Source organism: Cavia porcellus, unplaced genomic scaffold (genome assembly GCF_034190915.1).
Source record: "Cavia porcellus strain 051 isolate PalLab524CR breed Dunkin Hartley unplaced genomic scaffold, mCavPor4.1 scaffold_21, whole genome shotgun sequence".
NCBI classification, from domain to species: Eukaryota; Metazoa; Chordata; class Mammalia; order Rodentia; family Caviidae; genus Cavia; species Cavia porcellus.
In genome coordinates this window covers 50,571,070-50,643,158 of record NW_026947504.1, presented here as the reverse complement: position 1 = coordinate 50,643,158, position 72,089 = coordinate 50,571,070, and the positions used below count along the sequence as shown (strand labels likewise).

Genomic DNA, 72,089 nt, shown 5'->3' with positions numbered 1-72,089 from the left:
GTAGTTTGTCTTCATGATGTAAAGGAAAAACATCACACAAGAACCAAGGACCCGACACCACCATTAGGTAGTTTTGAGCTTGGGCAAGGCACTTAGGTCTCGGTCTCCTTATCACCAAAATGAGATGATTGAATTGGATGATTCTCTAATTCCCTTCTAGTTGCTGCCATAATTTGTCATTGAGCCTATACAACTGGGCTTATGGCTTGTAAGTCTATATCCAGATGCCATTTATCGCCATGTAGCATATTAGGTTTTGGGGATCCAGGCAACTCCCAATGTGGAATTTCTGAGCTATCTCCTGGCTACACTTTCCTACTGTGAATCTCATTAGATTTAGAGCCTCCTTTCACTAGCAGCCCCATTGACAAACTTCCAAAAAGACGTGCCCTAAAGTATTGGCAACTAATTTAAGTGCATTATTCTTCCCACGGGATTTTAATGGATTTAAATGGGAAAGTCTTTCCCTTGCACAGAGTACTAAATGATGAAATTTTAAACTTGTTTTCCTACTAAAGAACCTAGTATTTCTATAAATAGTTGAAGCCCTACTCCTGAGCATATATGGTATAGTCCCTGTCTTTTCATTTTAGCAGCTAATGACAAGAAAGATTAATTCTCTTGTCCAAAGTCACGCTTGTAAAAACTAGAACTAATACTTCCTTGATCTCCATACTGTAAAGAGGTTTGTCTTTTGTATTGTTATCCTTACAAAGACTACTGCAATTTGAGATAAGTGCCACCCTATCAGCATGACGATGAACTTTGTCTCAGAAAAGGTGAAGGGCAGGCCAGACCTTAGAAGAAGGATAGGCATTGCTTTAGAGTTTCTTCTGTAAAAGAAAAGAGAAAGTATCTCTCACAAGAAAGCCTTACAGTAGTTATGCAAGATAACGTTAGTGAGTTCTTAAAACAAAATCAACAATTAAGCAACCCAAAGCAGAAAAACAATATGCTGAAAGTGCATGGATTACTACAAAGGAGGAAAGACCAGGAGATGCAACAAAAGGCAATTTGTGAAATCTCGAGAAATCTGACCTGCCACTCACAAGGATCAATTACTTTATACTTCCTCCTGTACCAGTCTGGATAATCTCTAGTTTTCCTTTCCAACTCTGGAAGTTGTTTTCAAAACTTGTGATCAATCTAATTTATGAAAAAACAAATAAATATAAGGTCTGATAGGTGGGTCCATATAAATTCTACAAGAACAGAATGTGGCAAAGACATAGTCTAGCAGCTATGTGATTTAAAAGCTAATCAAATCTCTGACTTTAGAAGTCTTGAGTTCAAGCAGTATTGATACATATTCATTTTAAAAGAAATTAAGGAAAGTTACAGTCTTGTTCTGCTTGGTTACAGCACACCTAGCAAGCATTACATTCAGTTTTGATGCCACAGTTAAGAGGCAAGTGAACTATGGAAATGTATTCAGAAGGAAGTAGACAGAACATTGAAGGCATTCTTAATCTTGTCATGTGAGGAATGATAGGATATGAAATGGTTAGTCTAAAGACAATAAAAAAGGGCTCAAATGATCTGATAACTACCTAAAGAACTGTCATTTTCAGTGGCAGTTGACACTAGCCTGTGCAGTCCCAGAGAGCAACCCAGAGCTAGCATGAGGGAAATGCATAGGAGAACTTCTGAGCAGCTAGGGACATCCAAAAGCAGAATACATGACCTCAGGAGGTCACTGGCCAAAGCAGTTCAAGCCCTTCTGTTTGTTCTTCTTTGGAAAGGATTTAAACACCAGATGAGTAATGAACAAGGTGACCTGAACGGCTTCATCCCAACCCAAGTCTATGCAATGGAAAGAAAAGCTAGAAAAAAGAGAAGGTAGAAATGAGCAAATACCAGGTGTTTATTACTGCTTTAAATGAAACCACTCCTGTCTCAGAAGTAGCAATAAATCATTCATTTTCACAGGGTGGTATTTTTAGTAGAGGTTGCTAACATGCATAGAAGGCATTTCTGCAGAATTACAACTATTAAGGTATTCTCCATATGACTGATACGAAAAGGCTATCACCTATTACTAAGTTTTAGTTTTGCTAATCATATGCAAATATCTTGAACTTATAAATACAAAATTTATTTTTTTCTATACCTAATATGTATTCATTCCATGTTCCTAATTTAAGGATATCATATTTCATTAGCAAATTTCATTTTTACCTGAATGGTTGGAAACACATCACATCAATGGCAACTCTTAATAGTAAATTTCATGAAGCCCAATCCCTTTGTATTTGTATTTATTCTTAGTTATTTTGTTGCAGAAGTGCAACTATAATTTATTAAAATGTGATTGTCTTCAGTGGTGTGACAATTCACATTATAAATCCAAAACCAAAACAAAACTTACTCCTTTTATCTTATTTCCACAGTGTCCCCACCAAAATCCAATGATCATTTTATTCTGACTTGTCTAAGGGGCATGAACTCATTCCTGATTTTGAGATACCTCCTTTTGAATGCAATTTAAATTCACATTTTCTCTACAGACACAAGGCTAATCACTAAAACTCTGACAATAAACATCACAATCAAGTATTAACTAGCAAAGGTACTTGGGATCATCAGAGAAAAATGTCCCTCTGTAGTTTGCATCTCTGTAGTCTGCTTTGAAATTGTGCCATATTACCTACAGTAAATTACCTCCCTTAGAAACAGAGGGAAGAAAGATATGTGTCAGTCCATAAAGTAGGGAACATTTTTCATAATTAGACCAATAAATTGCTACTCCTTTTTCTACTATTTGAGGAAAAGCAAAAAGGAAGCAGTGATTTGGGCAAAATTTAGGTGCAAAATGAGGCCTTTATAACACATGGAAGCAAGTAGAAATGGCTACACAGAAGTCAGAGAAGGTACATAAGGGATGTGAAGACACAAAAGACTATTTCTGGATTCAAGCAAAGATGGCAGATAGATAACAGCAGGCTGCAGAGGCTCCCTGAGATAGTCAACTTAGAAATCAACATAATACAGTGTGGGTAGTCCCGAACAGAGAGAGATGAATTCTCTCATCCCCAGAAGAAACTAAGGTGAGAAGAACCAATCAAACATACAGTACTGGTGCTACTATTGGAACAGTTGAAGGTTCAGTGCTCCCACTACAGTGCCTGAACTCACGCAGCAGCGACTTACCTAGCCATCTGAAATCCCATGGCTTTGACTGGAAATGCATTCACACTGAGCTTGGGGGTTGGCGAGCTGAACAGAGAGCTGAGCTAGCAGAGAACCTGCATCAACCTGTGGTGAATGACGGGAATTAAACCATTCCACAGAGAAAGGGGCTCCAACAGATGACATTCTGGGACTGGGCAGGACTATCAGGAACAAGGGACAGCAGTGATTCAGTCAGTTGTTCTCTTCCCAAACTAGAATTGGTTAAGTGAGCTTGGCCTGGGTCACGTGACCTGGCTGAGACCCAATAGGTTATCCGAAACAGCAGTGGCACACACTAACACAGTGAAGGCCTCAGCAGGTTGACTGATCCAGGGGGAGGGGCCAGCATACACGGCCCCTGTTTGCAACTCACTAGCACACTGCAGTGGCAAGAGTCACCTAGCCAGCATGCTTAAGAAGAATTGTAACCAACAAAGAAAGAAACTGGGGCTTCCTGGAAGAAACAAAAAAGATGGGAAGAGGAAGCAACAACAAAAAGTCCCCAGGTCCCAACCCTGAGAACATTGACCCAGTACAGGTAAATACAAAGGAGAGAATGAGGACAGCAAATGTGCAATATCAGACACGGCACCAGTGGAAATAAAGAGATATCTTTTGGAACTCATAGACGAGCTCAAAAGTGAAATATTTAGCCAAGTAAAGCCAAGATATAAGAAGATTAATAAAAGAGATGCTAAGCACCCTCAAGAAGACACAGATGGAAGAATGGAAGAACTCAAACAAAGGAGAGAACCACTTGATGAAGAATATAAAAAAAATACAGAATACATGAAGCAGACTCAAAGAGATTACCAGGAAATTAAAAACTCTATGGAAAGATGGCAAAACTGCTTGAAAGAAACTAAGGATAGATTATCCAAACTGGAGGACAAATTTGAAATGTGGGATTATGAAAGGAAAAATTTTTTAAAAGTAACAAGGAAACAAGCAGTAACAATACAAAGGCTAGAAGATGACAAGAGGATCCATAACTTGAGATTAAAGAATGTGAATGAAGAAGCAGGGGTACAAACAAAAGAAATACAAATTCTATTCACAGAAATAATTAAGGAAAAATTCCCAAACATAGGAAAAGAAAATGATATTCAGATATATGAGGCATATAGAACTCCAGCCACCTACAACCAAAACAGAGCCACACCCAGGCATATAATAATCAAGATCCCAGAAATTTAATATAAGAACAGAATACTAAAACCTGTTAGAGACAAAAAACAGGTAACCTACAAAGGAAAGCCCATCAGAATCATGGCAGACTTTGTGACACAAACCATCAAGTCAAAAAGAGCCTGGAGCAAAATATTCCACGTACTGAAAGAAAACAACCTCCAGCCCAGATTGATATACCCTGCTAAACTGTCTCTCAAAATTAATGGAGAAATAAGATGCTTCCAAAACAAAGAGGAACTTGGGAAATTCGCAACCACCAATCCAACTCTACAGAGAATACTGAAGCACATTCTAGAGAGAGAGAAAAGTACTAGGATTCCAGGAACAGTGGCAGAGAGCCTCAATGAATGGAGCAGAAAACAGAATGAAGAAGACAAGCAGACAACTGATGGCAAAAAAAAGAGCATAACAGAAATGAAGCAGAGAAGGTTGGTTATAATCTCTAATATAGATGACCTTGATACACTGAATTTAAAAAAAAGAACCACACATGGAGTAGATCAGGAGGTAGGGTCCACCGAGATGCTATTTATAGGAAATATAATTAACATGAAAAAGAGTAACATGGACTGAAAATCAAATATGAGAAAACAATGTTCTATGTGACAGAGAACCAGAGAGTAATAGGGGCAACTAGACCAGTATTTATGCATAGGTTGGAAAGACAGGCTTTAATAAGTAAAGGAATACAATTAGAGATCAAGTCCAGGAGAGAGAAGGTTCAAAACCACTTAGGTAAATAACAGGTTGCCCCCTCCAATTTAAAACCAAGGGTCGTTGTGAGACCCAAAAATGCACAACATACCCTGGAGAAGTGAAAGGGGAGGAAGTGTCTTTTAAAAAATGGCAGAAGATATTGTTAATAGTGTATCAGGATTTAAAACCCACATTACTCACACCACTCTGCTTAGATAGATTTTATTCAGTCCCAGTTTGTCTACTTGCATTAGATTTGAGGGCACAGACAGCTATCCAAAAAAACATGAGGATATAGCACAGTAATCATCTTTAATTTCCTATTAACTTAATCTGGAGCCCTGTATTACTTATACTGCTTTATCATGACTGATCTTACTTAAATCTGGTTTGTTTGATTGCTGATTGGTATCGACAGATTTTATTCAAAACATATGATTGATAGTATGAAGTCTGAGAGTATAGGCAACTACATTGAAGATTCTGGTTTGATTACTGCCTGTTTTTGAAATTTTATACCATATACAAAGTTGTGTTTTTATTAATACTGTTATGTACCAATATATTCAATTATTTACTATGTCTGATGATATAGCCAGTTCTACTGAAGATGACAAGAGACAACACAGGAACTGTGGTAGAACTCCTTGTACGATGATCTTATATGTCTTTTTCATTTCATATGTTTATAGGAATATGTTTTGTTTTGTCTTGCTTTGTTTTGTTTCTCCTTCTAATATAGAAAGAATAGAAATACATGTTAAACTCATGCATGTGTAGACGCTATAAACAGTTTATGAGAACTGATCTTATGACACATGATGAAATGAACAAATACTTTGAAGAAAAAGAGACACTAAAGTACCCAGTGCTGATCTTGGAGGGTCATAATGTGAAACCCAGCAGTAGTATTATTCTTTGTTCAGAGTGATATTATCCTGCTTGGGTTTGTTCAATCTCAGCATAATTAAAGATATGGATAACTGCATGTATGTTTAAGTGTATAGGATTGGTAACCATATTTCTAAGTTTTTGTTGGATAGTTGAACAGAACTGGTTGCAGTCTCACTGTTTGAATCTCCACTTATATGCTTCACTTTAGTATCTTGAATAACTAATTGTAAGAGGACAATCTGTAATCAACTAGTGATTTCTTACTGCTTATTTTTTATTTGAAAGTATGTGTTATTTCTACCTGTTTTCTGTTTTGTTTAGTCTTTCTTTAAATAAAATTTTTTTAAAAGACACTACAGTGCTGATCCCAGAATGTCATGATGTGAAATCCAGAAATACTATTATTTTTTGTTCAGAATGATTTTAGCCTGCTTTAGTTTGTTTAATCTCAACATAAATGAAGGTAAAGATAACTGGATGTATGTTTAAGCATATAGGATTGATAACCATATTACTAAGTTTTTGTTGGATAGTTGAACAGAACTGTTTGCAGTCTCACTGTTTGAATTCCTACTTTATATGTCCCACTTTTGTATCTTGAACAACTATTTGTAAGAGGACAGTATGTAAACATCAACTAGTGATTTCTTACTGTTTATTTTTTCTTTGAACGTATGTATTATTTCTACCCATTTTTTGTTTTGTTTAGTCTTTCTTTAAATAAAATTTTTAAAAATTTTTTAAAAGGCCATTACTACTTTGTTTTTAATTTTACCTGGGTTACAATTAATTCAACTGCCAATTAAAATGGTTATGCTGGTTTATACTTGAAGAAAAGGTAGATACTGTCCATTCTAGACCAATAAGAATCTATCTTGTTCTAATGACTTCTCAAGAGTCCACACTCCTCTTCAGCATCTGTTTCCAGGACTGCCCAAGAAATGTGCATTGACTGAATGCCCCAGGGGAGTTCAGTCCATTAACTGACTTGGAATTTCAAACTCATGTCTGCTTCTTGATCACTGTGCTTTCCATCAGGTAGCTGGCATATTTTAGAAGACTGGGGGAGGAGCAAGAGACCCCCCACAATAAAAGAATAACACAATAAAATTATTATCCAAAATTTCAGAGAAACCACACCCCTTCAAAGAGATGAGGAACTAGGATCAAAGAATCAAGTACCCAGCCCAGGTGGGTATCACCTAGACCACAAAGCATATGTCTGTCCACACCCCTCTGCAGTTATTATGAAAGAGTTTATGAAAATATCTACCACTGCTCTATGCATTCATGGAAAGGGAAGGGGTGTATTTTTATGCTATTTATGTTCTGTGATTTCTAAAATACACCTATGAGTCTGTGAATTAGCAAGAGTGATTATCACCAATTAGTAAGTGAAGAACTCAGGCAAAAAAAAATTGAGAGTTCCCCCACTTGTCAGTGTCACTCAACTCTGGTCATCAGGAAATTAACAAAATGGGATGAGAACCCTTTAGAGGTGCGCAGATCTCTATTTTAATGCTGTTTGGCCACACCATTCACTCTTTTCCCATGACCATTCAATTCTCATAAAAAATGAATTCTATATTAATTCCATGTTAGGATGAATCAATCAAATCTGAAAGAAATTTAAATGTAAGTAAATAAATGACAGACAAATAATTTCATGATTTATACTGTGAATTTAATGGAAGCTCATACATGCTACAGTAGGAACACAGTACAAAGAACTTAATTTGGTACAATGATATCAAAGTAATAATTTTAGGATACATTTTTAATATAAAAATTAAAAAGCCAAACAAAATAAAATCAAATAAAGTCAATCAAAACAAAACAGTGAAAGTGACACAGGACTCCTATTCCTTCAGGAATAGGAAACCATCAACAATTGCTACCATAATGCCTCTTATTATCTTCAAAATTGCTGCCCTTACCATCAGACATAATAAAATCAAACAGAACAGAATAAATTCAATCAAAAAATTGAATAAAACAAAACAATAAAATGGAGCAAAACCAAACAGTGAGAGCAATATTGGATTGCAAAAACAAGACAGATGAAAGTCCCCCATAATTTCCATATTGCATATTGTTATCCCCTAAATAGATGCTCTGACTACTGGCTTTAGGCCTGCAAAGTCAATCAAACAATAAAAGCATTGTTGTTTTTATACCTCAGTTGCTATCAACTTGGTCTGTGTTCCTCTGAATCAGACAACTGCTTAGGGTTGTGAAGGTTCAGCTCTTCTTGTGTCCCAGCCTGTGCCACTGTCTGGCTCATGGGAAGGATGAACTGGCTTCCTGTTTCTCCTGCTGGTCCATGGCTGCTGCTGACTCACAGAAAGGGTGCTTCTTGTTTCTTCTCGTGGCCCAAAGTTACTACTGGTTGAGCTACTTCTTAGAATAAGATGAGTTCTAAAATCAGAGAAGAGTCAAGGAATATCTTTGAAAAAAGAATGGGATAAATAAAGGCATGAAACTGTGCAGGCAAGTGGCATTCTAAAAGCGTAGCCAGTACACTAGAGGCATTCATTTGGGCTTAGGTTGTAAAAGGACCTATGTTCTAAGTGAATGGATTGGGATTTTTCCCATAGACCAGTGGGGGCTATAGAAGGTGAGTAAGACTGTTACTGATAAGCTATTAACAAGAGAGCACTAGGGAACTGACACCATTGTACTAGTGGCTGACTAGATATGAGAACAGTAGGCTCTTTTTTTTTTTTCTTTTTTATTCTAACCCACCTTTGCTTAAGCTGATGACACCAACCACATGCCTTCTACCCTATCCAAGAGACAACCATTATAATTGAACATCGATAGCAAGTTCTATGCTGGCAGTGAATGGTGTCATTCATTCTGGCCACAGGATCTTCATTACAATTGCATGAAGCTTTCACTGTAGGCCATATTATAAGAGTATGCTCAGTTCTGGCAGAAGAACTGCCTCATACAGCCAGCTGCAAATGTCATGTCCAGCTTTTACACACAAAGGAAATGAGCACTTAAAAAAAATCCAGTGCCCATTACCATTGTGATTCGTCTTTCCATCAGCACCAGGAAGTCCCAGATTACATTGTCTGGCTCTGGGGAGAGAGAACTAGGACAAGGTTGATGTGCAGAGGTTGCCACTGTGAAGTCAGGGGCTCTCCTTTGAGGCTCCAGCTGCAGACAGCCACACTGCATGCTGTCAGTTGAGCCAAGGTCTTCCTGAACAACAGTTGAAAAGCCTTTATAGAACAGAATATGAACCCTGGAGCCTATTGCTCCTGGCAGGAGCCAAAGAAGGGAACAGTAGGAATCAGCTGTAATTTTCTTTGTCTGTGGAGCAGAGCAAGGGAAAGAGTGTCACAAACATGAGAGAGAGGAAATGAGAGATCTTTATGCCGAATCACTAGATTCACCAGAGGCTGAAAACCACAAAGAGTAAGTTCACATAAAACACCACTTGGCTTTCACCTGGTATGTTTAAGAGTCCAAGTGCAAGGATTTTTTTTATAATTATGGCTGTTTGGTCTGTAGACAGAAATTGCTGGTCTTATAAACGTAGCAGCTTCATTCCACAGAATTAAGTATTTAGGAGTGTAGTTATGGTACCAATTAGAGCCTGAATGTGTTGCCATTGGAGTGTAATAATATCTAGAAGACTAAAAGGTATGCATTTGATATTTTTTTCTTCTACCTCATTTATTTCTTCATGGAATATTCCTGATTGTTATCCAAAGATAAAACCTTGGCTCAGAAAGATTAAGTAATGTGCACAAGCTATACAATCAGAAAAGCAGTGGTGCTGGGATTTGACATCAGGACTATCATATAATACATATTATATAAAAATGTGTACTACTAGGGGCTGGGGATTTAGTTCAGCGGCATAAGTGCCTGCCTTGCAAGCAGGCAGTCGTGAGTTCGATCCCTGGTACCGATAAAAATTAAAAAGACAAAAAAAAAAAAATGTGTACTACTTGTTAAAGTAAATGTTCACAAACTTCTTCAGGACATTTCTTACTCGTCCTGTAATGCTCATATTAAATGCTATGCCTTCTGGGAAGAGTTTTCTAACCATCCTAAATAAAGTAGTTCTTCCTCTGACCTCCATATTTTGATCACAATTCTACTATTGTACTTCTTTTTGTACTATGTTATCTGTGCGTCTATTTCCTTTCTTATATGCAGGCACCATAATCTTATCAGTGCAATATGCCTGGTATCCAGCCCAGGGCCCAGAACACAATAGAAATGGAAATTTTCAGTAACTTGAGCTCCTCAAGGAAACAGAACACGATGAAAACTATACCAAAGATTAAAAAGGCACGGTAAGAGTCGTTTGGCTACCACCTGGTTTTAGGTACACTGATTTTCATGAACTTTTCAGTAACTAAATTTTATTCTTATTGATCTAATATATCTCAGTCCTGGAAAGGGTCCACAAAGTGACAGAAACACCACAATTTATTTTTTTCAGTGGCCTGTTCTTGTAGCTTAAATCCATGCCCACTTACATCCTAGACCTTGACTCCTCAAATATGGTATGCAGACCACCATCCTTTAGGAATCTGTTAAAAACGCAGAATCTCTGAGTCTTCTTCAGACTCATTGTCCCAGAATCCACATTTTGACAAGTTTTCCAGTTAAGTCATATGCTGTGTGGTTGAAAATTATGGAGTATGTTTAAATTTTAAAAATTTATGACAGTGTAAAACCCATTGCCTCAGAATACTCCCCCTCAGTTTGAACACACCTATCCCATAATTCCTGTATTTTTTTGTAAGTGTCTTTAATTGCACAGTGCTGGTTGCCTTGATATCCGGAATCGATTCAAAACACTCAACTTTCATGATCATTTTGACTTGGGGAAGAGCCAGAAGTCACACAGTGCTGAGTCTGCTGAGTAAGATGAGTAAGGAGACACCATGACGTTTTTACAAACCAGTCTTTCCACTGCATGGCACTCAGCAGCAGTGTTCACTGTGCAAATTAATGTGTTGAAACAAAAAATATGATGTTAGATGTTTTTGTCATATCTCATAAAGCCACTCACACAAAAAAATAACTTCTAAACTGCTTTTAAAAACTGGCAAGAAAAAAATAAAAATTGACAAGAACAACAGAATTTGGGATCAAACTGGGGGAATATTTTGAGGGAGATTAATGGCAATGTGTTTTTTACTATAATAAATTTTTAAGCATTCACTGGCTTTTTTATAACATGTCATGTGTCTAATAATTGTTAAGATGCACAGGTCTGTATAATTGGAAATAGTTGTCAGTCAGAGGGATTAACCAAGGCTGGAGTCCTAAATCTGCTACATTTGTATTCTTGAGATCTTTGGAAACTTTTTTTTTTTATTTCCGACCATCAATTTTTTCAATTACATATGGGAACTGTAAAGATGTTCTCAAGTTACCTGCATTAGATTCTTAAGTGCTACCCTACAATTACTTAATTTGAATTTATCAGAGATTCACAATTTTAACAAACTTCCCAGGTGATCCTAGGAATGCTTTTCTGTGAAAATCACTACAGTTAATAGATGAAAAAAAAATCTGTTCTATCCTGACTTCAATGCTTATGATATTCTAATTAATATAAGAAATAGGACTAGTGATTTGAATAATAGCTTAGTAATTGACATTTGTAATATATTTTGTCTTTGTTCTTTATTCTACATCATCAGTAAGACTAATGATAACCTTTTCTTAAACCAAATCATAGCAGAAAATTATTTTATGGAAAAACTGTTAAGACTGGCAATCACTACACTAATGATGGCAGACCTTTTAGAGACTGATTGCCCAAACTGCAACCCAAACCCCATTTATTTATCACAGTGTACTAACACTGCAATTAAACTCAAACACTAAAGTTTTAGGTTAGAAAAACCAACTGTTATTCAATGCTCAGCTGCTGAGGCAACATGGCTCGCATGCCAACAGACAGGATCCGAGTACCCACTGCAGCATGCATGCCATAAGTTCACCATTATTACGCCAAGACAAAAGTGTATGGTGCCTTATGCTTTACTGTTGTTATCACTGGCTATTCATTGCTCTTATAATTCGTTTAAGAATACCAAAAAAGGTTTCTAAGAAGATGTGGCTTCCCATTTTCTAATTCACAAGATGTTGCTACACCTGGCAGATAAAGAAAATGCTAAAAAACAAATGCTTTCTACTTATTGCTGTGCAAACTTTCTAGATCAAAGAAATTCTTCCACCAATCATAAAATTAAATTTAGCAGAAAAATGATGGAAATCAACATTTGGTGAGTCTCTCCGTTATGGTAGGCACTCTTCTGATTCTTCTACAGATACAGATTCATAAAATATTCACTGAAAATTTAGGAGGCAAAGTCTTACTGTTGCATATTATAGATAATGATGAGAATGAGTGTTACATACATCACTTACTGTTTTGTGCATAGGTTTTATTCTGGGGTTCAGTTAACTTCTTGGAGTGTCAAACTATATATGCACATGTACTACACACACACACACACACACAAAGAACTAATGTGCTTAGCTTACATTTCTCATCTATTTCCAATTCATCCACTTTTATGATGTCTTATAATTTAACTCATGAAATATTGCTTAGTTCTTGCCCTGTTCTGTGGGTCCCTGATTACACAGGGTGAGGGGAGTTTTGTAACAACTAAATGATAGTTTCACATTTTTTATAGTGAAGTTGTTGGGGTGGGAAATATGTTGATCCCAGCAGAGCTAGAATAAGAAATCTAATGCTTGGGAAGCGATCTGAAAGTTTCCAGAGAAGGAAGCACTGTGACTTGGCTAAAAGAGACAGACAATGTGTGGAAGTATCTCAAATGGAAGGTTAAGCACTGCAAAAAAACAAGAGAGGAGATGGAAAAATCCACGGGCCATTCAAACAAATAAGAGAAACTCCGTTCCATCAGTTGCAGCTGAGAGGATATGCAGTTCCTTGGTACAGAGGATGACATCGTAAAAAACCTTGAAAGTCAAGCCAACGACCATACTCAGAAGCTTTTAGGACAAGAAAGCATTTGAAGCTGTGCTTCAAAAATCACTTTGCCATGGAAGGTTCTTGTAAGCTAAAGGAGAGACTGGACAGGTAGGAGTGCTGCCATGTAAGCAAAACCACTGACCAGGGGAGAGCGGAAAGGAACATCGATGTGGGAGCTTCCCTGGAGCGCTGTGCACTTGCCAGGAGATAAAGCATGAGTAGGAAAGGGGACGGAGCACATATTGATAAGCTGAGGCAGGACAGAGGAGAAGACATCGCAAGTGCTGAGGTCAACCAGGACCTGTTCTTTCCCCAGCTCAGTTCAGCTACCTAACTTCTTCAAATATGTAATTTTATTTGTAATACAGAAAGAATGATGTTGCAGAGCCATTTTGAGAAGTGACTGAGCAAATTTTTAAGATGCCTGATGCAGGGTGCTCCTTAAATGTTGGCTTCCTCTCCTCCCTGAGTCTTTCTTTGTTGCTCAAAGTGTGGTTGATGCATCAAATGGAAACATGTTAGAAATGTGAGCTCTCAAGCTCTACCCCAGGCCAAATGAATTAGAATCTACATTTTTACCTGATCTATGAAGACTTCTACATGCATCATTTGAGAAGCATCCCCTTCGTGGTCCGCCTGGATTACTCCTATCCACATCCTTCTAGCCTCTCTCTGACTTCTAAACTTTGACTCCACACTTATTATCCTCCAAGAAGAGAAGAGAAAACAGAGAGAGAAAATATACAGCACAGAGTAGAAGAATGTCCTAGCATAACATGGCAAAAACGTATTTCTTCCTTTGGTTTAAAAAAAAAGTCACTAGAAAGCATTTGAAAAATAGTTCTAAAAAGTTAGCTTCAAAAATGTTTGAAGAAAAATGGTTTTCAAAGACAAACTGAGCTGGCAGTTTTTCTGCTGTTGGGGGGGTTGAGGCACCTCATTATTTTATAGGCATACATATAGTCAGGCTTTTAAAATGATGTATAAAAGGGAAAGGCAATGTTCTGGTGACAGTAGTAATTCCATTTTATAAGGCAACAATCAGGACCTGTGGCTGAAAGAACCTTTGATTTTGTGGATTAAGGATCAAACTCAATCCTAAATGCCTTTGCATTTGGCCACCATTTAAATCAAAGCTTTTAGATGCTTGACATCATGAAGCAGCAGCAAAGGAAGGGATCAAAGTATGAAGAATTCTCTGCAAGTAGAGGTTAGTTTGGGTTCTGCCAACACAGATATTGTCTTCATAGCATCAGCAGGAAGGGAGAGAGGCTACAAAGCTGGTGAGCAGGCAATACAGGGCAGCAGAAGCAGGTATTCTGATTCCAGACACAGAGAAGGCAGCAGGGTGAGCTCTGTGGCCCACGCCTGTGAAGTGGCATTCATGATGAGAAAATGAGAACTACAAAACAAACAGCCCTGGAGCAACACCTCAAAGATTTATCCAGCAGGGACTCGGTCCACTCACAGCACTCCTCCGATTATTTCTCAAACTGCCTGCGAATACCTTACTGAATCCCCTAACTCTGAAAAGAGCCAGCATCCAACCAAACATTTCCTGACTTCAGTATAACTAAGTGACGAGAAATGGATAAAACGTACAGGCACTTGGTTGAATAGTATAGCACATTTGACATAAATTTAGATTACTAATACCAGCATCAGTATGACAGTGAATAAAGAATTAAAATGATGACTCTCTTAAACTCTGTCCAGTGAATTGCTCAGTGAGTTAAAATCTACATTTTCAGTGATCAAAATGTTGTCATTAGGGCTAATAATTTCCTTCTGCCAGAGACTATCCTTGACAAAATGTTGCCTTAAAAACAATAAATGAAATTCCTATGTTCTTAGTGGTGTATCTGAAGCACAGAGAGGTTAAGTATCTTGTCCAAGGTTACACAACTGTTAAAAGATGAACATACCCCTCATTTTACATCTTTCTGAATCCAAAGCCCTATCCACTAATTTCACTGCACCTGCTAAATCTCCCTGTCTTATGGTGCCTTGGTTTTTCCCACCTATCAAACAAAACTTTTGCCAGGTAGTCTCCTATGGCCTTTCCTGCCCTAATAATCTTTGATTTCCACCATCATTGATTAGTACAATTTATATCACATAAAGCAGTGTAATGATTTATTTTATGTGTCAAATTGGCTAAGCTATGCTGCCCAGTTGTTTAAGCAAACACTAGGCTAGATGATGTGGTTTACATTTATAATCAGTTGACTTTCAAGCACAGAGATTACCTAGATAGTGTAGGCAGCCTTGTTCAGGCAGGAAAAGGCATTAAGAGCAAAAGTGAGAATTCCTGGAGAAAAGGTAATTTTGCTGACATTCTTACTGAGTTTTTGGTATACTGGCCTGCACAATAGATATCATGCTTGCCAGAGATAATTTTTTATATAAATATACACATGATATATGTAACATATGGATGCACTAAAACACATGAAAGCACTTAAACACAATCAAACGTAGGTAAGTTGATTAGTGACACCAGTCAAATGGCAAAATTGGAATCTCCAGACCTTCCTTCTCATAAAAACACCCATTCAATGGTACATAATTAATTCTCTGTATGACAAATCTAGAAATGAGTTTAAAGATTCCCTTATCACAGTGGGAAACTACACTAAAGAAAGTAGGAGAGTTTGTATTCCTCTACTTCCATAGCTCCACTTACCAAGGAGAAAATCACCACATCCTAGATTTTTCTTGGGAAGGAAAAGAGAAGACTAAACCATAAGGTACAAACTTATGGTGGGAGAATCAACAGTTGGTTTCTTTCTCAACTTTCTAGGACTGTTGATAAAACCTGGCCTGTTCTAGTTCCCTGGGGCTGCTGGGAACAAAACAGATAGATGATGAGTGTTATGCCATAGTACACTACATGTATGCCAATACAGTGCAACATTCTCTCCTTCAGGGAGGGAGAGGAATAGAGTGCGTGTCTCACATTCAAGCTTTTTATCGGGCTACCCACAGATCTGGTTTCTGTCTAGCCTGACTTGGGACACTGATGGAATCATCCATCCTCTAACTGCCTGGGGATTATGGAGAACAAAACAAGAACCAAAAGATTCCAATGGCTGCTTTTTGTTTTGGAGGACTCATGGTGCGCAAACAGACATTGGAAAGAGCAAGATTTTTATGAACTCCTGATTGAAGAAGGAAGGAAGGAAGGAAGGAAGGAAGGAAGGAAGGAGAGAGAGAGAGAGAGAGAGAGAGAGAGAGAGAGAGAGAGACTGATCCCTCAAATTGGTGGACCACAGATACAAATTTAAAGAAGACAATTCTACAGAAAGTTATGAGGACATCAAATCTTTAGTTGTGTTTATCAATGAAAGTCTTTGTGTTCACAGGGACTGGAAGAAATTTCTAGTTTTCACATGTGGAATACCAACACAAAGTTACAAGGACAATGAGGAAACAGAGTGAATTGGCCCACTCAATGGAACAAAATAAATCTCTAGACACCAACCCTAAAAAATGGAGCTATATAATTACCTGGTGGGAATTCAAAATAACTGTCATAAAGATGTTCACTTAGCTAAAAATACTATAAAACTGTAACAGTAGTACATAAATCACTTTTAATTCTGGTATGGAAGTTAAAAGAAAAAGTATAAAAATAGCTATAACTATAAAAGTATGTTAATGGAGACACAGTATAAAAGAAGTAATTTGTGACAGCAACAACATAAAGTTGGGAGAAAGCAGTAGTAAAATTTAGAGATTTTTGCATGTGAATGAACTTAATTTTTTATCAGTTAAAAACAGATTTTTAGCCCTGTAAAATGTTTCATGTGAGCCTCATAGTAACTACAAAGAAAATACCCATAAAAGATGCACAGGAAAAAAATGAGAAAGGAATCAAAGTATATCATTGTTTTTAAAAATCAAGAAAACATCAAGAGAGGAAAAGAAGGGGGGAAATATCAGGAAGACGTATCGTAGTAAATTGCAGTAGTAAGTTCTTCTCTGTCAATAATTACTTCAAATGTAAATGGATTATACTCTGCAATCAAAAAAGTAAAGGATTGCAAAACTCTGATGAGATAATTATATGCTATCTAGAAAAGATTCACTTCAAGAATATTTAAAAAATAGCAAAATGACAGTCAAATATTTCATACAAATAAAGACCAACAGAAAGCAAAGGTTACTATATCAAACATGATAGATTTTAAGCCAAAAACTGTCACAAAGACACCAAGCCAATTAAAACTACACTAAGATATCATCTCACTCCAGAAATAATGGCTAACATCAAGAGATTAACCAATAACAAATGTTAGTGTGGCTGTCGGGAGAAAGGAACCTTTCTCCATCGTTCGTAGGAGTGTAGACTGATACAACCACTGTGGAAATCAGAATGGACACTGCTCGAAAAAGCAGGATTAGAGTTTCTATTCAACCCAGCTATTCTCTTTCTGGGTATTTTCCCAGAAAAATTGAAAACATCATGCCACAGTGACATATGCACACCCATGTTTATAGCAGCACAATTTGTAATAGCTAAATCTTGGAAACAACTCAAATGCCCATCAACTCAGGAATGGATAACAAAGATGTGGCATTTATATATAATGGAACGCTACTCAGTTATAAAAACAATAAACTCAAGGCTTTTATAGGTAAATGGATGCAACCAAAAATGATATTCATAAGTGAAAAAAAAATCAGACTTGCATGTGTAAACACTGAATTGTCTTGCAATAGATATAGTAAAAGGGAAAGAAACTGCTCAAAGAGAAATTTTATTGTTTGATCAATATTGCATACCTGTATCTGGTAACCTGAGCAATTGCTTTGAGGATAACAATATGCTATATAACAATAATTATTAAATTCCTATCATCTTGTTTTGAAATATATTGCTATTGTTTTGTTGTTGTTGTCATCATCATTGCACTTTTGTTGTTTTTTAATTGTTTACTTTTTGATTTTTCTAGAGTTTTTGTCTGTTTTTTTTAAACTTACCTGTATTTGTTACCTCTTAAAGCAGAATGTGATCTGGGCACTCCATTTCAATTCAAAGGCCTTGTTTCCAATTATTTTTCAAATATCAATACAGAATACCTAGTTTATTATACTAAACAATACTTCTATTTGGAAATAATACTTCTCTTTCAACATTTCTGCCATCACGTTGTTTCATGTACTTATTTCTAGAAGCCTATAACATGCAGAATTGAAATTACAGGGGAAAGATTTTTAAAAGTATACCCTACAAGATAAAAACTCAAGCTATTGTAACAAATATTCCCTTAAATGTCAACATATCTCAACACTTCAGAGACAAAAGATTTGGTCTACTAAGGAATCTGACTTAATAACTAAGCACTTTAGACCTCATGAAGTTAATAGTAAGTTGTATCTTACCACAAACATTTCAGCCTGTTAAAATAAATGAAAACTGGGGAAAACATTGCCAGCTCTGCTTTAAGTGCCCAAACTATCACAGTATCACTTAAATGTAGAAAGAAATCTTATCTTGCCCTTAAACAGTTATCATGCCACACAGACTTATATGTTAATGAAAAGTTCTCAAAAATATATATCATCAGAGGGAATGAAAGTAAAGTACTGAGCATGCATCCCCGTCATTCCTCCAGCAGAGCTTAGTTGACTTCTTCCAAGAGTGTTACATCATCATCTCCCTCAAAGGGCGACATCTCCTTCATTGACAGCAGCAGTGATATCATGCGTAGATGCGTAGACTCACTTGATCACCCTGAAATCCTGTTTGCTTTTGTCTGTGAGTCTTCCCCATGTTTGCCATCCAGCTATACATTCTGGAGACAACACAGCATGGGAAAATCACCAGTTGGTTTGACACAACCACCTTTTCGATCTCTTTCTCCAAAATGTCTATCATGATCTTGCAGAGGTTTCCAAACTTTGTGTCTTTTTCTCTTCCTGTTCTTTTTTCCCTCTTCATCTTCTGGAGGTTCCACGCCCTCTTTGGTAACTGACACTAAAGTTTTCCCCTCAAATGCCTTCAGCTGTTGGATGCAGTACTCGTTGATGGGCTCCATCTTATAGATCACTTCTAAGCCATGTTTCCAAAGATGGTGCATGAAGGCTGAGTTAGCTACCTGGTCTTTGGTTTCACCTGTGATGTAGTCGATGTGATTCTGGTTCTCCTTCATCCTGGTACAACAGTCCTTGAGAGAAACCATCTTACCCCCAGAAGCAGATGTGTAGAGTCAAAATAGTTCTGTAAGCTTCGTCTGATTCTGAGAACTTTAATGCCTTCCAAGCTTTATATTCTTAGAAAACTGCTCATAGAACTCCTTGTAGCTCTCCTTATCTTCTGTCAGATCAGTTAACAGTTGTAAGCACTTTTTAGTAACTTTCAAGATCTTGCTTTGCTACAACATTTCCCGAGAAACATTTAAAGGGAGATTGTCGGAGTCCACCACCCCTCTTAATGAAATTCAGGTACGCAGGGTTCAGCTCCTCACAGTCATCCATGATGAAAACTCTGCAGACATACAACTTAATGTTCCTCTTCTTCTCTCTGTTTTCAAATAGATCAAAAGGAGATCTTCATAGAACAAAAAGAAGAGCCCTGAATTGCAACAGTGCTTAAATGGAAAAATACTTCACTGCCAAGTGATGCAATGATTGTAAAACTTCTATAGAGCTTCCCATACTCCTTGTTAGTAGTATTGTCAGTAGTTAGTAGTATTGTCAGTAGTATTTTAAGTTTTCTAAATGAATATACTTTTCCTTAATCTTCTCCTTTTTCTTGTCAACATACTTCTTTTCCTCTTGTTGTTCTTCTTGTTGTTCTTCTTCATCATCAGAACCAACATCTTTTATTTCATTTGTCAAGGGATTTCTTTTCCTCTTTTTCTTTGTCTTCATCTTTATCTTTCTTTTTTTCCAACCTCATCATCATCTACTTCTTTATCTCTTTCCTTCTATACACACACACAAAAAAAAAATAATAATAATGAGCTAACCAATAAACTGAGAATGTTTCTTTACATTCTCTTTTATTCTCCTTTATTCCAAGTACTCAGTTCAGTCTACTTTGAGATGCAGGATAACCTTTGTTCCTCAGGGCATAGGTCCACCTGTGTCAGTCCTCACTGTGAAGGAAACTTCTGCTGAAGATTCCCAGGCATATTGTTTATCATTATTATCCTTGGTGATCAAAGTCACTTTCTCAGCACCAAGTACACAGAGAAGAGGCCCACTCCAAACTGTTAGTCATGGAGATGTCAGAGGTAGCCTGCAAAGCCTCCATGAAGCCCTTGGTCCTGACTTGGCTATGGTGTTGAGGTTATTGATTGAGTCATCCTTGGTCATTCTGATCCTAGTATTCATGATGGTGAGGGAATGATCTTGGTTATTGGAATAGGATTTATGTGTAGCTCCTTGCCCAAGTCCAGTTTACTGGAATCTGACTTTGTCCAGAGCATATGACAAATTGGAAACAGCTCCCTCAGGAAGATCTCTTTGTTGAGGTAAAAAGTGTTGATGATCAGTGACATCAAATGTGCAATATCTGCCTGGAAGGTGAAAGTCTCCATCTCCTCCTCCAACACATTCTGGTCCTCAGCCTGGGTCTCATCTGGCATCTTGGCTAAGCAACATACAAGGTTCATGAATATGCTGAAGCAACTCTGTCATTTTCTCTTAAAAAAAAAAAAAAGAAAGAAAGAAAGAGACCAAGCCAGTCATTGTATAATGAAAAAAAATCACTTTGCCAGGAAGATGTAACCATTATAAATATATATGCACACAATATTAAAGCATTCAAATTTATAAAGCAAGTATTAATTGTATTAAAGCTAGAAGTAGATAGCAATCCAATAATAGTAGATTTAAATATCCTGCTTTCAATAATGGATGATACATCCAGATATAAAATCAATTAGAAAATTTAAGAATTGAACAATACTAGAAACCAAATGAACTTAACAGACATACACAGAACATTCTCCTCAACAGGAAGAAAATACATATTGTTTTCAAGTACACATAGAACATTCTCCTAGATAGGCCATATATTTGGGTTACAGAATAAGTCTTCACACATTTAAGAATACTGAAATCATACTAGGTATATATTCTCACCCATAATGGAACAAAACTGGAAATCAATAGAACTAGAAAATTTACAAGCATTATGGGTTGATAAAAATTAAATGGCAAATTAGAAAATGTCTCAAAGAAAATGAAAATGAGATAAAACCATATCCTAATTTGTAAGATACAGCAAAAGTTCAAAAATAAAATTTTATAATGATACATGCTTACTTTAATGAAGCAATGTCTCAAGTGAACAACCTAATTTTACACATCAAGGAAGTAAAAAAGAATAATAAACTAAGCACAAAACTACCAAAAGGAAAGAAACAGAAAATACTGTAGCAGAAATAAATGAAATAGAGAATAGAAAAATGTTAATTTTGACATTTAGCTAGATATACAAAAAAAAAGAAAGGCACTCAATGTCAAAAGTGAAAGAAAAATTTTACAACTGAAGCCATAGAAACAAAGATTATAATAAATTATATCAACAACTCAGATAACCTATAAAATGTATAAATTCCAAAATATGTATAACTTACCAAGACTGAATGAGGAAAAATAGAAAATCTGAACAGAGGTGGTTCGGTAGTTAAAAGTCTCCTCACAAAGAAAAACCCAGGGCTAGATACCTTTACTTGTGAATTTAACGAAATATTTACACAGAATTAATGCCAGTTGTACACAAATTCTCTCCAAAAATTTGGAGAAGAAAATCTACGATTCCTTCTACACAGCCAATATTACAGTGATACTGAAGGCAGAAAAAGATATCACAAAAAGAGAAATTACAGTTAGCGTCATTGGCATCTCAGTGGATGCTGCAAACTTCAACACCCTCTCGTGATTTAAAAAAAAAAAAAAATTCACAGAGTAGGAGTAAAAGGAAATACCAAGGCATAACAAAGGCTGCATGTGGCAAGCCCACAGCTGACATACTCGTGGTTAAAATAAAACCTCTTTAGCTAAGATCAGGAACAAGATAAAGATTACCACACTTGCCACCTCTTTCTAGCATGGTGCTGAAAGTCCTAACCGGAGCAATTTGGCGAAAGAGAGAAATAAAAGGCATCCACGTCAGAAAACAGGAAGTAAAATTATCTGTTCAAAGATCATATGATCTTCTATGTAGAAGACCCTAAAAGATTCCACAAAGAAACGTACTAGAACCATCAAGTGAAATTTTGTTGTTATTTATTAGAAAACTCATAAATAAAAATGAATTAATAAGAAATTCGCCAAAATTGCAACGTACAAAATCAATTTATACAAATCAACTACTATTTCTATATATAACAATGACTAATCTGAAAAAGAATTTTTAAAAATTCCTATTTTAATAACATCCAAAAAAACAAAATAACCAAGGAGGGAAAATACATATTTCCTTAAAAATTTGAAGAAAATAAATAGAAAAATACCCATGTCTTTGGATTAAAAGACTGAATATTGTTTTAAGTGTCAGCACTGCCCAAAGCAATCTACTGAACCGATGCTGTCAGTATGAAAATCTCAATGACATTTCTCACAAAATTAAAAAAGCCAATCCTAAAATTTATATAAAATCACAAAGATTCTCAAAAGCCAAATGAATGTTGAAAGAAAAAGAAAGCTAAAAGCTTTATATCTTCTAATGTCAAAGCATGTTAAAAGTTAGTATAAATTAAAAAGTTTCATGCTAGCATAAAACACATATTTACACCAATACAGCAGAGTGAGAGCCCAGAGGTGAGCATATACACAAATGAACAACTCACACTCTTCAACGAAAGCACTAAGAATATACCAGAAAGAAGGGAAAGTCTCTTAAATAAATGATGCTGGGGAAACTTGGTATCCACAAGCAAACGTTATCTTAAATAATACACAAAATCAGCTTGGCACAGATGAAAATATAAATTCAAGACCTAAAACTAAAACTCCAGAAAGAAAATGGGAGAACTTAGAAATACTGGTCAGGGCAGTGATTTCTCATATAACACCAAAAGCAAAAATAGATAATTGAGGCAGTATCAAATATAAAAAGCTTAAACACACCAAAGGAAATACCTGAATAAAAAGACAACCAATGGAATGTGAGAAAAATCATGTATTTAACAAGTGATTAATATCCAAAATATATAGGGCACTTCTACAACACAATAGCAAAACAAATGAACAAAAAACCTTGATTAAATAATGGGAAGAACTTGAGCAGACATTTCTTCAGAGATATACAAATGGCCAAGAATCACATGAAAAGATGTCATCATCATTAGTCATATGGGAAACACCAAAGCATAATGAATAACATCATACCTATAAAAGTTAAACTTTTAAAAAAGAAAATAAGTGTTGGTAAGATGTAAAAAGACTGGAACATTCAAGTACTATTTGCAAAAACATAGAATAGAACAATTATTATGGAAAACACTATGGATAGCCTCAAAAAATTAAAAAGAGAACTATCATATGTATCATATGTACCTAAAACTATCAAAATTAGGATCCAGACAAGACATGAGTCACATGTTCAGTACAGTAGCATTAGTTACAATACCCAAAAAGTGGAAACAATATAATTGCCTGCCAATGGAAAAAAGAAAAAATAAATGTGACATATATAAGTACTGTTACATATATATATGGAAGGAAATCCAGCCATATGCTACAAAATAGGTGACTGTTGACAACATTATGGTAAGTGAAATGAGCTAATCACAAAAAGAAAAAATGTTGCACAATTCCACTTATATGATGTGTTTAACTCAGAATCAGAAAGGCAAATGGTTGGCACCAGGGCATGGGGTGAAAGGAAGCTATGTGTTACTTTTCAACTAATGTAAGGTTTCAATCATCAAGCAGAAAACTTCAAGAAATCTATTAAATAACACTACTCTGACAACTAACATTACTGTTCTCTACATTGAAAAATGTGTTAATAGGCCTTATTTTATGTATTTTGTACCACAGTAAAAAGAAAGTAGATGGTATATATTAAAAATTGAAAGAAAGTATCAAATCTGTGGAAAGAATTTTAATATGCATAACTTTTGCCCGTAAGCCAATGACTAGCCACAGTTCAAAACCATTTTCTGTTCTGTTTTTTGAAGTTTATTCTGCCATTTTTCATGGTATCCTCCTCTGTTATCCTTAGGAAATTTTTCTTTACCGTTGTCCCGAGTCTATCATGAAATATAGCCTTTCTTGCTTGTCCTAAGTCTGCATCTTTTATTTGATACTTGCCCATGCCCCTGGGACTTTTTTGTGTCTTTTCTTCTTGTACCATAAAATTTTTTAAATAACTCTGAGACTTTATTATGTTATAAACTACTAAAATTCCTCGGTATTGTCTAGCAGATTGATGATCCTTTAACTTCATAATGAAATAACCAGTTCAGTCAGCAAGATAGTTATCTCATCAGATTTTATTTTCTTAGCCCTTCTTTTTACTTTGTTCCCTAACCCTTGCTTTTCAAAATGCCTGGAATTAGGTTCCATGAGCCTGTTTTTAATGTGACAACTTATATTTAAATTTAAATTAATTAAAGTCTAAATTGAATTATATAAAATCTAAATTTTGTTATCCTAGTCACACTGGCCACATTTCAAGCACTCAATAGACACACGTGGCTGAGGAGCCACTCAGCTGGACTGTGCAGACACAGGACATTTGTATCACTGTAGAAAGTTCTTTTTGACAGCACACCGTTCTAGACCCTTTCTTTATCCTCTCAAGTCTTCACCCCCGCGAGTGTATTAGCAGAACACTTGGCTCTAAGTGAATCTTGTCTCTCAATAAGAAAAGGGAGGATAACAATTTTCTTACTCAAGAGAGAAGACTGACCCAGATTGGCTTTGAGGTTCTTTACTAGTCTGATAGCCTCATTTCGGTGAATCCACTAAGCCTTGACCCTTGGTCAGGAAGATAACTCCATTATAATAATGTTTCTCTGGAAAAATCAAATTTGAATTACATCATCCTAACTCATAGCTTCTTTGCCAAGAATATAACCTACTTAAGTGCAGGAACAGCTTCCAACTCCATAAATTCCTTATTGGGTACAATAAAGCATGTGGTCCTTAAACCATATCCGTTTCTTCATACACAGGCAGGTCTGGAAAATACTGTGATGAGAGAAACAGCCTCTTTAAGAAGGGTCACAGCATGCCTAGAAGAAGACATCGGGGAAGCAGAACATTTATTTAAAAATGCAAACTGCATAATCCTGTAAGTAATTAATTGGAGAACATAAGTTGTATTTGAACTAAAATGGAACCTTTGATTACACTTAATGTCTGCTGTATGATTAATGTATAAAGTGTTTGCTGTTTACTAAACAAAGCATTTGTCTTTTCTGTACCATCTGAAAAATCTTGTTTAAAACACTTATTTCAGAGATGTGATCATTTCTTTGGCACTTACTGGACTGTTAAATTGAATTCATGCTGTCCTTCCACGTTTCCCAGCCTACTCAGGAAGTATGAAAATGGGAACTGATGAGCGAGGCCTGGACATGTTTCCACATCAACTGCGCTAATGTTTATTAATGCCACACAGCCCTGCACACAGAACTAGCACCTGAACCAAGATAAATGGTGAACAGTATACTTTGCTGCTCGGGTAACTTCCCCTCCATTTATTCTAAAACAGAATAAGTTTCCTGACTTAGGTTATTACTCACTTTTATCACAAACCTTACTGAGATTATCACGTTATATCAGCAACCATGTGAAATACTCAGATATGTGCAAATAACAATAATTCTCAATATAAGATAGCCTTCAGATGCTCATGTGGGATTTCCTGGGCAGAGGAAATAAATGGAGGGAGGGATGAGTGATTCTCTCCTCCTTTTTCTGGTCTTCGATAGTGCTGACTCAGTTCTGCTGGGTCAGTCTTGGCTTCTGCCTCGTGAGAAACCAGAAGTTTAAAAGTACATCCAGGAAAGAGTCGTTTGTATTCTGTGACTCACCAACCTTCAGAAGATAAAAGATAAAAGCAAGTTTTTAAAGTACATGCTTGGTGATGGTGGTGGGGTGATATCTTTCATGAGATTTTGAAAGGAATCCAGATTCAACAGAGATTTAAAACTTACGTGAAAACAATCACCTCATTAGTGAAGTTCTTCCGCCACTAGTGGGGGTTAGTGAGTGGGTACAGCTCAGTAGCCAAATCCCTAAGAAGAAACAGAATGTAAATATTTAAAAGTTCTTTTCTTACCACCAGCTTTTAATAGTGATCAGTAAACACCACTGGTAGACTCTTGAGTTATGTTTAAAAATATATATATTCGATCTTCATCCCCATCATCATCATACAGCTCTTAAAAAAATCTGTAATTTCTTAAGTGCTAAGAGGTGCTGAGACCAGCAGTACAGGAAAAATCTTTCCCCTAATTGGTATACAGAAATTTCCCTTATAAGCCAACAGTCACTGACATGCCAGAACTGTGGTTGTTATAATATCTGCATTATGGTCATGTGCTTATGTGTCAAATAATTCATACTCAATCTTCCATTTAATCTCAATAATCTCAATAATTCTTCAAGGTAGATATGGGATACCCTGTGATGAGAGGCTCAAACTGAGTGATTTGTTCAAGACAACAAAAATAATACAGTAAGTACTAAAATTAAAGCCCAGGACACTTGGAATTAAAAAAAAAAAAAACTTATTCGTTAATATTGCCCAGCAAGGGATATCTTTCCAGCATATAGGAAAGGACCTTCAGTTCTTTTACAATCCTGCCTAAAACAGAAAACATGGCAACTCTCATGATGCTTGCAGCCCTGCAAAGCAAGGCTAATTTTAGAAGTCTAATGAGAAAGGATTAAGGTACTTCCTGGTAGATGGTCAACACAAGTGGCTCTCATTAGCAACAATGAAACACCAGCTCACATAGCTGGCCAAGGCAGCAGCCTCTCCTTCCTTTGTGAGTCTCAGCTGGGTTGCCCCTTTAAGAAGTGTAGCCCACACAGTCACATTCACAGATCCTCTAAATCAAAGCCTTTTTTAAAAAACATCCAGGAGTGATTCCTAACTACCAAGGAGTAAGACATTTTTTCAGGAAAGAACACTGAACAGGTTTATCTGAATGTCAGTGACTTTCAACTATTCAAGAGAAAGCCATCTAGAAAAGTGATTTTACACAATTTGTGAATTTTATTCAATTCCAGCAAACTTTCACTGACATCTGCTCTATGCAAGAATTTCATGAAATACTGCAGAAGAGGCAAGGCTATTTACAAAGAGATGGCTGTCGGGTAAAGGTTCGCAATTCACTGGCAGATACTCGATATGTATATTGCAGACAGCTGCACATCAGGTAATAAATTTCCAGCCAACATACAAAAAGAGAGAAGAGAAAGACACTGTGATTCCCGTAATTGGGTGGAGAAGGAACCAGTCAGAGAAGGGCTTGGGAAGACTGTGGGCTCTCTAAGTAAATAAGACAAGTGAGACACTGAAGGGGACTAGAATTCTAAATGCATAGAGGCAGAATGTAAGTATGCAACTAGATTAATAATAATGACCTAAGAAAGCCAGAAAATAAAGTGAAAATGGCGAGTTGTATTGCTCAGCTATCTCACTGCTGAGAATAAACACATGACACACATGACTCAAAGGAGGAGAGATTTATATTGGCTCACAGCTTCAGAGAATTCAATCCATGCTCCACTGGCTTCACAGCAGAAACAGGAGAAAGAGGTATAGCAAAACTACTCAGTTGATGGTAGCCGGGATGCAGAGCAGGATAGAAGGATATAGGAATAGGTGTGACAATGCTAGGGAGGAAAAGGACAAGACCCAAACATAGTACCGAGAGTCGTGTGACCTCCCTGACCTCCTCAGACACACCCGGAAGTGTACTTTGTGGGTCTCCTAGGCCAGTAACAGCAAGCCTTAGAGGGCAAGGGCGCCAAAATTGTGACCCAAAACCCACTTATGTATCCTGAAGTGATAACATCACTCCATGTGCATTGTTATCTAATGCTCAGGAGCTGAGAAATGTAGGGGCAACTTGGTTTGTGTGTCAACAGAGAGGCTCTGTGTTCCACTATGGCATGTATGCCATAAATTTGCCACCACTACCCTAGATAATTCTCAGGCCAAAGTTGACAATCCTGTTTAGCTATCTCAAAAATTAAGAATATAAAGTAAATAGGCTTGGGAAAGTGGGTTGAAGTAAAGTGTACATTTCATCACTAGCAGGCTTGTCCCATATACCTTTGTCCCTCAAATGTTTTCAATGAAGAACAGCCTCAGAAAAATCTGAAAACATGCATCAGCTTCCCACCCTGAACAGATCACATCAGAATGTGTATTTTTTAAATATCCCTGGATAAGTCATCTGTGTACTAAGATTTGAGAAGCACTGTGGCTGACAAGGGGAAGCCAGATGCTGTAGTTTACCTTTATCCAAGGTTTCACTCAGTTTTAATTACCTGACATCAACAGTGGTTTGAAAATATTATGAGAAAAATTCCAGAAATAAGCAATTCATAAGTTTTAAGTTGTGTATCATTTTGAGTATTATGACAATATCTTGTGCATCCACTCTGGCCTGCCTGGAACCCAGAACATTCCTTTGTCCAGCAGCATGTCCATACTGGTTGTGATAGCTTTCTGTTAGGAGCCATCTCAGTTATCAGAGACTGTCCAGTTTCACAGTGGTTGTGTTCAAATAACCATTGTTTCACTTGATAATGGCTCCCTGTATACAAGAGTATTGACCCTGACGATTCAGATATGCCAGATGAAAGCATAGTGTTTCCTTTAAAGATGGGACTGCAATAAGATATTTTAAAGAGAGATGTCCCACTCACATAGCTCCTATTACAGCATAATGTTATAATTATTTATAGTTGTTATTGTTAATGTCTCATTGTGCCTAATTTATATATTAAACTACATTAGGTATCTAAAGGAAAATATAGTGCATATAATATTCAGTACTATCTACAATTTCAGACATCCACTTACGGTCCTGGGGCGAGTCTCTTACAGATAAGTGGGGCACACTCTAATCCGCTCTTTACTGTGCTTAGAAAATGCACATTTAAGAAGCAATATGGAGGCCACACGTGATGGCTATTTGTAAAGCAGTTTTTATTTAAAAAACACATGAATGGCTGTCATTTTTGGAATGATGATTATTACATGATACCCCTGTAGTCACAGCCCCATCACATTTGACTTTGAAGTAATTAGGATATTAATTTTCCCATGAAGTGTATGCACTAGACAAAAGAATGAGGAAATAAAATCAAATTGCTGGTAAAAAGTAACCTAGTCTTCACCATCATTCATTATCTAGAATCTGTGTGAGTGTGCTGTTTGATTTTAGATAGCTCAAAAAATTCTTAAAACTGTCTAAAATCTGGAAACCAAAGACTCTGTAATATGAGAGAAGATTAGTCAGGCAAGCTTAGTGTCCTCATTCCAGAATAGTTTCTAGCAACTCTTATGCTCTCCCTTTCTCCCCAAACATCCATTTTCAGACGACCAGGATAATTTTCTTCATTTCCTGCCCAGACAGCTGTGGAACACTGTAATTCAATGTTAGACAGCTGCAGCAACCCTCCTTAGAAAACGATATATCTTGTCAAGAATATAGTTATTCTCAAATTTGGAGTTTATTTTTTAAACAGTGATGTACCCACCAGATGTAGAAATAGTCTAGTCTGAGAAACTTCAAAGGGAAACCGAATCTAACATACACATCCCTGCTTGGAAGTCAGCGCTACAAACACCCGCACCAGGTCGCTTGTAATCTGTGCTTCAGCAAACAGTGTGACCACTTCTTTTGGAAAATCCTCTGAGCTCCTGAAAGGACTCCTTCCTAGCTGAGTAAAGCTTAACCCTCTCCTACAAGCAGATAAGAAAATGTGACGTGTCTAGAAAGTGAAGAGGATCCGATTTTAATCCTCAATTATCTCCTCCCTCTATATCCAAACAACGCTGCTATCATCTCATCTTTACTACAAAACTGTGGAGAAGAGAGAAAGAGCTAAAAGAAGATTAAAATCCCTGTGCATGTGTGCGTCTATGTGGGAGAGAGAGCGACAACAACACAGAAACAGAAGGACAGTGTCGCCTGAGATGACAGTGCGCAGAGGTGACAGCAATCTCCAGAGAGCAGAGAGGGTCACTGTGAGGAGGGTCACAGGAGGGCTCGGATGTTGGACCATCTAGACTATTTAGGAACCACTGCTAATCAGGTCGAGGGAGCTCTGTTACTGTACTGTGTCCTGTATTTTATATGTTGCAAGTCACAAACAAGACAAATATGAAAGAAGTTTTGCTTCTCTTAAAGCAGCTCCTTCTGCTTTCTTAATGACCTATTATACAGTACTATTTTAATTTTTAAACACACTTTAGAGTTGGCAAAGTGGAGGTAAAAGCAGTTAAAGACCTTACTTTCTTTTGGAAATTGGCACTAATAGTTATTTAGCGAGTTTCTCCCAATAAAAATTTTCATCTTTCCCCATTTCTACTTCAGAACCTCTAATAATTCCTACATTTTGTTTGACAAGTAAAATAAAACTATTTCACAATTTCATAAAATCAATCACAATATTCTATTCTCTGAGAAGAGAGCAGGTCTTTGGCCAGTGGCATAGACTAGAATGCCATAGATACCAAGGTACAAGGGCCCATGCAGTCATCAAATCTCTGTGAGTACCTTTGAAAATCTATTGCCCATCAGGCACTTTGGTAGGCAGAGGCTGCAAACAGGCAAATCCTTAAAGCAATAACCTGGTTCTCATAAGCTTATGTGTTGATAAAGACAGAAAACAGAAGGATAATTACAACACAAGTTTGCCAGTATAACAGAGGCAGGAGTTTATTGAGGAGCGTCTCTCCAAGATATAGTGGAAGAATAATTTGATGGAAATATTTGAAAGACATGGTTGTGTCCAGTCAGGGTTAACAACCCGAGGAATTCATAGTTTGAGTAAGAATTTAAAATAACACAATCAAGGATATGTATGGAACAAGTTAACACACACCAAATTTGATGGCATCTGAGCATCTTAGAAACTCTCCTGCACTAGGGTGTCTCTGGCGGCCTGTGGCTGGCTTGGTGGCAAAAGTACGTCAGGCAGGAGAGCCTCGTGATACAGCAGCGCAGAGCAAGCTCCCGAGCTGGACTACCTGGTTCTTTGATACTTGCTCTTCCTCTCCATGCCACAGTTTTCTCACATAGGAAATGGGGATGATGATATCTAATTGTATTGTTAAGGAGCAAGTGAGTTAACATTCCATTGTCTTTAGAATGGGTTTTGACCCTTCACTGATGCACTAGCAGGGCTGTGCTAAGTAACATGAGGGTTCGAAAGACTCCAATTCAGTGGCTATCAAGACAAGGTGGCTGATGCATAATTTATCCAAGCAAACACTTGCTCTTTCTATGGATGAGATGACCTTTCACTGAAGGAAAAGAGCATCAATCTAAGGCAGCCTTCCTCTCAGACAACAGAGATCTGTTCAGACTATATTTAAAAAAAAAATATTCCATAGCTCCTTCCCTTCAGATAGGTAAATGGATATATTTGCCCCAAATCTTTCCGAGGCCCATCATATCCTCTCTCAAATTAACAATAAATATTCAAGCAAAAAAACAAAAGGCTGTCTCATAGGAAGAGATTAGAGATCCTAAAATCTGATAACAAATTACCGTTCTATTCTGGCTGTGTTTTTATATGTCTCTTTTCATTGAATTTAATTACATTGATTAGATTTCTATTTTATCTCTGATTATAGAATTAACTTTCATAAATCTCTGCTTTCCCTATTGTTCTCCGTAAAAATTAGCAAACAACTATCCTTCTCTGGGCCATCTTAAAAAAAAAAAAAAATTACACTTAGGCTTACACATTAGCCCTAGACTGACAGATTTCTACAAAACTAATTCCCTTTCCTCTTATCAGGTTCATACGGAAGCAGCAGCCACATGGAAACTATTTATACATTACACAGGGCAAGTAAATGCCAGGAAGCAAAATTGGCTGCCTGTAAATAGACATTCCAAGTCCCAGAGCTGTTTCTTTTCCAAAATTTTAATAATTAGTCATTTTCTTAGGCTGTGACCAAACAAAGCATTAAGGACAAAAGCTTCCTTAAGAGGATATTAGGATTGTTTTGCCCTACTTTGTCAGGCAGCTTAATAAATGTCCCACTGAGAGGGTCAGGAGCCACGTCCCTCCCAGCCTTGCTGCAGTTAAAACTCCACCGATAGGCACTCCAGCGCCTGACCTGCAAGTTAACACTCCCTGGTTTTCCAGATGGCCATTCTCCTGAGTACAGGCTGACAATCCTGTCAAGTGGGGCTGGGACCTGACCACCAGCTTCATTTTCAATTGTGAGTAAAATCCGAATTTGAAGCCAGGTCTCTGCAGATTAGACGCAATGACATGAACTTAGTCCCCTAATAAATCATAGCTGAAGTTAGTGTTCAGGAGAGCAAATGCTATATGATGCTGCTGGCAAGATGAATTCCATTACAGTCTCACTTGTCCCCTTTTGCCTTGGCTTAAAACTTTCAAAGAAGTTTAATCAGTTTCCAAAACTCAGTGTTTACTCATTGTTTAAAAGCAATTTTTGTTCTTTTGGGAAATCATCTTACAGATAACCTCAGAGGAAAAATTATGTATTTTCTGTTTATTCCAAGTGCTGTGAGTTCTTAGAGAAGCAAGTTTAGAGCAAAAAAAGTATGAGAATCCAGGAATTTGGAGAAAATAAAGCACAAAAGTTACTTAGCAAGTCGTTTCAGAAAGAATACAAATTACACATCAAATTATTTTCAAAGCATTTTTAACATTTTATGTTTTCTATAAGGAAATGCTGAAAATAAATAATAATGCCAGAAAATTATGATTTACCTTTTGAATTCAGCTTCAGTGAAACAGGCAGCACTTAAGAAAGGCATCACCATACAAATCAAAACATGATGGAAATATTGGATATTTACCTCTCTGTTCCTCTGAGCAAATTTTAAATGGGCCAAATGCTATAAATTTGGTATTTAAACCTGAAAATCACAAAATCCTCTGATTCTTAATTCAAAAATGTGTTGTCACAAGGAAAAATCAATTCATCAACATTATATATACACGACATTTTTCGTTTCACCACTTGCTGAAATATAGACAAAGTATACTATTGAAAGAAGTAACATTTAGAGAACTATTTTTTTCATTTACCATTTTAGTCACATTAAACATTTTTATTTGAAATATTACATGAGTAAAACTTCCCTACACATTTCAAATCAAACCAGAAAAATTCCTTGTCAAGAAGTAAAGTTTTCACTTAATTGAGTCATTCTTTTATGCTGCTGTCCAAATGGTACAATATAATGGCATTGAAAACTGAACAAGCTGAAAATTCTGGCTCTGCGGACAGTAGTCCACAAACTTACCCAGATTTTCACCTGCTGTGATGAACTTACCTTAGCGTCAAACACAAGCCTTCCGGACTATGGCTCTCCTTTAGTTTTCGGAGGGCATTACTATGACTGTTGAACATGAGGTAGTTCATTTATAGTTTCCTCTTATAGAAGAATTAATTTACTTCTTGAAAAGGTACAGTTAATCACTGATGGTTGTATCTGCTGTATTTAGACTATTCTTTTAGTCATGTCCTGACATTTGCAAAGTGGGTTTTGTGGCAATAGACTGCCTGCCCTACAATTTCACAAATAGAACATTTTCTCCTAAGAAAAGGCTTCATTATTCTGAGTAAACACACTGCTCAGTTTCCCTGATGTGGGGTGACAACCAATAACGCAGCCTGTTCTGATTTCAAGTGTGTTATCCTGTAGGATATGAGGCCCTCGCTCAATACCACATCCATTTAACATCAGTGCCAGCCCTGATCATCATTCCGTTTGTTTCTTGAAAACAGTCCTACTGATCATTTTAAGTGCCATTTTCTAGTTGAAACTAAAATTCTGAAGGGTACAGAAGAGGTAAATTCACCTAGCTATCAGGAATTTTAACATAAATGGTATGCATCCAAAATCTGTATTGTAGTCTGTCTGCTCCGGCCATAAGCAACACATGGTTGCTAAGATCTTATAATAGTCCATTTCCTACCACTATAACAAAACACATGAGGCTGGGTTATCTATAAATAATATGTTTATTACCTCACAGTTTTACAGACTGAAAGTCCAAAATCAGCCCCACCAGTTGAGCCTCTGGTGAGAACTCTTTTGGCTACTTTGCAATTTGGCAGGTGGTTTCACAGAAAGAGCATGTGCAATAGGAAAGATGACACGATGAGAGAAAACCAGGGAGCTAAAAAGAATGTTGTAAACTTTGCAAAAAATTTGCTTTCACAAAAACCATCTCCATGAGATTAGTATTAATCTTTTCCAAGGGCTAGCCCCAGAATGACAACCACTTTCCACTGTGTTAACTTCTTAAGTTCCCACTGTTTTTTTTTAAATATTTTAATAATACCCACATTAAGGACTAAGCCTCAACACATGAACCTTTGGGGATCAAACCACATCCATACCATAGCAGATCTGAATCCTGGGTTCAAATTTAACCTCTTGTGCCTTCTCAACTGAAGTACTTTGGTAAAAATGTTAAGCTAGTGACACTAGGCTAGAGGTATATGAGTCTCATAAGGCATTTTTGAAGATGAGAAAGCCATAAATGTTGACTGCTGATGATATATTATTTTATTATATTTCCAAGGAGACTTACAACTATCTTGGGTTTTAATATCCGATTTCTTACTTTGGTATATATTCTAACTCAGGTATAGAAAGTTCTGTTAGAATTCAGCAGGGAATCATAGCAAGAAGAAAAATTTTGAAATTAGAGAGTCACTACACAACAGTTTAAAGTACTACATTCAGAACAATAGATACTAAAGGGTGGGGGATAATGTTCATAAAAGTAATAAGATAGCAAATAGCAAAATACTCATCATTTTAATGATTCAGTGCAGCAGTAGAAAAATCTTATTCCGTGGAAAATGTGTTAAATTTTTCTTCAAAGTGTTATTCTCCTGAATCCAAGCAGAAGCAGCTTTAGACTTGTACTTAAAGACAAGTTGCAAAAAAACTCACCAGTTAAACTCATCTGTCCCCGCCTATACTTTCCATAGTCCAGACCTTCAGCAGACGTAACTATGTGTAATACATATTCTGAAGCATAGATGTTACCCCAAATTGTTCTTTCCTCATTTCTTTTGGAATCTTTAAGAGACAGTGGGACATCTTTGAGGCCAAATTCATTAATCAGTTTATGAATTGCATTCTCTGTAGACAACAAGAACTTGGGACCTCAATGATCTTTGTCAATGACACCAAAGATAACCCACAATGATATTTCTACTCTGCCTATGAATTATAATTATATTTGGTAGTTATCTTGTGTCAGTTAACTTTTGCTATGTAATAAACACATTTTATATCTTCTCACATGGGTGTCTGAGAGAAACTTTGGAATTAGCAGATCTGGGTTGAACTAAGTTGGGTTTAACTCCAAGCTTCAAGTTAGTTGGTCCTTGTGTCTTTTATTGACTTTAGATGAGAAGACTAGTTGGAGCTTGTTCTTCTTTTGGAAAATGGTTTATTTTCAAGAGGACAAGGTCACTTTGTCAGCACATTTCAAGCCTCTGTGCAAACAACCCATTAGCCAAAGCATATCACTTGCCTGAGACCAACATTAAGTAATCTATAAATATTCTCCCACTATTGGGAAGATACACAAAATAGCTCATGCCAGTAAGTCATATTTCATACATACATTTTAGAAAATTATTAATTGCTTCCTATGTTGTATGCCTAAAACTAGAATAAATATCATCGATTGCTTAGCATACACCATTCCTTGGAAATTATAGTTCAGCATGTTTCTTTAAGATTTCAAAATTATCCCTGATGATCTTGTTATGGTTTAGATTTTAAATATCATGCAAAAGTTCACATGCTGAAGGCATAGCACTGTTAGCAGGTGACAGAAACTCTAGGAGCTGGGGCCCAAGTGGCAGAAGTTGGATCACTGGGCCATAGCATTAACGAGAATATTGGAACCCTGGTTCCTTCCTGTGTCTTGTTGATTCATGGTCACTGTGACATCAGCAGGTTTCCTCTACTACACACATTGGCCACGCTGGTGTTTTGTTTGTTTGCTTAAATTTAGAAATGAAAACTCTGAGACTGTAAGCCAGAGAAAACGTTTCCTTTTTTTGAAGGAGATTTATCTCACTTTGTCATACCTATGAAATGCTAAGTCACACAAATATTATCACTACAAATATCCTTACAAAAATATGAGCACTAGTTATATAACAATGAATTTTAATTAAAAATGAATCACCTATGTCTATATACTAGGATGTAAGATATTCTATTTAAAGCAAGATCTGCAAAAATTAAACAGCCGTAACCCATTTGGAGGTTAAAGGTTATTCTGAAACTTTAGCGTTGCGGCTTGTCTAGTGCCTAACAGAATAGATGCCTAAGAAAGATTTGTTTACAGAAGAACTGAAAAATAGAATTACTGAAAGTCTCTTCAGAGGCTGGTACTCTGTTTTCAAGCTTTGCTTAGCAGTTTTCAGTTGCTGTTTAGTCAGCTGATAGGTATCCTCTGACTCAGAGGTTCAAGTCTTCCTAACTGATGTACCCACAATGTATATGATTATATATATGGTTGGTGTCTTTGATGTTATTATCATCTGTGAAATTAAGATTTGCTATGTGCCTGGTCAGACTGAGATTTGTGTTTATATTACTTTAAAGCCTTTTTGGTCAACACTTACACATCTTTGTCTCTGATGTGTGTGTGTGTGTGTGTGTGTGTGTGTGTGTGTGTGTGTGTGTGTTTGTTGTGTTTCCTCCTCAGTCCAAGTGACTCTCTTTACCCTTTCTTAATACTATCAACTTGAAAAGATAAAAACTATAAATGTGACAGCTTTTCATCTAACACCCAGTAATCACCCTATCTTCAAGGCTTGCTATTTTCAATCTAAATAGCTTCATCATTTTACTCAGTTTATCTTTTTTCTTTCCTTCATTCCCCTTTCTACATACTTAACGTTCCATCCTGTTGGTTTCTAATGTATTTCCATTGCATGCTTCCTTATCTTACTTCTAGAAAATATTCTATTCTCCGTGAAACTTCGCAAAATTGCTTCTAAAAGTAGGTATATAAAGGCACCTTCTTAGCCTCTTTAGAAAAATTAGAATGAAGTGGGCCACCTTGACAGGTTCTGAGGGGCTGTCAGAGCAAGGAAAGTCCCTCTGGCTGAAGATGTTACCAGTCACTGCAAGGTAGAGTTAAAATGCAAACAGCACAGCCAATTCCTTAGTTGTCTGAGGCTTTAATAACAATTATTGAAAATATATTTTATTAAGTGATTTTTCCTGCAAAACACTGCAATGAATATCTACCCCACATCCACTGTTTCTCACTTCTACTACATGAACTGGAAATTAGTCCTAGAAATGAGATCTATATGCAGCCAGGTAGTTTGTAAAATAATTATGTAAATATAACCCAGGCAATGATCAGAGCATAAGCTGTTGCTTTATTTTTTGTGAACTTCCCTTTGATTATCTCTGAGTTATCTGTACTCAACTGTTTGTTGCTTTTATTTTTACTTTTTTGATAGATAAAAAGGACAGAATGCAAACATTTCACTTCCCAGAAAATTTAAAGATTGACACTTTCTTGCCCTTCAAAAAAGAAAAAGATACTAGCTTATTAGTTACTAACAATTTGAATTCCAAAGGTTCTGAAAACAAGGGGAATCAGGGTGTTATGGTTGATACATTGTGTCAACTTGAGAAGTTTAGAGGTTTAACTGACTCAGCCAGGAACTAGGATCCTTACTTTGTAAATATCCTCATCCTGTGCAAGAGGAGGACACAGAGATTTCTGTCACTGATATAACCACCTTGGAGTGGGGGGCTGGCCTGCATACAATATAATTTTGTTTGCTGCTGCCTTTAAATGTTGCACTGTCCCGTGCCACCCTGCTTTGGAGCCAGCCAATTATGGACTGCAACTTCCACAAACAATGAGCTAAATATACTTTTCCTTCCTCCGTTTTGGGTGTTGGGTTTTTTGTCCTAGCAACAAGAGAAAAGTAGCCAAGATGCAGGATTCTCAGAGAGTCAAAGTCCCTCTAAGAGAGAGGGAGACATTCTCCCAGAGTAAGTCAGGAGAAAGCACTGGCAGGAGGAGAAGGGCAAGAGTCATGGCAGTAGAAGCCTCATCACAAAAATGTCTCCTTAACCAAAGGCAGTTCTGAAGGGCTTGGGGGGCAAGGTAATAAGCGATAAAGAATAGCAACTCTGAAGGCATCCTGCTTTGGATTGAACCCCAATTCCACTATTTACTGGTTTCCTGGCCTTTGACAAATCATTCAACCTTTGTTCTACTTGATCACTTCCTCCGTTTTCAATTTTATAAAACAACAATGATATCATCTTCTCCCATGTGGGTCCTAAGGGCTACGTGCTTTGATACATGTCACATCATTAAAACAGTGTCTGGCTCAGAGATGTGCCTAGTAGGTGCTGGATCGCTCTGTGTCTGCAATCTTTGAGAGCTCTGGAGTTGACTGTGTTGTCATACACCCTGAGCAGAAATCTTCCCCAGTAACCTGTCTCCTGTGCTCCCTTTGGATCGCAAAAAGAAGTCACACCCAAAGCATTCAACAGTGCCCCTATGGCCTCCCGGACAGAAGCACTCCCAATCGCTCTACCAACCACCACTCTCCCACCTCCAAAAGCCCCAAGGGAACCACTGTCATCCCCAAAACAGAAAGCTATTAACCTAAAAACTCAAGGAACAACAGAAAGCACAGATCCTCCTCCTTTTGGTCCCCAATTTTATTTTATTTGACTCTCTCACCTGTAAAATGGAACCAGTCACTATGAGCATTAAATAAGATGAAACAATTAAAAAGCAGCTAGCATAGGGCCTGAGAAATTGTAGGTAGCTTTAAAATCTCATTTCCTTACTTTTTTTCCCTATGCTGAAGACAGCCTTCCTAAGCACTGTTACGGGACTAATGACTTACAGTAAAAGGCCGAGTGGGAAGTAGGGAATTGGTTCTGTCACTAAGCCATGACTGCCTATCCCAAATCTAGCGATTTATGCCTGCTCTGTTTTTCATAATGTAGATCGTCAGGTAGAATGACTTCCATGTAGGAATAAAATGAGACTAACAATGGTGATTATCATTAATAGTATCTAGATGAAAATATATAAGAGAATTAACTTCTATTTCTCTAATACAAAAGTCTGTGATTTTCTCACTCAGGCTCTGGAAAACTGAACCATTATTTATTCCCTAGTATCAGGAGATCTAGTCTGCATTAGTCATTAGATTCATTTAGGTTCATGCAACAGAAGATGTTCCAGAGGTGCTTTCTCATCATTAAATGAGCACCTATGTGATGTTGCCAGAAGGGAAGGAGATAAAGGTACTTTGAGGCAAGAAAAGGCACTAAAGTAAAAATTAATCAGATGAAACATATTACTAGGTAGAGACCCACAATCTGTTTACTATCCCCTATGTGACAATACCCTAAAGAAAATGAGAGAGCTGCTGGAGAGTGTCCACGATTTAAAGGCCAGCATATAAGAAACAAAGGCTTACTCAAAGTGCTGTTTATGATGCTACACCTAACTCTCGATAAGACAGCTAATTTCTCAAACCAATCAGTTCATTGCTAGAAATGCTGAGGAGGAAAAAAAAATCCCTTCTGCACACTTTCCTGTCTTTTCCTGGAGTTCTAAATCTTGACACTGAAAATAATTTGCAAGCTCAGGAATATGTGGGATTCAATGAATTTTCCCTACCACCTCCCTTAGCTCATTCAATCCTAAGGGGTGCTCTAAACAGACAGGAAATGTGGCTCCGAAACCTGGTGACATATCTGTGTCTTGTTTCAGGAAGAATCGCGCTGCTCTATCTCCTCCAGTAGAATACACACATGCCATTTCTGAAGAAATAAAATTTCAACCATCCTGGCTCATTCCATCCTTTGTTCTCAGGACCAGTTTGGGAAACAGCCTACAGGGTACACTGGCTGTAAAGCGTGGTGTGCATCCTATGCTCCAAATATACCCATTCCAGGTGGGCTCATGAAGTGGATATTTGCTTTGGGGGCAAAATATTTTGTTACCAGCTAGTGATATCAGCTCTGATCTAGACTGCACTTCAAAAACCTGTTTAGCTGATCATATCCTAATCAACAGAGTGAACATAATATAATTATCTAAACTTCAAATGAGTTCTAATGTTTCCCTTTGGAACTAAAATACCATTATAAAAATTCTTATAGAAATAAATGGAAAATATGTGGATATTCGATCCAAATATCTATAGGTAGCTGGTCTTTACCTAAATAAACTCAGAGAAAATGTACGTATGTTAAGTAATATTCATTTCCCAATAACTTAATTAATTTCTTGTTGAAATGTGACTTACAGATAAGGAAGTCAGAAATGCTTCAGGTCAAGAGTCTTGGGTTCGAACTCACATTAAGAAGCTATAACATGCTCAGAACTGCCTCTGGCAAATAAGAAATAGGGACAACTTAGTAAGAGATGGTCACCTTCCCAGCTCAACCTTGAGCAGCCCCTGAGTGGCCCATAGTTTGTTGAGGGAAAGTCTCAATTTCAGATCCCGTTTGTGACCTTAGTGAGCTGAGTTTCTACATTTCACAAATTGCACGAGTCATAGAAAGCAGCTACCAGTCCTGTGCCTGGGGCACTTGCAAAAGCAGGTGAGACCAGGAGGGCGAGGAAGGGATAATATTTGGTAATAGAATCTGTGCCACAGATAATTCTTTAATAAGGTGGCCTCTTCTTCATCTTTGTGGTTATTCAAGTGGAAGTGAAAGGTCTTCCTATCTTCCCACCGTGCAGGAAATGATCACACACTGTTATCTTGAGGCTTATCCCCTTGAATGAGGCAGATTTTAAAAGTGGGGTGAATGCTCTCTTACCTCCTTGTATCAGTAGCAAATCAACCATACATGACTGTTGAATAATGTTTTGGGATACATGTCTCCAATACAAAACTCCCCAACACATCGAACACTCTGATACAGTTTGCTCTGCAAGGATGGCTACAGTTTAGAATCAGGGTAATAGATGAGTGGTTATATCTCTTAAATGCCTAGGATAAATTTTATCTTTTCAAAGGAAAATTCCAGTGTGTTCCCCCTTATAAGCAAAACAAATAGGCTCACTAAAAAGTCATAATCAGGAAAGAAATTTGAACCCACTCAAATAATTTCTTCTGAGTCATCTTTCGCTCCATTTCTTTCCCTCTCACCCTCCCATTGTATATACTTGCCAGCAAGTAAACATGAATGCTGAAGCAAGAACAAAAGGAAAACAGAAACATATATTTATGTAAACTTGTATTGATTCAACTAGAAAGAAATCCCACAGCTCTCAAGGTCTGAGTCACAAATCATTATGATCAGAAATGCTGATGTGCTGGGACTATCCGAGTACTTTCACTTATTATCACAGCTCAGGCCCATTTTAGAGCATAGTGAAGCTGAAAAACATTAAACATTGTGTTCAGCCTCCATTTTTCAGGTGCTATTTTGGGAAAGGGAGGACACGATGGTAACAGCTCCAGGCTTGTGCATTCAGCTCCGCATTCAGGCACCAACAGATCTACATTTGGGAAAATCAGAGGGAGGTCACATCACCTTTCCAAACATGAGAAAACTCTGTTCTTCCCAAGATGACCCGAAATGTTCTAATTATTGGTTATTGCCTCTGGCCAGCCGTGCAGCCAATGAGCATGTAGAGTTCAGTGAACCCACAAGCACACAGCTGTTATCTTTGACTTGTGGCCAAAACAAAAATTGGAACAGAATTTACCCAGACAAGTGTAAAGGCTTCTGTTTAAAACAGCTATTTTCTAAGCCAGATAAACAGCTTTGAAATGGAGAAGAAATGAATCCTTTTCTAGAATGTCTGAATCAAAGTGAGGTCAACGTGTGGAAGACAAGATGTTAACACAGATTACCCACACGGCTGCACAACTCTCCCAAAGAATGAGGCAGGCTCTGCATTTCCCAGTTGACTGTATTCTTTTGTCAACTTGCTTTTGTGCTTTGGAAATAACTTTCTGTATTTAGAGAAGGTAGCTATGCTAATTCAGTTGGTTCCTGATAGAAAGCATTGAGGGTCAGCAGACTGCTGTGCTGGAAGCTTCCATGAGCCAGCAATGGCATGGGCCAGGAGCCTCGCTGACAGAAGCATCAAGAGTTCTTATCTGGGAGTTTGAAGGAAGAAGAAAACAAAGTAGTTTTACTTGGGGCTCAAGTCAGTGATTTTGGCCTTTGAATTTGAACAAAACATTAACAAATACCTCATTTTTTTATAGGTAGCAGAGGGACTGGTATGAAATAGCAAGTAGGAGAGGCCAGGAAAATCACCCTCCCTGTTCCTTACACAAACACTACGTGCCTTTGCTAACCTGGCAATCCATCTTACAATCACCAAACAGTACAGAGCGAGGAAGCAATTCACACTGCAATAGTGCTCCTCGGAGCTTTTCATAGCTTGATGCCTATTGCAGCTGTTTATATTGTACCAGCAGGTGGGTATAAAATAGCAGATTCCAGAACCTACAGAAGCCATGTCCCAGGGTAGAAGAGGAGATGATTTTTTTCCAGTAGAGTGAATATGCATATCAATGTACCTGAATGGAGAGCTGGGTCCTGGTGAGCTGTCATCAGCAGCAAATCCATCGGCACCTCTATCTCAAGTGGTCTATTTCAGCGATAACAAGGTTTATGCAGCAAAGGTTTGAAAAGCCTGCTTCTCTTGATTCCAGTGGGGTTACAGACCACATCAGCAGCGCGGACAGCCGTGGGCCTCCTCGCAACTGTCTTCACTCCTAAATTCTCCCTTCCTTCATCATTTGCAGCAGCAGTAAAAATCTCATCAACTTTGAAGCGCTGGGTTTGTAGAATAATAAGTTCCAGTATCTAGACGCGGTAAGAAAAAGAACAATTGTAACTAGATGGCATCGTAGCCCATTTTAAAATATTCCATCATTAAGGCAGCCAGCTGCATAATTGGTGTCAACTTCATACCATTGGGCAGGGATAGTTATCAGAAACCCATTGAACAAATGGATGGGGTATTTCAAACCTATGAGCATCAAGCATCTCCAAAAATAACAAGAAGTGACAGCTGAAGTCATGCTTAACAGAATTGGTTTAAAATGTGAAATGGGGTTTAAAAGCAGCACTGCCCTCCTATTGGGTGTGAATGAGGCTTAGTGCACAGGAAGGGAAATCCCTATTAAAGCTGGGACTCCCGCTTTGTTCTCTTGTGTATGACAAGTAACTACTTCTCCATAATTCTTGAAAGGTCTAGGATGTGTGGAGAGCAGCTGGGTAGGTGGCCAAGGCTGGGTAAAACAACCCTCTCAGAAAGGAATTTGGTGAACTTTGTAAATAGAGTCATTAGGATTAGCCCCAATCTTTGTAATAATTCCAGAACTGATTTTCATCTGGCAATTTGTTTACATGAATTGAGCAAGAGAAATTGTGCCTACCACCTTCTGTCCCTTGCTAGACTATATGTTTCTTGAAAGTGATTGTCTGATTATTTTACCCTCCCTGTCCCCAAATCATTTGGCTTTCTTATAACTCTCTGACACTAGGGTCAACAAATTTGTCCTAGGAAAGATCAGGGAGTAAATAGGTCAAAAGTTTGCAGAGCATACAATCTATGTCGCAACTTCTTAACTCTGTCATTTTAGCATGAAGACAGCCAGAGTCTATACACAAATCAATGCATATGGGTGGTTTCTGATAAATTTATTTACAGAATTAGGTTGGAGGTTAGGTGTAGCCCACAGCCATCCGTTGGTGGATCTCTTATTTAAAACACTGCATCTTGAGTAAAGGAAGTTCTAGGAAATTCTGTGAATTTTTATTTCTTTTCCTACATTTGACAACCTATGGTAGACTGTTAGATTAATGACTCCCTCACTTTTTCTTACTTATCATGTCTGTACCTTAAGTAATTCCCTCTCACACTGAATGTTTTGGGCTTACCTGTGTCCTCTCCAAATTTTTATGTTGAAACTCTAACTCCTAATGTTTGAGAATGTAGCCATGAAATAAGAATTTGCAAATGGCAGTTAAGTTAAAATGAGGCCATTAGGATGGACTCTAGACCACTTCCTTATAAGAGTAAGAGACACCAGGGATGCACACACAGACAAAAGACCACATGAAGAGTCAGCAGGAAGACTGTCATCTCCACAATAAGAAGAGAGCCCTTGGAAGAACCCAGATCTGCCAACACCTTGATCATAGATGTTCAGACTCCATAACTGTGAGGGAATAAATTTCTGGTGTTTAAGCCACCCAGCCTATAGTCTTTTGCTATAGCAACTCTGACAAACTAATACACTGACTCTAGGACAGACATGTGACTTTCTTTGGTTGACAGGAATTGGGAATCATGATCTAAGCAAATACCGAAAAATGCCTCTTACTGCTATGAGACCCCTGTCAGCCACCTTGTTTGTATACAGGCCTGCATTAACATGCTGGATGCTAATAAATTCACTGTAGCCAGTCCCTCACCACCACCACCACCCCCCCCCCCAGCTGACAAGTCAAACCCCAAAAGCACTTGCCTAGCTGACTGGCAACTATCTGGAGATGTATGAGTGAATCCAACTGAGATCAACATAAGAACTATATGACTGAGACCAACCCAAACCACTGACCCAGCTAGAACATGGTTTTTGTAGTAAACGTACTAGTTTGGAGAAACAATGGATATTTATTGTATCTATCAACTAATTTCCATGTCTTCTGCACCCCTCACTCAAGACCATGTTGTTTGTTTCCTGCTTACTTGGGTCACTTCAAGGCTGGACTTCATTTTCTCACCTTTCCCTGATCCCTCCACCCATCCAGTAATTCAGTCTACTACCTTATCCACTCCGGACACCATTCTGTGCTAGGTGGGTATATTTATTTTCTATTACTGTGGTGACTTAGCAATTTAAAACAGCAGACATTTATTATCTCACAGTTCTATATTCAAGATACTTGACATGGGTCTCACCAGCTTAAAATTTATATGTCACCAAGACTGAACTTATATCCAGAGCTCTAGGGGAGAATCTGTTTCAGACCTTTGGCAGAATTTTGCTCCTTGCTGCTGTGGGACTGTTATCTCCATGCCCTTGCTGGTTGCCAGCTAAAGGCTGCTCACAGCATCCAGGGTCCACCCCTATATCTTCACTCATAGTTCATCTTCTTCATCTTCAAAGACAAAGTATATCAGGTTACTCTCATGTTTCAAATCTTTTCTGAAGTTTCAGGCATCACTTTCTCTAACTCTAATTTTAAAAAATTTTTGCTGTTAAGAGTTTATGTGAAGATGGGCCATCTCTAATAACCGAGGATTACCTCTTCATCCCAAGATCTATGACTTTTGTCACATCTGCAAAGTCCCTTTTCCCACATAACATAGCATATTAATGGGACCCAGGAATCAGATAACTTGGGAAGACAGGAGGTTCATTATTCTGCCTTCCATAGTAGGCAGCTATGAGACTGAAATCAAGGTTTACTTCTCGCCAGTTCTGCTGAGATGAGAAATTTTTAGAGGTTGACTACACACTCACTGGGTCATTTCCATTCACAGTCGGCAATGCAACAGCCCAGCCCGATAGTATGAAATTGCTCTTTCTGTTTATTTGCAGAGTAGTCTTCAGTCACATCTATGAACTTCTCCATCTCCTCAGCACGTCTCTGTACTTACTTATGACTTAGGATGTGATTCTCTAAATATGAGTTTTCAAGAATGGTGTCTGGACTCCCTTATATCTTGGGCTACTGACATCTAACGGTGGTCATTTTTGCTCAGCCATATCCCAACTGCTTCCAATTCTGAGAAGCTGGTGGGCCAACATAAAAGATTGTATATGAGAAAGTGTCAGTGTTTAGAATAAAATGTCCTAAGTCCTCATCCCTATACACTTAGAATTTTGAAAAGTGGTTTATTGCAGTCCATTAAAGCTACTAGGATATATTCTTCATCAGTTAGAATGCCTTCAGCTACAAGTAAAGGAAACCCTGATTTAAACTGGCATATACAATATGAAAAATTATTGTTTCACATTACAAGAGGCACAGATGCAGATCAGACTTCAGGGTCAGTTAATTTTGTGGCACAGAAAAATAATCAAGGTCCCAATTTCTTTCTCTGTCTCTACCCTGACACTCTTACTGTTACCCAGCCAGTCACAAGGTGTCGGCAATTCTTCCTAGGTTCCAATCCAATTATAACCGCATCAGAGGAAAAAGACCAATTGTTTCTCCTGCAACTCTACCTTTGCTGTGTGGTAATGTTTTCCTACAAGTCTCCCAGTAGACTTCTCCTCTGCTTTCAGTGGGAGAGTTGACCTAATTTCAAAGCAAGAAATGAAAGTATATGTCACTTCATCAAGGCTTTCCTTGATCACCTTTTAAAATATCTATTTGCCAAAGCTGTCTTCTGGCATTCCATCCACCTCCACCAAACCTGTGTTTTTCTGCTTAGCTTTTACCACTAGAGGATTTTCCTTGTTATTTATACCTCTTTCCACATGTATACTAGTATGTCAGTTTCATTGCTAGTGATTTGAGGCTCTTCTATTCACCTCAAACATTGCCTGGTACATGATAGGGTTCTTTCAGTATTTTTTAAATAAAGGAACAAATCACAGTTCCAGAACTAATCTGGCCCTTGAAGCTAGGTATGATCTACTTTTCCTAAGCCATATGCTGTGAGATGGAATATACTAAACAAGGCTGAATTTAGAGGAAATGGAGAAGTAAATGCCAGCCGAACGACCTACATTCTCACTATTAACCTTATTTGCCCACCATCACTGTCACTAATACTGGCCCGATTTAACATCAAAAAGACATTCAATTTTGTCGAATCTAAAAGTCATTCACTGATGACACTCCGTACCAAGGTGGTGGTCTAAGCTAAACTTGTGAAACTTTTCCTCACAGATCCATTCATCCCATCCTCATTTAGGGTAGAAGGAATGATAATTGCTGCTTCCAAATCAAAAAGAATTTTGCAACTCTGAAGTGTTACATTTTTGTTTCTATAACAAAACGTCTAAGAATAACATCTCAAAGTAAGAAAGTTTTACTTGGCTCATCAGTCAGAGGTTTTCGTTCATGGTTGGGCTGTGTCTCTGTTTGGGCCTGTGGTGAGGCAGAACATTTCAGTAGAAAGGCATGGAGGAGGGAAACTGCTCACCTTGTGGCAGCCAAAAGCAGAGAGCAGAAGAACTAAAACGGAAGGAGCCAACATCTTAGTTACTTTCTGATCACTGAGACACAATATCCAGTATCCATGGGGCCGGGGATTTAGCTCAGTGGTGTAAGTGCCTTCCTGGTAAGCATAAGGTCCTGAGTTTGATCCCCGGTACTGCCAAAAAAAAAAATCCAGTATCCATAATGTGAAAGAGGAAAGGTTTATTTTGATACCACAGTGTTTCAGTTCATAGTCAGCTGGTTCTCACACACAGCACCATGGCAAAGGCATACGGATGAGGAGAAAGGGTTCATGGCGTGGCCAACGGGAAGTAGCAAGCCATCCTTCTGTTTTTACTCCATTAAAGCTGCAGGCCTACTGTTTGGTGACACCCACACCCACAGTTGGTCTTCTCCCTTTGGCAAGTCCATCATCCAAAACCAGAACTACGCTAAACCAATCAGTGGACTAATACAGTATCACACACCACGGTCCAGAACCACACACCTATGATGCAGTCACCCTCCAAATGGATGAGCACTTGAGGGAACGTCTAGATACAAGCCATAAACAACAAAGGACAAAATACACTTTCCAAGGTCACACTCCACAGTCCACTATACCCCACTTCTTAAATTTCCATTATCTTCCAATAATTTCCATTATCTTCCAATAAATATGATTTAATCAATGGATAGATCAACTGGTGATCGATCCGTTGATTAAATGGAAGTTACAATCCTCATGATCTAATTAGTTCAAAAGCCCAGCAACTGACAAAAAAGATTTCAATATGATAAGTCTTTGGAGAACATTTTAGGTAATAACCACAATACTTTCTATTCTAATTATGGTAATGTTATATATATAATTATCCTTATAACTCCAAGAAAACAATTTTCCTCAAATTTACATATTAATAACCAATAGGTTTAGGTTAGAAATAATCAGTATAACCTATAGCAATTAATTAATGCAATATAAGAGGTAAGCAAGTCATATATTGGTGTCTGGCTATTCAAATATCCTCAGAACAGGAAGCTGAGAAGAACTTGGAGAAAGGCAATATGTAATCACATTCTCCATGATAAGTGTCAGGCTTCTGCAGTGTAATTCATAATATTTTGCATCATATTCTACTTCCAGAACTTTTGAGAACAAAGAGAGGGACCACCATGTCTCTGAAGAAAGACTTCTTTCCAAAAAACCTCCCTGACACAGAAGCCAAAATAGTCACTACATGTCATTTACCTTGTTTATGCCAGTCCTAGAAATCTCTTTCCATTCTCCTTCCTAAGACCTGTCTTTATCTCTCAAGAAAAAAACAAGGAGAACATTTAACCTGTTCATCTCAATGAGTTACTGTGAGAAGTCTTGCTTCAATAGATACAATCCAACATAGCCTGGGCTATAGAAAGCTGTCCCCATGGGAGCCCATCCTGCCTCTAGCTGTGTCTTCTTAGAGATTACCATCACCACAGACCTTCACAGATTTTGCTAGTTCAGGGTGCTATTCTGCTCCCCACTCCATCAGGGAATCAAAGACTACTGAATGAATCACTTCTGCCCAGGCTCCTGCCTTGGATCTCCAAGCTCCTTCTTGGAATTCCTTATGATCTCTAGGGTCAATTCCTCTCAAGGAAGCTTGACCATCTTTAGGACCTCTGAGACAAACCTTGTTACAATCTAGTATTTTCTTCTTCTTTTTTTTTTTTTTTTTTTGTCTTTTTCGGGGTTTTTTTATCGGTATCAGGGATCAAACTCACGATCACACACTTGCAAGGCAGGTGCTTATGCCACTGAGCTAAATCCCCAGCCCCCTACAATCTAGTATTTTCATTATTTATTTTATTACTCAAATTGTCCCAACTTGGGCCATTAATAATACTTCAGGTTGACTCCTGAGTTTCCATCCCATGTACCCTACACTTTGTTCCCACTTCACTGTGATACAAGATGATCCAGGTTCATCTACTAGTTGTCCAGCTTCAGCCTCGGAATCAGTTGCTTCTTTATGAAACCTAGGACTTTTGTTTTCATTGATTATTTCTTTGTTTGCTTGTTATTAAAGAACAATATTTTAAAAAGAAGGCCTAAACACCAGATATGCTTATTGTTATTGAAGTGTTACTGCTTCTAAGCCTTTTTAAAAGGCATCTGGAAAACGCATGTGCATAAGCTAACCCTGCACACAGACACAGTAACATTTCTGTATTTATACAAATGGATAGATAGATAGATAGATAGATAGATAGACAGATTGATATATTTAGAGATACTAAAGTTCATGAGCTTATGCTGATACCTCTGTTTGTGGTCAAGCTTCACAGGTTTCATTCTGACCTCCCTGCCCCTTTTTCCATATCTGTAATGTCTTCTGCAATAAGCAGAGATCTGAGTTATTTCCTACTTTATTATTTACTATATGCATTATATAAGTAAATACTGTATATTTATTAATTTACTTAACTCTGGTATACACACTAAGCCTTCCAAAATTAAGCCATGAGACCATGAGAAACACATTTACTAATAAAATCACATTATTTGTGCAGTTATTTTTTTATCTTTATGGCATTCAATCAAAATACTCTTTACTTAAGTTACTTACCTGGGTACATTTAAACACAATTTTAGGGCCCTACTTGTAGGTCCTACTTTTAGAATCTTAGGCTAAGTAAGTGTCAAATATATATTGTGCCCAATCTTTAAATGTCTTCTTTATAAGATTGAAGATCTTCATTAAATGAAAATGGGTTTGACTCTTGTGTATATTGTATTTATGCTTTATTGTTTTTCTATACAATACTTTAGTTGCCTGAGACGATCATTATAAATTTCATTTTATTATTCTAAATTTGTATTACCCCCTTAAGTGGTATATTGGATTGCTATAGTTCACAACCTCTAGCCATAAAATACAAAGCAATAAAATCTTCTAATTAATGCACACATATGCAAAGTTTGTAATTAAATGCAAAGCTATAATTGGACCCAGTGCCCTATCTAACACAAAACAGCAATAGCAAGGAACTGAGGGAGAAAACAATAGCTGGAATATTCAGTCATTGAAGTTCAGTGGTTATTTACAGTAATTTAAAGAAAAAACATTATTCTAGAATGCAGGGAGAAGATGTATTCACATGACCAAGGAGGAAAAATTTTGTCTCAATTCATCATTACACCGGTAAGGTCTAGTATGCTCATGACACACTAAGATGGGGGCAGATGACAGCAAATTTACGGATGTGGTAGCTCAGGAAATAAGCTCATCTATAGCCTATAATCTGCCCACATTTATCCCTACACGGTCAGACACGCACACACAGACACACAGACACACACAATCAGGGGCTTTCAATTTCTCTTTTACTTGATTTTTTTGTTCTCCAAATTTCTATATAAATACTATGATTCTTGTTACAATTCAGTTGTTCTAACTTTCATTCCAATATTTTCAATGATGGAGTCAACTGATTGGCAATATAATCTTCATGAATTTCCAAATTAAGAAAAACACTTAGGAGTTCTGAATGTTATAGGGGATGAGAAAAAACCCAAGCTACTATGTTACATTAATTTTAGGACCTAATTAAGCAAACTTGCTTGGGCCCTAACTTCTAACTGAGCACCAAAAGCCACCAGCACACACACAGTTCCCTAAGCTGGAGCCTAGAAATCACCCACTGTTCTTTTATTTCTCTCTGCCCTGGGCACCTTCAATCCATCAATAGTCCGATTAGTTCTGTCTCTAAAATGCAGTGTGAATTCATTTTCACCTTTCAGTCTCTGCTGTCACGGTGCTGATCTATCCACCATCATCTGTCAGTAGCCTACTGAGACATTCCTACCTCCTCTCACATCATCCACTTTCCCACCTTAAATATATCCTTTATGCTACACCCACATCACTAAGCTTTCACAAATACAAATCTGATCACACCACTTCATTGTTTAAAAAATGTTAAAGACATTCCATTTCCTTGTGGATGAAGGATCCTCTTGGTCTGGTCCCTTGGGGATCTGGTCACTCTGCTCCTCACTTTAACATATTCTCTGAACTCAAACTGGAACCACCTTTCAGTTTCCCAAACTTCTTTCTTCTCCTAAGGGGCATGACCCTTCCTCCCTCTCTGCTGGGCCTAGTTAACTTCTACCAGTCAGTCATATCTCAATTCAAATGTCACCACCTCTAAACAATCCTCCCTACCTCCCACATAATAAAGCAAAGTACCTCTCATATATTCTCAAAACACAACGAATGTTTTCTTTATTGTATTGGTTATAATTTAAATTCTACATTTATTTGCAAATGTATTTAAGTACTGTTTTTCTACCCATTTATTTGTAAATGTATTTAAGTACTGTTTTTCTACCCACTAAATATCCTTAGCCCCCAGGTGAGTCAATACGTGGCACTTATTAGGTAATCAACAAGTACTGACTGAATACTGTGTAGAAAGGCAACAGCTTGAATATATGGACTGTTCATTTATGCCTTCTTTGTCAACCATCAACAGCAGGTGGAATCAAAATCCTGTCAGTGCACGTGAATCTCCTATTGCGATCCCTGAAGTTCCGCTGAGCTCAAGACAGATGGACACCCTGCAGCAGCCGTGCAAAATGGCTCTCAGATCTGACCTGCATACAAAGCAGAGAGCAAAAGAGTGCTCCAGGGCGGAGCGCCCGCAGCCTGTCAACATCCGTAAAATACAAGGCCAGCTCTGGCTTTGACCCCTGCAGGTCCACTAAAACATGGTAAAGGTGCAGAGAAGGGATAGACTGCATTCTTGGAATTACTCCAGACAATCTGAATACATTGAGTGAAAGTATGACCATTTATGAACCATTCTGTATAATCTGTTAATATGTTATTATCTTTCTAACCTCAATGAGCAGGAGACTAAACACTGCAATAGTGGTTTTTCTTTTTTGTGGCATTTCCAGGCGATATATCTTAGAGTAAGAAAAAAATAAAGGTAACAGTCTAGGACTGCCTCTTTTTGAGCTGCATGAAAATATCACATCCAGACCACATGGTACATAGATTGCAGAGGAGACCAGTCTGGAGAGGAGAGATGGCTTCATCCCAGAAGGAGCCAAGGACCACACCCTGGACATGGACTGAATGGTGAATGCCTGCCAACCCTAAAAAGGAGTCATGTGCCTGGATCTGATCCCAGTGCACTGACTGAGCATCACAAGGGACATTCAGGTGGCAGAAGTTGTGGGCTGCACAAGGTACCTGAGATGTAGACTGAAAAATTATACAAGCAGCTTCCAGTGCTAAAAGAGAAATTAGTGGGGTCTAGGAAAGTAAAATCAAAGTCTCTGGCCAAGGAAACTTGGTTTCTGAATGACAGATGCAGGAAAATGAGAAACAAAGAAGACAGAAACCTGGCCTGCTCCCCTTCCAAACTCAAGTATCTTTCATTCTTACTGGGATTCCATAAGACTACAGAGTCTCAATAGGTTCATTTTCTGAATTTGTTCCCCTGATGAACCTGCCAGATGAACCTGGCAGTTTAGTTCTTGTATTTCCATTTCTATTACTGATCTGCAGTGACACACCTCAGGAAAAAATATACTAACTTTACAGAATGACACAGCTAATTAATGGTATGCCTTATTTAACTCTTAAAGTTTGGTCGTCTTCCTCAAGAACCCTTTCAAAAATGTTAACATTTCGGTGGTTGTTTAAACTTTCTCCATCCCATCAAACCGCACTCTACATTCTTTGCCAACAGGTACCTTTTATTTTATGAAGAATACAAAAAGCATAGGGTAAGAAATAGATCCATTTGCTCCCCTCCCCTTTGACAAGAAAAGAAGGCTAGAGGGTTGCTTTCTTTGCCTCTATCTGAGAAGAACAGTCTCGCGCTCTGTGTTACAGCCTGTCCCAGTCCCCAGAGGACTGGTTAACCAATCACATGCTCCTTTCTTTTCCTCTGTCTTCCAGATCTCCCTGGAAAAACGTTTCCTCCCATTTAAAAAAGAAAAAGTTATCCTTTTCCATATTTTCTTCTCCCTTCCCAGGTGACTTCACAGGCTCCTCTAAATTCAGAGATTTCTGCTTTGGTCCCTCCTATTCACTTGGCGTAACTAAAAAGGCTCTCATCAAGTCAACGATAATCTGCTCAGGCTCAAAACCACTGAGCACTTTTCTATCTTTTTTTACTTGCTATGCTTAATGTGGTGGACCCTTTCTCTTCTCTTTGCTTCTGTGACACCAGTCTCTCCTAATCTCTTTCTTGTTTGTGCTCCCTTCCTTCGGGGTCTCTTTTGTCAATGTCTCCCCTTCCTTTTTCTTCCCCCAGCTCACACCTAGATTAGTCTGTCTCAGCCACAGCAGCCAGCACCAGCACATAAATACACAGAACTTACAAAGAGCCAATCCTAATCCTCTGTGTTCTGTAGAACTCTGTCCAAATAGTCTGCTAAAGTTTCATTTGGACACAACAGAACTACCTTTAACTTATTACATCGAAATTGAACTCCTAGGTTTCCTCTAACAAAAAATTCTCTAGGGACTATTCAATCCCAGTCACCCAAATGAGGAGCTGAGAATCAGTCTAGATTTTTGTCCATCCTTTACCCTTCATGCACAATTGGTCACCAAATGCTATTGATCCTGCTTCTTAAACACTTGGTAACACACTGCCCATGTCTGTCCCCATTTTCACCGGTACTGTCAGGCTCTCCTCACTACTTTCCTGAATTGCAGCAATGGACTCTTAATTTAGCTGGTTGTCTCTGTTCCAGCATCTCTTAAATTTTCCTGCAGAGTTCTTGTCTGCTTTTATTCTATAAAAGGAATACATTGGGAAAAATAACAAGACTTCCTAGCAAGTTACAGAAATCATTCCCAGTTTGAGAAACACAATTATTTCTTCTAATAATGACTATGCTTATGGGTTATCAGTACTTTTTGCATAAAGTTTCATAAGTCATAAATTAGTTTACACATCGTAAATATTCAGATGTGTAAATTAGTTTACATGTCTCAAATATCCAAACAAAGACAGGGCTCAGGAAAATTAGAAAATACCATAGTATGAATGTAGCAATTAAATATTCAGTAACTAAATAATAACTGAACTCATCGGAGGACATGATAACTGGTGTTCTACCATTATTCAGACACTCAAAAACCAAGTAGGGGCACAGCAGATCTCAGATTTCACAAATGTCAAGGTGTCTATTAGGGACCTTAATGATTAAAGACAAATTCCTGGATTTTACAACCCATGTTTAAGTAAGGCAAAGAAATTTTGAGTTGAAGTTCATCCTAATTCTAAGATTTTTTAATCTGTTTCTTATTTTTACCTCTATTAGGACTGATTTGCTTACATTTTCTTCTTCACTTTTTTACTTGTTTGAAACTTTCCGGTATAGATTTATACAGGGTAAGTACTATATTGCACTCAGTAGAAACTCAGACTCTTAAAGATTTCCCTGGGTGTATTAGTCAGATTTCTGTTGCTGGGACAAAATACATGACACCTGCCATTTAAAGGAGAAAAGGTTTAGTTTAGCTCATGTATTAAGAAACTTCAGTCCATGGACTGACCAGCTCAGAAATGGGCATGATGGAAGTGGATGATGCAGAAAGCTGTTCATTCAGAGTGAGTTGGAAAGAACCAGAGACTGACACATTTCTTCAGCCATGCCCCCATGACCCACTTCCAATCAGGTAATGCTTCACCATAGTCCCGTTAGACCTCATGGATAGGTCAATTAGTTGGTGAAGTTAGTGCCTTCCCTTCCAATCACTTCTCCGGGAATCTCTTAATCTAGTCAGGTTGACACTAGAGATAAGAAGGTAATCGATTACTCTGTAATCAATGAGAAGATGGTCAAGTGATGATGATAGAGATGCTGATGAAGAAAAATCCCTTTTTTACTCATCTATATACCTAAGTTTGCCAAAACATAGTTCCAATCCTTAAAATATTAAAGCAGGTTTTACGTGAAAACACAGTCATTTTGCAGGGTCACAGGTGGCAGACCCTGCCTCTGTCAGATACAGTGTAAGTTATGCTACAAAAAGATATCACTGTGCTCTTTCATATCAGCCTCCAAGACAAGCCTGAAATTCTCTTAGTGATATGGCATGGTTACTTTTTTAAACTGGGCTCACAAGCTGTTTGTTATGAATCTCCTCTACTTTTTACAGGCAGTGAATTTCTCAAGTTCAGACTCACTCCTTTCAAATTGAAAGGGCCTGACTTGTACCATCTAGGTCTGACATAGCCTGATGTAGAAGAAACCACTAAGTAGCTGAAAGAAAAAACCCTTTTGGGAAGTATGAGATATACTGGTAAAATGCTGTTATCCAAAATCTTTCACCAGAGCAGGAGATGACTTTCAACACAAAAACCGCAGACCACTATCAATAATAAAGAAATAATTTACTCCAATAATTATGATGAAAAAAAATTCTTAGTATTAAAAGAAACATCAGCTATTAATTTTTATTCTTGATACTTCTTACCACAGTATGACTCAGAAAAATCATTTCATGAAATTAATGATTACTGTAACGCTTGCCACAGAAATATCATTGATGGTTATCATCATCATATCCCATAATCTATTGGAGTTATGACCAGAGGGCAGCGGGAGCCATAAGTCTGTCTTCTAGTAAGCGTGAACATATAACTGTACATATATACTCACACACATGCATCTACATAAACATGAAGGGCTTTTACATTTATCCCAACATCACTTTACTTAGATCCTTGTACATAGGCAAAATTATAAAAATTTTAATTTTAAAAAGTGTTCTAATATAACATTAACAACATCAAAAGAAAGAAACCAACTCCCCCAAAGCAGTCAAATGGAAGATTTGCCCCTAGAATGCTGCATTTCAGTCTCCTATTTTCTTTCTCTTTCCCTCTGCCATGAGGGAAAGACACAAAAAGCTGAGACATGAGACTGCAAAGAAGGTCAGGACATAAGTGATAATATTATAGGAAGCTGCTTTCCAAGGTATCCATGTCCCGCACACTTGCAAGTATTATCAAGCAGCTGATTTTGTTTGTGGCTACACCTTATAAAATTTGCATCTATTCTTTGTAATCACCCTGATACATTAATTTAAAATAAGCATTAGCCTGTATTTACGATTTGCTGTTTACTGACACAGCATGAAAAAGCAGAATATTGGTCTATAATACTGGTATAACACTGATCTATAATAGTATATACCACATAGTACTACATACACAAAACCTCAAATTTTTCTTTGAATTTATAGTACTGCTCTAAAGGAGACGAAGTTAGCATGTGACAAGTTCGGGTTGATTTCCCATTTTGTTTCCTAGCTTCTTGGCTCAATAAGCTAGACCTTCGGCAGTGCCAAGCATACGCTGACTGCCCTGAATTACCCAAGGTATGCTGGAGGCCTTAGGAGACCATATGTTAGGCATCTGACATATGTTAAAAAGAGCTGGTCATATTACTGAAGCATATTTCCATAATGGAGTTTCAGCAATGTTAGAATTAGCCCTGTAGCTCATCATGTTTAATTCATGCTTAATTACATTTGAATTTGTGAACTTTTCCACAAAGTCTTCACCACTGTACCTTTACCACAGCAGTCATGCTTTCTGCATCTTTTGTGCTTTAAGTACAAATGTCAGTGCCATGTGAAATTTCACAATTATATTATTCACTGTCATTTTTCATTCAGCCATGAATCAATATGATTTGATGATAACTGTACAATTATAAAAATATTAGCTAGTAGACATCACCCTTGTGAACCTAGTGTTAAGCATTATTATAATGAAGTCAATGTTATGTCATGAAATTCCTAGCCAGCCTGAACTTAACAGAACATGAAGTCATTTCACTTAATTGAAAGTGTTAGCACTCAGTTTTTCTACTTCAGCAATAGAAGTTCCATACAAATTAGAGCTGTTTAAGAAGGATTGCCTCCACAGTTGCCTTTTACACAAAGCAGCCAAAACTCTGAGTTATAATGGCATTTCTTATTCACTCAAACTTCTCCAAGGGCCGTTTGATTATCTCCTACTGCCATGTTTAAATCAAGTTCTACAAAGCCATCTATCAGGAAATCATAAAATCGTAGCTCAAAAGAGCTTTCTTTATGAGTTGTCTCTGCAGAAGACAAACTCAGAGCCAGACTTTCCTAAGATCACAGCGACACAGCAGGTGATTGCGATTGGAACTCAGGTGTTGTGATGTTCCAGCCAGAAGATCATTATGCGTGTGTGCTGGAGCACCTCATAGTAACGGTAGTTGAGACTCAAAAGCAATGCCTGATGCTGGGCTCTCAGGAAGTACACCAGTAAGGACAAAAGCCCTCTCCACCCAAAAAGTCATCCCTGGAAGTCTGCTTTTAGGGCTACAAACATCAGCAACACAGCTGCTCCTCTATTGTATTTTCACCAAAGCATTCTTAGTGGAACATTGTTAAAATGGCAACAATATGTTATAAGTAGAAGATATTTCCTAAAACATTCCATGGAATCCATTAGCCTAAGCCTCAAGTTAATCTATGCACAGGACAAGAGATAGACAGTGTCTGATAGAGGTAATGAACACACAATGAAATGAAACCAGACTGCTTTGTACACAGTAGATGATAATGGTAGGCACCCACAATGTGAAGATCTGCATAGCAAACAAGCTTCCAAGAGACAGAAATAGATTAAAACAGAAAGGGGAAAAGGGGGTCAGATAGAAAGCACCAGACTGACACACACATACACACACACACACACACACACTGGAACCCATGAATAATGTCCAGTGCCCAAACTCTGCCTCCCTATAGACAAGTTATATCTACAAAGCATTTCCCTTTTTATCCCACTCTTAGTCAGAAAAGGCAAGAAATATTCTGAGTCTACCTTAAATGTTCTTGCCTAAGGTTTTCTCTGGGCATGTATCACCAAAAGATGGTCAATCGCTTGGCTGAAAATCCCAAGGTTTTAGATCACTTTTTGAGTTCTAGCAAACAACAACAAAAAAATATCCCCCACCCTTCCATTCTGTGCTTTAAATCCTCCTCAGAGTTTTGGTTATTTTTGAAGCCCACAAAATATAGAAGGGCTCTTTTACCTTCTAACAGTCTCCTGGCCTTTCACCTCTATTCTACACGTTCAGATCTCACTCTTGCAGGCCAGAGAAAGTGATCACAGAGACATTCAAGGGCTCTGAGTTCAAGGTTATTCCCTTCTTTAAACCGCAAGAAATTATAATGGAGCTAGGCAATTCTGACTGAGAGGTAACCCCTTTTGGGATAAGAGGATGGTATATAATCACATCAGATAGTTCAATCCATCCAGCAGGGCACTATGTGGTGAGAGCAGAAAGAACAGAAACATACGCTCTATTTTCAAGAGCTTAGCCCAGTGGAGGAGAGAGGACATTTAGGTAGAGAATACCCAACCATAGAATCAAGGTCAGAGGAAGGAGAGGGAGAAAGAAATGGATGGGAGAGATAGAAATAATTGGATAAAGGATAAAAAGAAGTAGAAGCGGACCTTGAAGTAAATAACAACAGTCATGCAAGCCCCATCTTCCCACCAAGTGCTATCCCTTATATATATTATCTTATTTGATAGTATTTATGGCTTCAGGTCTCCAGGAAGAAACTGCAGTATTTAGTGAATCAGTACAGTATCTGTCTCTGAAGCCTTAACTCTAGGTGAAGCAGCTAAGCAAAGGGACATTATTTATGGATAACAAAGCAAATTTGCTACAGGTAGTTTGACAACATCAAATCAATCTCAAAACGTTGCCTGACTGCTCCTTCCTCCAGGAACATGATCTGCCATCTTCTCTTTGCTTTGAGCACCCTTTCAGACCTGGCATGGCACCCTGGACAGAGCAGCTGTCCAACATTCACTTGTTGGCTTGCCTTGAATTAAACTTCTTCCACTCTGAGTAACTCCACATTATTGTCATCATTGAGTGATCAAATTCTTACCTATATTTCATTTGCAATATACTTGACGGAATTTAGCCAGATAAGACCCACTGTGATATATATTGCTTCCAACTACAGCAATAAAAACTCTCCCTCCTATTCCTCCACATGTCTAGGAGCTCTTCCAAGTGCAAAGTCACCCTGAAGTGCAAAGAGCACAGGTGGAATTGAGAGATTAGTGATATAAACACAAGGGTGATCAGAAAGTGGTTGAGGGCAAGCGAACAACAGTACTTGTCATGCGAAAGACATTCTCATCCAGAGCAGGCCAAACCTTTGTCTGCCAGCTTTAAAATGCTGGCCACAATTTGCCCTCGGTTTGCCAGAATAAAAGAGATTCTATTGTGGAGCTCTCTCTAGGCTCAGGGCAATAATTATTAACTGTGGCTTCCACAGGCTAGGATTATGCCAGGTGGAAAAAACCATGGGCTTTAATCTGCTTGATCTGAAATGTCAAATTGGGCCTAAACACTTTCTAGTGTTGTAAGTGCTCCTGGGAGAGCCAAGATCTTGTTGCCTTAGACCTTCTGTTCTCAGCTCAGGCTTTTCTTTTGCATTTCCACACTAATTAGAATTCTTTGCAAGAGAGAATAATTGTTCTCGCTATTATGTACTATCAACAAGCCATTTCCAAGCCTTTGCCCAAAGTTCAGTGATTAGACTGCAGTGGGTATGCCTTCTGGTCACCCTCCCCTGCACACACTCTGAGTAGACAATAGTCCATCCTGTTGTTTTGAGATTAGAAAAATATTAGGCCTTCCACTTTTAATCTCTGTGCCACCCGAGCAGGGAAGATCAAAAATGAGTACTCCTCCGGGACCAAAGAAAGTACAGCTCACTTTTACAAAAGTGATAGAGAAAGCCCTTGTGAGGAATAGTATGAAAGCACAATAGGGTCACACTCGAAAATGAGGCCCAAACCGACTGGCAACACGGACTCTCAAGAATGAGGTGGGTTGAATGCACAAAGCAATAAAATGAAACCAAGGCCAGAGAGCAAAAGGACACTGGCCTCTCCAGATGGAGACTCTGGATGGTGCTGGATGCTGCTGGGAGTGCCAGCTTGAAGGTGGCTTGTCACCGCCATTCCTTCGCCACCAGGAGCAAAGCCATCAAGCATGGGAAGTTACTAAACCTACTAGAAACACAAATTCATTACCTTAGTGTGCCACTCTGCTTTGTCTAGTTTCTCAAATTGTAAAGATTATTTTTCAAGAGTAAAAGGGATCTTCGTGACTAAGCTCTCAAGGAATAGCAAACATTGTGTAATAAAAGAATCTGACTTGATTTTTGATGTTTTACTGCTGACAGATTTCAAGCCCCCCCAGCAACCCCCCCCCCGCCCCCATTCCATCTCACACTCCAGCAAACCATCAAGGAAACCAAGTAGCTTCCTCCTTTGGCCCCTGCAGCAAATTTAAACCTCACAAGCCACAGTCCATGTGTGGAAACCCACACCCAGGCCGCAGCCCCTAACCACTAGAAAGTCCCTCTGCTCTCCCAAACTGCTATGAGAGTGGTTAAAAATCCCCCCTGCACTCCCAGAGAGCTCATTATGTCATAAATCTTTGCAAACCCTCTGGGTGCATCTATGGCATCATCTCAACCAAATCAGAGTTGTGGTTCCCCCTACATCTGTGGGTTGAACACCACACTTTGTTTAAAATGCACAATAGCAAAGCATATTTAAAAACTTAATCAGAAGCATTTTTGAAGACATATTCATAAGCATACAAAGAAATTTGCAACATGAGTAAGATACCATTTATATTAAAAATATCAGCATTTGGTTATGTATGAGAAAGAGAGAGATGAATAGATAGATACATTTCTCTAAAACCTGCTAATCTGAGCTGCTCCAGCAAAGGCATACAGAATAAGAATCAATTAACCAGTTACTTCAAGTTATAATCTTTGTACCTATATAAGGCTTCAATCACTTACCATAAATGTATTCTTATATTATCTAAGCCACTCCCAAAAAGTAGAACTAAATAAAATATTAAACCTAAGATAATTTTAAGCTAACTAAAAATAAAATCTTTCTAACTCATCGGACAAGCCAGAGTATGTTTTTAACAGAAACAGCCTTCACTGGCAAAGGTGTAAGGCCACGGAGGGCCTGTTAGCATAGCAGCCAGCTGTGGCAAAGACTGGAAACTTATACACACTTATATCTCAAAACTAATCAAGTCTTCTGACCCAATGATTCCATTTCTAGCAATCAAGCCCAAGGTACAAATCAGAACTATGCACAGAAATGTATATAAATCAACTCCCATCCCACTGCTGTTAAAGTTGCTCTTTGATTTCTACCAGTGGAATGCAGACACATAGTTGTGTTATGTGATGCAGACATAAGGCTTACAGTGAGCCCTGCAGTCCCACTCCAGTGCTTTCCCCCGAGTCCCTTCCTCAGATTCCACGCCATCCGCTGATGTTTCTTCTAAGGTGTTTCTTCATATTTTTAAATAGCATGCATATCCCTCTACCTCTTGATTCTCAGTTTGGGACAGAATGTATTTCATTGATATTACTGTGACTGAGATTTCAGCTCCCTCTTATCATCATTCCCAGGCAGTCATATTTGCTCTCATCTCCTCCTCTCAATATTGCTACGCCATGGCCAGGTGTGGTGGTGCATACCTGTAATTCCAGCACTCAGGAGGCTGAGGCAGGAGACTCGTTGCAAGTTTGAGGGCAGCCTGGACTATATTGTGGGCTCAAGACCATCCTGAACTATGTGGCAAAACCCTGCCTGAAAAAAAAAATGTCATGAAACAATGTTCATTTTATAGTACTATAGCTATGTACATACTGTATTAAGCCAAGAATTGTGCGTTAGTTATATTTCCTTTTTATGACATCTTGTCTAAAGTTAATAATTTCTTCTTCTTTTCTATGTAATTCCCTCTAATATTTTCCCAGTGTTCTCAAACATTTGTTAGTTAGCTCCTCCAAAGAACTACCTAAGAATCTTCTCTCTCCTCTTGTGTTAGTTGAATACCATTTTACTTTCTCGCTCCCTTTTCCCCCATAGTTGGTTTGAATAGATTTTTTGAACAGCTTTCCAAAAAAATAAACAAGAGAGTACTCCATGTTTTGGTATTTCTAAGTCTGGAAAAGCCTCTATTATTGCTTTTATAATTTTTCCAACTTCATTTTTAATTTCTCTCTTCTTAGTTTAATGTTGGACTTTCTGAGCTGATCCTCCAATTTCCTTCTCTTTCTTCCATTTTCTGTCTCATTTTGCTTCATTTCTGAGAATTTCTCAACTTCAACCTCCAGTCTTTCTCCTGAGTTGTTATGCTCCTGCCATTTCTAATTTTAAAGATTGTTTCCAATCCCTGATTGAACTGAATCTTTTTACCACATGTTATATTTGTTGTACACATTTAGTGTCTTTTATTACTCTGAAGATATTATAGATTTTTGTTTTCTTTGCATTAGCTGTTTTACAGATTATTATTATGATGATGATGATGATGATGATGATGATGATGCATTAGTTTCTCTTCAGTGTTGAGTGAGTAGTTACTCAAGTGGTGATTCTTAACCATACGTTCACATTAAAGTCCACAATTCCAAACTTGATTAGAAGCTCCGTGGCCTTGATTAAGACTCAGCCATCAGTGCAAATGTAGCGCACATGAGCATGATTTATCAAATGTGCTAAATTGGAAAATGTTTAAATCTGAAGTAAACAAGGCTTGGTGAAAGATGGAAGGTTGATATTTTGAGGTCTCCACCTTGGAATGTTATATTTCTTCAGAAATTCTCTGTTAACCTGCCAGAGATAATGGAACTAAATGAAAAGGCACTATACAACTGGAAATTAGAATTCTGGAGGTAGGATAGGCAGAAATCCCTGAAGACTTTAAAGATTGTGCAGAGTTTTATTTAGTAGCCCTGACCTTAGAGGTGTCCTCTTTTTCTCCTGCTTTCTGTAATACTATTGCAAAAACTGTGGTATGTAGTATGGCCTGGAGACGGGACACAGACAAATGGCCAGAAAGGGCAGTTAAGGGTAGAGGCTAAAGGAACTGTTAGATTACTGGAACAATGTCCCATACTCCTCAGAATGCATGGGGCTGCAAGACCAATGTAATTTATTGACACTTAAGGTTTCTAAAGATGAATCTTACTCTTAGGACTAACTGTAGCCAGCACACAAAGATAAAATGTTGTAAGCTGGATAAAAGTACCAGGGAGCAGCCTCATATGGAGCTATATTGCTAAAATAAATCTTCCTGGTAGCTGATCAGGAGCTCGAGGTTTCTGTGTATTGAATTTTAGCCTATTTTTTTTAGTCATGTGCTCCTATAAAGACACTTATTACAGTCTGAAAAACCTGATTATGAAGCACAGTTACAGAAAACGGATTATGCAAAGTGAAGATCTTGTGTTCATTCTTAATAAGTATACTAGTTAACAGGCAACAGAGAAACAATGAACTAATGAACACCTACTACCCCTAATTCATTCTTAATAAATATACTAGTTAACAGTTAGGCAACAGAAAAACAATGAACTAATGAACACCTACTACCCCTAATTCATTCTTAATAAATATACAAGTTAACAGTTAGGCAACAGAGAAACAATGAACTAATGAACACTTACTACCCCTAAAATAAGTGCTTATTTTGAGTATTTTGAGTAATAATATCTTAGTTACTCTTTTTGTTGCTGAGACAAAATAATGTGACACCCAAAGTTAAAGGGGAAAACGATTATTTGGCTTACAGTTTGTAGAGGTTTTAGTCTTTAATTTTCTCATTCCAAGGCAGGACGCATGGCAGATAGGCCTGTTAGAGAAAAAACATTCACGGTGGGCAGAAGGTTGCTAAGCAAGGGAAGGGAAACTTAGCAGCTTTTTTCTGCCTCTGTTATATTCTGTCTAGACTACCTGGATTTGGGTAGTGCCAAGCCAATCAATAGACTGATTTAGTAAATACACACCTTTAATCCCAGCATCACATACTCTAGATCCAGCCACCTCTGAAAAAGCCCTGCTTATGACCATCTGAGGCTTTGGGGAGACATCCAGATATAAACCATAACAAATAATGAATATTATTTATAAATGACCTGCACTGTTTGGCAAACTTAGGTAAATGACACCTAGCAACTTAAAGCAGATGAAGGCAATTCAAGGTATGAAGAATTTACCTTGTCCCTTTTCTCACTGGGAGAAAATAAAAATAAATCTTTCTGCTCTTTTTCTGGACTTTTGGTTCCAGTTGGATTCTTGCTTTCTACAATTTCTTGGATTTCCTTTCTACAGTTTGCTTTGGTTTCATTGGTACCTTGCTGAAAGAAATAGGGAGAAACATCTATAGAACAGGTTCAAAGATGGGCTAGGCATGATCTGAAAGATTTTGAATCCCTAGTACCAGCCACTTTCAACTTCAGGGTAGTGATTGGTTTCAGGGGATAACTGAAACACTGAACTTCAATGCTATTATTCTGGATTCTCCAGAGAAACAGCACCAACAAAGATACACATAGGCACATACACACACACTCCAAAAGACTTATTATTAAAATTGTTTCACACACTTATTGAGGTCAAGTGCACTGAAAGATTCTACCTGCAAGGTGGAGAAATTATCTGGTGGCATAAATTCCAACAGAATCTGGGAGTGATAATGTTTGCATAGTTCAAACAGACAGCAAATTCACCTTTGTCTTACTCTATCCCTTTCAGGCCCTTACAGACTAGATGACAACCACCCACATTGGGAAGGGTGATCTTCTTTGCTTAGTCTACTGATGGAATGTTAATCTCTTATGGAAACACCCACACAGACACACCCTGAAATGATATTTTACCAACATCTGGTATAGTCAAGTCAGGTAGATACACAAAACTGACCACTGTGACTCTTAATATATGAATTTTGTCATGTATAACCCCAGGGAGAAAGATTAGCATAGATCCCATAGACATTCTATTGCAATTCAAATATTATGTAGTGATATAATGCCACATAGGTACCCATGCATACATCTATCCTTATCTAACCATGCCTATATTATGTTTACCATGTATATTTAAATGATTCCATAAAATACTCTCTCAGCCTCAATGCTATGAGTGAGTACCCCTTCTGTGTACTGACGTGGTACTCTATACTTGTTCTATTTTAGCGCTGTTTGTAATTTCCTGTTTATACATTTCACTTCCAGAATTTAAGTATGAAGGCACATTTAGAGGTCATCCACAACTCTATACCCTGCTCAATGCCTAGCATAGTGCTGATTACATAGTAGGCATTCAATAGTTACTGCATGGAGAGGCTTATGGTGTCGTTAATTACTGCTTGTCTCATTTATTTTCCCATTCCAGTCTAAATAGTCTGGTGATAAATATGAAGGTATAAGGAGGAGCAAGAGTGGACAAGTGTCAATATATCAAAAGAAATGGACTCTTCATATAGTTAAACCCGTTTTTAGAAATCAAATACTGAAAACCACAATTCTGCTCTTCTACAGTTTTGAAAGGACTGTAAGTTGATACAATCATGTTAGTCCATAATTAACATTAAATTAACATAGCATACAAATCAGCAATTCCATTTCTGCACTCTTCAGAAATTCTTGTCTACATGTGTAAGAAACATACATGAGAATGTTTATTAGAGCTTTGCTCACATCACTCTAGAAATGAAACATGTAAGTGCCAATTGACAAGAGAATACCAAAATAATGGAATGGTGAGTGAGCAATAATGAACTAAAGTGACACACACATATACAGTAGATTTTAAACCAGGCATAGTCGTGAATGCCTGTAACCGCAGCACTGAGGAGGTTGAGGAAGGAGGATCATCGTCAGTTTAAGGCCAGCTGAGGCTACATAGTAAGTTCAATGCTAGCATGAATTACAAAGTGAGATCCTGACTTAAACAACAAAAATAAGAAAAACAGATTTTAATTAAATCAGATTAACACTCCACTATAATGTGCTGAAAGCCTTCAGAGCAAAGACTCAGGTATTTACAAAGAAGGAGTTCTACTTAAAGACTAACACAGAAATCCTGCCTAAATAGGACCCACAAAAGCACAAACAATAAAAGCAAAAATAGACAGATGGAGTTGCATAAAACTAAAAAGCTTCTACACAACAAAGGAAACAATCAACAAAGTGAAGATGTAATTTACAGACTGGGAGAAATATTTGCATACCTTGTAAGTTGTCAGTATCCAAAATGCACAAGGAACTCAAATTAGTCAAAGCATAAAACCAAATAATCCAATTTTAAAGTGGGCAAAAGATCTGAGAAGATATATCTCAAAAGAAGATATGCAAATGCCTAACAGGTATACTTAAAAACGTTCACTATCTCTGCTCATCAAGAAAATGCAAATGAAATCCTGAAGGAGATGGCATTTCATGCCTGTTGAAATGATTATTGGCCAAGAGACGAAATATAACAAGTGTTGATGACAATGTGGAGAAAAAGAAATACCAATACACTGTTGGTAGGAATGTAAATTAGTATACCCATTATAGAAAACAAGACGTTCTTCAAAAAATAACAAACACAACTACCGTGTGGTCCAGAAGTTCCATTTTTCCTTTTGGAGATGCAACCAGTATGGAAATGAAGTCAGTATGATGAAGAGACTCCTACACTCTAGGTTCACTGTAGGATTAGCAACAGTTGCAAAGATAGGGAACCAATCCAAGTAGCCTTTTATGAAACAAATATTGTATGACTAAAACTTTTAACAATAACAGATCTTATAGGCGACTATAAAGCACATTGTGTGGAGCTCTTTTTGGTGTCTTAGTGACTGTTTTCAACATAAAATATTTCTTCCTGGAAGCCTGTCTCTGTTTCCTTTCCTTTAGTAACACTCTTGCCTCTTTTATCCTTCCCCCTTGTACTTTTCACAGCTTCTAATCCATTAGCCACTCTGATATATGGATTTAAATGCCCTTCTTATTACACTCTGTTGGATCCAAGTTCTCCAGGTCTGATTTTCCCATCTCTGTCTCATAATCGGTAGCTCTTTGAAAACCTTCATTTTCAGCCCCCAGCTCTCCGCATGTCTCTCACCTTGCCAAGACTGAACTATGAACGGCCCACAGAGTGCCACATGCCTGGTGCCTCTTTGGGCTGTGATTACTTCTCTTAACCTTGTTCTTCTGGTTAAGCAATGCTTCTTGGCCCAAAGTTCACACCTGTACCCCTAAATTTCTTTCCTTCTAGTCTCTTTTTGACCTTTTCTAATCTGGCTTTTACCTTCTTCGTTCGAGGGAAACATAATGCTACCAATTACCTCCTCCTGCGGGCCATGCCTCCTGGCCTCTGTGCCAGGCTTAGCCTGTGAGTTTACAGCTACCTTTGATACGTGAAACACACCCCCACGCCTCCGCTGGCTCCTGCAAGGGCCAGCAGGAATGCACTGCTTGCCTACAACATTAAGGAGTGGTGTACAGCTGGCAGCCCTAAGTATTTTGCATGCAGCAAAGTAGCTCCCAGCTGAATGAGAGGAGACAGAAGATGAGAATCAGGTTTTCATTTGAAAGCCGAATAAAAGGATTGACTGAGCAATCCTGAAATACCTTGAGGAAAGAAAGAACTGGCAGTGATTAGAAAATGCAGACCTTTTTCAAATGATTTTTCAGTAATTCAACAAATAGTGGTTTAAAATAGAAATTCTGAAGGTGTTTGAACTGGGTTCAGAGTTCACTGTAATGACTTGCTTAGCACACACAGCCTTTCTTTTTTAGAATAGCATATTTGAGTTTTAGTTTTATAATTAAATATATGAACAACCTATTTAAAACTTCTGGCTTTTTTTGGATTTAGAAACAGCTGGAAATAATGTTTTCTAAACTCATGTTTTAAAATACCTTCCCCATGTCCCCTATTGTATTTTATCACATATTCAGAGTAGACACATTATTTATGATATAGTTTGAATTCGTACTTATTGTTGGTTTTCTGCTCTTAGACATTCAAGAGAGCCCCTCACAATATTGTCCCAACTATTATCGTTGATTTTATCTCCATAGTTCCATGTATTTCAGCTACACAGAATTCTGTTCTCTTTATGCCTGTGTCCTCCAGTTAGTATTTTTGTTCCTGTAGATGTGTTTGTTTGTTTGATCTTTAGTTTCTGCCTTTTTGTTCTGACTGATGAATTTTCTGCCATCTCATTTTCTCTCAGGATTTGACTAGTAGTAGTAATCAGTTCATGCCCTCTCTAACATTATTTTGCTTTGTTTTACATACTTGTTATTTTTTCCATTAACTTTTGATTTTGAAACCATTTCAAGTACAGAAAAGTTACAAATACCAATAGAGATCATAATACCTTTTTCACAGAGACATAGATGCTTACATTTACAGTATTTGTTGTATCTTGTGTCTGTGTATATGTGTGTGTACTATTCATATTTCCCTTCTGGATCTTTTGGACTATATCACACTCTCTTATCCTTTAATATTTCAGTGTGTGTTACCTAAGAACAAAGCTATTCTTTTGCATAACTACAGTGTGACTATCAAGTCCAGAAGATGTCACATTGATTTGAAATCTTTTATCAAAGAAGTCCATATTCCCATTTTGTTAACTGTTCAAAGTCCTTCAAAATACTTTTTTTTTTCCAGGTGCAACATTCAGGCTAAAATCATATATTCCATTTATATTGCACTTATTCTAAGTTATTAGATAGCATTTATCATTGCAGCTAATAAGCAATCTACGAGTAGTCATATTGGGAACATATAAACATCTGCTCCTCATCACATTCTTCCCCCTGTATTTAGCACCCACTGATGATCTTTGCCTGAATCACTCTTCACTTTGGTACTTTAAAAATGGAATGTGAAAAATGGAAAGTCAATTCCCAGCTCCACTGTTTTATGTACACTTATCTATCTGAATTATCCTGTAAAGGCCTTCTTCTTACCATTTTTATTTTCTAGACATTCTCCATTCAGCCTCATGGAGTCTTATTTTGTTCCAGTGGGTTTTGTCTGTATCTTGATCCTTAACAGTATTCAATATTTGGCCAGGAGCTGGATCCTGTATCTTCTGAGCACTTCCATGGATTTCCTTGATCCCTTCCTTACTTTCTAGTAGTGCAGACTTACTCTTCTTTACTTCCTCTCAGCCCTGGTATCAGTCATGCGTTCCTTCATACCACCACATGATTTTCGTACCTGGCGTGTCCCAAGCACCCTACTAGACTCCAAACATACAATGATGAACAAAGCTAGACATTACACTTTTCCTGATGGAGTTTAACCATTTCTTTCCCCATGCCTCATTCTCTCTTATCCCATGTGTGGTGAAAAATGTGAATTTCTCACAAATTGGTTAAGTGCATACTGAATGAATCGTGTTACTTTCTGATAATCCCCAAACGTCTCCTTCATTTAAATCTAGAGTAGGGAGATCCTGCAGTTAGGTAAGAAATAACTTTGAGGCTAATGCTGTCTTCAGCTGTCCACAGAGAAAGCTGCTGAGATCAACTTCCATCCTAGAATCTGAGCACACCTCCCTGCCTCCCTCCTATCTGCTTTTGAGTACACCTGATGAGCCAGTGCTGCACGCAGGAGTGTTCACTGTTAGGCACACAAGCTGTTGGATCAAAATTTTTTGTTGTTGTTTACTAGACTTATGGAACAGTTTTGGATTTACAGAAGATTGACTGTATAATGCAGAGTTCTCATATGCCTACCCCCCTCCCAAACACATTATTTATATGTTACATTAGTGTAAATTTGTTGTAATTACTGAGCCAGTGCAATGCTACCAATATTAATAGATCTTTATTAACTAAACTTCATACATTACATTAATGGTCATTCTCTGTTTTGAATAGTTCTGTAAGTATTGACGAAAGCATAATACTGACTATCCACCATGACAGTATTATAAAAACAATAGTTTACTTCCCTAAAAGTCAGCACCTTCTCACCCTCTCTTATTCTCCTTGAATTTCTGCCACTGTGGACTAAAACTTTAAAGAGCAGTGAAATTGGTCAAGTCAGAGATTTGAGTTATTAACCAAAACATAGTAGGAAGCTGCAATTTTTTTTTCAGTCTGAATTCTATGATTCTCTCTTATTCCATGTGTTTTAGTCACTGTACCTTTCCTTCTGCTCCTGGAAAACGCCAAGCCCTGTCCCACTGAAGTTCTGTGTTCTTTTCTATATCCTCCTCCTCTTTCAGACAAAAGAGTCTATCTCTGACCATCCCCTCAAGACCATTGTTCCTTTGACATTATCTTTACAGTCTGCAATAGAGAACCTTAAAGAACAGGACAGGAGGCTTGGAGTTATGTTCAAGGGCAGTAGACTTTGGAGGAGAAAAAAAAAAAAAACAAAATTATCGTGACATTTAAGGTAATTGAGTATGGATGTCCTCTCTCATTTGAGCTAAGAAACGTAACAACCTAGACAAAAATGTTAGTACTCTCACCTCTATAATTCAGAAGACGGGCTTGTACTCCGAAAAACTAGAAATGAACAAGTCAATGCACACAGATTCAGAATAAATGAAATGTCCTATGGTGAAGCTTGAAGCAGAACTTCTTGTCTTATTTAGGGATGTTACTTCCTGCCTTGGTCATGCTGTTTGAAAGTATTAGTGTTATTGTTAGGTATACCTCAGGGACTTTTGAGAATATAATTTATAATATTTAATATATATGAAAAGTGAATGCTTTCCATACTCAGTTCCACAAAGCTGAACACATAAAGAAGATGGCTGAAAAAATATATTTGTGTTAATGCTGCTTAATTATGAAGACTTTTCCACAACCCTTCCACCCCTTCTTTCAAATCAAGAAAATGGCAGGAGGCAACAATAAGTCCCTGAAGAAATGGCATCTTGGAGTCTGTTAATAATTTGAATTATGGGAAAGTAGGGTCTCTGTAAAAATGTAATCAACCAATCTGGAAATTGAACAGCAAAATGATCAAATTGTTAATTGCTTTGTTCACTCGCAAACAAAAGCATGTATAGTCAAGATTTAAGGATTTTGCTCTCTGAGAAATTATACATGAGGAAAACTGTCATATGATTTTTATCATTTTTCTGATTATGAAAGTAACACAAAAAGACTGACATCTTGTATTGCAAAAAGAATGAAATAAAATAAACTTGCTAGAATCCCATCCACTATCCAAATGTACTATTATCATTTTGATACATGAATGAGAATTGGGGTCAGACTAAAGAATCTTCTAGTATTCTGACTTTGCCATTAGTTTTTATTCTGAGCATCTCTCTTCACCATTAAATCTATTAAGCCGGGACTGGGGATTTAGCTCAGCGGCATAAGCACCTGCCTTGCAAGGAGGCAGTCGTGAGTTCAATCCCTGGTACCAATAAAAACGAAAAAGACAAAAAAAAAATCTGTTAAGCCATAATTTTTAATTTCAACATGTGCATATACCTCATTTATTTAATAATGTCCTTTTTTTATAGATGCAGCTGTTTCCAATTTTTAATTAAAATAAACAAGGTTCAGGACTCCTCGTTTTAAAAAATGTCATAATGACCACAACACAATTTAACTTTTCACTCCCTCAAACTCTGCTAACCATATGAGTAAAAAAGGATATTTATCTTAAGCATAAGCAGAGTGCTAGGGGAGATATCAGTAAGTGTCATTTTAATATATTTTGGGGTTTTTTTTATTTAAGGAGAAAAAGGAAAAAACAGAAAAAGGGTACAAGTAATACAAAATTTTAAAAATAAACAGTAAGAAATCACTAGTTAATAGATTACATACTCTCATCTTAGAAATAGTTGTTCAAGTTACAAAATTGAAGCATATAAAGTGAACTTTCAAACAGTGAGAGTGCAAACAGTT

The 72,089-nt window shown here is 37.7% G+C and overlaps 1 long non-coding RNA gene and 1 pseudogene across 1 annotated transcript; both read right to left on the bottom strand.

The window, feature by feature from the left end:
- Positions 1-18,548: 18,548 nt before the first annotated feature.
- Positions 18,549-20,535, bottom strand: LOC100727261 (heat shock protein HSP 90-alpha-like; annotated as a pseudogene).
- Positions 20,536-40,350: 19,815 nt separating this feature from the next.
- On the bottom strand, positions 40,351-67,615 carry LOC134472053 (uncharacterized). Its single transcript, XR_010041878.1, has 3 exons — positions 67,312-67,615; positions 42,684-42,972; positions 40,351-41,647 (listed from the first exon to the last, which is right to left on the bottom strand). It is a non-coding gene; the product is annotated as an uncharacterized LOC134472053 (long non-coding RNA).
- Positions 67,616-72,089: the final 4,474 nt, after the last annotated feature.